Source organism: Hesperophylax consimilis, chromosome 17 (genome assembly GCF_061612785.1).
Source record: "Hesperophylax consimilis isolate HC1 chromosome 17, BYU_Hcon_1.0, whole genome shotgun sequence".
NCBI lineage: Eukaryota > Metazoa > Arthropoda > Insecta > Trichoptera > Limnephilidae > Hesperophylax > Hesperophylax consimilis.
In genome coordinates, this window is record NC_142852.1 from 23,982,244 (window position 1) to 24,043,191 (window position 60,948).

Below are 60,948 nucleotides of genomic sequence, written 5' to 3' on the forward strand. Positions count from 1 at the left end.
CAAATACAAAAAATAATTTTTTTAGTAGTGTTCCTTTATATATTTTTTATTGAGTAATTTATTATTTTATTTGTATTCTACTCAAGCGAAACGATAGGAAAACCTTCAATTTATCTAAAACATATTTTTTGGTATTGATAATGTACACCAATTCGTTATAAATATTAATCAAAATAGTGATTTAGCGTTAAGCTTCGCCTTAACGGGACATTGTAAGTAAGTAATAAGTAACATAAAAATTGATAAAGGGACATTAAAAAAAACATATTATTTAGTTAATAAGTAAGTTCTTTGAAATAGTTCAAAATGTCAAATTCGGTGTTTCCAAAAATTTATTAAAACTGAACAAGTATTTTCAGATGCAGTTCATAATATAAAATAGTAATAAATTAAAAACAATACGTAATTTAACATAAAAGAAAATATATAATGCACGTCTGCTTTTAAGTAATTTATTTCACAATGTTTTTTTAAATATACAGCTTTGTGAAATTACGGGCTTGGTTCTGAAAAGAGAGAAAAAATTCTATAATTAGCCAAATAATTATAAACACTATAAAATCGTTGGCCGAATACTGTAGGAATTCCCTTAAATATTAAAGAAAAATTTTCAGGGTTGGAAATATGAGTTATGTTTTTAAAGAAAACACTTGGAAAAAAAATCTTTTTAAAATTCTAATTTTTTTCTGATTATCTTTAGACCTTCTAGATACTGACCAATTGTACAAAATAATGAATTTAAAATTTTCAGAAGAATAGGCAATAATCGTTTTTATAGTGTGTAAATGATTGTTTTGTTTCCGAAATTATTTATGGGATTGTTTTTACGAAGAATCTTTACATTGTGTAGTATTTAAAAGTGATTTAAAACGTAAAGAGTTAACAATCCACTGAATATATTATTGAGAAAATCATTAACTGGACGTAAAGAAGTTATTAAAAACGTAACTAGGTAATAATCCACTGAATATATTACTGAGAAAATCATTAACTGGACGTAAAGAAGTTATTAAAAACGTAACTAGGTAATAATCAACTGAATATATTACTGAAAAAATCATTAACTGGACGCAAAGAAGTTATTAAAAACGTAACTAGGTAATAATCCACTGAATATATTACTGAGAAAATCATTAACTGGACGTAAAGAAGTTATTAAAAACGTAACTAGGTAATAATCCACTGAATATATTACTGAGAAAATCATTAACTGGACGTAAAGAAGTTGTTAAAAACGTAACTAGGTAATAATCCACTGAATATATTACTGAGAAAATCATTAACTGGACGTAAAGAAGTTATTAAAAATGTAACCATGTAACAATCCACTGAATATATTACTGATTTATAAAATCATGAACTGATCGTTAAGTTATAAAAAACAGAGTAACAAAACAATGATCTTATGAAACAATGAGTTACAAGAAGTTAAGGATAACAGAATTAAAAAGTCATATCTGAACGAATTAGAAGATATAAAATAACAGAGTCACAAAGCAATCAGTCGAACGAATCTATGAGAAGTTATAAAAACAGATTAATAAAACAGTCAACTGAACATTAGGTATCATAAAAAAACTAAACGAGAAAAATGTAGGTAAGTTTGTGTAAATCTTGTCAAAAATGCTGTAGATTGTTTTGATTAATACTCCCGTCTGCTTCTTGGTCTGTAGTGTACTGGTGCCCGTGCCCTTTTCTTGGATCGGACGGCGCGTCTCTTATTCTTTGCTTTACCTGCGTTTCCCTCACTCGCCGAGTAGCTGGTGGATCCATCTCCATTTCCCGCGTAACTCGCCGCCTTGGCGTTACCGGAAGTATACGTATATGTTTTGGGTACACTCTTCCCATCGTCGACGCTGCTGGAATAGCTGACAGCTCCATCACCATCAGTGCTGCTACTCCACGAAGAGCTTTGGGACTCTCCGCTCCCGCTGTTTTTATTAACTTTCTTGCAGTTTTTGGTCTCACCTTTTTCGTTGCTTGAGTGGCTCCACTTTCCCTCCTTGTTAATTGCGTCGCTTGAAGCTTCTCCTTTTCCAACGGCGAAGGCTTTGGTTTTAGGGTCTTCGTTTCCGTTGCTGTTGCTGCTCGAATAGCTTGCGGAATCTGATCCGTCCGAAGCCATGCTTGCTGCTTGTCCATTTCCAGTTGTGTAGGTGTAAGTTTTGGGTTTTCCGCTGCCATCGTTGACGCTACTAGAGAAGCTGGTGCTTCCGTCTCCGTTGGTGGTGCTTGACCAGCTCTGGCCGGTCCCCCCATTGTTGCTACTGCTGGACGAAGAGCTACTGCTAGAACCGCCGCATGGAATGATTGGTACAACTGGCCTTACTGGAACAACTGGAAGCACTGGGGCGAAAGGCCTCGGAATATGTTGGCCGAAGGGATTCCCTGCGCCTGCAAAAGCGTTACCGGCACCGGCGAAGGCACCTGCTCCAGCAAATGCTCCACCTGCTCCAGCCATGGCGAAAGCCCCCGCGCCAGCTGATTCTTCCACCCAGCCATTGTGGCAACCGTCTTCATCGCACCATGACTTCAGGACCAGTCCAGATTCAGCCTGCAATTAAAAACCAGAAAACATTTGTTTAATTAGGTAAACTCAAATTTTGAAATAAGTTTTGATTGATAGGTACTTTTTCAATCGTAAAAAGTGAGCTGATTTTCTCTCAATTATTTCTATTAGCTGAATGGCGAAATGCCCATCTCGTACACGAACCCACTGAAAGACAGCCTGGCTTCTCACTGCTTTATAAACCCCAATCCTCATCAATAGGATAAGATGCCCCGACAGCCGCTGTGCCCACAAGGTGCATAGGTGGGGCCTTAAAGAGTCGGCGATGTGTGAATGCTATGCGGTGTAGACCACCATGAACGTTCAACGAATACCCGCTCCATAAATTCCCCACAGGGATTGAGAGAGATAGAGTCCGTAGACTTGCTTGATGTTCCCCTCGGACAACCCACACGAAAAAAAGAATTAATAATAATTACTAAGGCACAATGATTGAGAATTATTTAGTTTTCTTCCATATGGTGAGATTGGTGAGGTTTAATGATATAAAACCTGATTTCAAAGTCAATCTAATGATTGTAGAAGGAGAAATACAAATATTGTCAGATTAATTATTCGTAACAGGGGAATATTTGTAATTCTTTTCAAAAACATCAAAAAGAGAACAATAACAAAAGACCGTACGGCCAACAAGGATTAAATAAATTCTTATTGGCATCGCACTAATTTAATTCTAACTTCTTGTTGCATTTTTAAATGTTCTGTATAGAGATTGCACTGAAAAATATCCGCGTGTTTTATAAAAACTTGACTGGTGTTTATCCAAAGAAAACTTACATTTTATCTTTAAATTGCTGCGTAAAATATACATTCAGGTTATTTGAACAAATGTTTTCTTGTTTGCTTCGCCATTGAAAAAATCTGTATTTACATAAAAGTGACTACTGTTTAGCTATTGTATTGTGTTTGGCGCTATGTAAATTGGTACAGTTGAACAATTCTAAGAAGCGGATGAGCTATGGGCATGTGTTTTGAATTGTTTTTAAAGAAATATTAAATATATTGGAGTAATATTAATGAATTGCGATAAATACACACATACCTCTGGTCATGTTTCAGGAAAATTAAATTAATGACCAATGTGTAAATAGATACGTCTATACTAACAAAAAAACAACGAATTCTACATGACTCAAGCTTTTAATATATGATTCTATTATTTGAAGGTTCGTTATGATCTCTCATCGTATGTAACATTTAAAAAAATGTTCTTAAACTAAACGAAGTGACTATTGAACAATAATTTTTGAAATTTCCCTATCTGAAGGAATGTGGCCAGGGCCATTATCCGTGGCTCTATCCTGCTGACTTTCTCATAGGTTTACTAGGAATGAATCATCTACGGGTCAGAAAGGATGTGAACTCTATTCTGCTGACTTTCTCTTGGTTTTCTTCGGAATGAAAAATCAACGGGTCAGAAGGGATGTGAACTCTATTCTGCTGACTTTCTCTTGGGTTTGCTCGAAATTAACCATCTACGGTTCAGAAGGAATGTGAACTCTATTCTGCTGACTTTCTCTTGGGTTTGCTAGGAATTAACCATCTACGGGTCAGAAGGGATGTGAACTCTATTCTGCTGACTTTCTCTTGGTTTTCTTCGGAATGAAAAATCAACGGGTCAGAAGGGATGTGAACTCTATTCTGCTGACTTTCTCTTGGGTTTGCTCGAAATTAACCATCTACGGTTCAGAAGGGATGTGAACTCTATTCTGCTGACTTTCTCTTGGGTTTGCTAGGAATTAACCATCTACGGGTCAGAAGGGATGTGAACTCTATTCTGCTGACTTTCTCTTGGGTTTGCTCGGAATTAACCATCTACGGGTCAGAAGGGATGTGAACTCTATTCTGCTGACTTTCTCTTGGGTTTGCTCGGAATTAACCATCTACGGGTCAGAAGGGATGTGAACTCTATTCTGCTGACTTTCTCTTGGGTTTGCTCGGAATTAACCGTCTACGGGTCAGAAGGGGTGTGAACTCTATTCTGCTGACTTTCTCTTGGTTTTGTTCGGAATGAAACATCAACGGGTCATAAGGGATGTGAACTCTATTCTGCTGACTTTCTCTTGGTTTTGTTCGGAATGAATCATCTACGGGTCAGAAGTGATGTGAACTCTATTCTGCTGACTTTCTCTTGGGTTTGCTCGGAATTAATCACTTAACATCCATAACTCAACATCAGTAACTCAACGCACTTAGTAATTCATGGCACTGTATTTAATAAACCTTATACGTCTTATTTTTATTATGAATTATCAAATGCTTTTGATACTTCATCAATTTTATCAAACGCTTTTGAGAAGTCTGTAAAGATTACGTCAACTTGGATTTGATCATCCATTGATTTAGTAATATTTTCAATGAAAATGGCAAGATTAGATACAACCGATCTTTTTTTCATAAAGCCATGTTGGTTCACGAGTATTACAGACTCGATGCAGTTATATAGTTGTTCATGAACATTTTTTTCAAAAATTTTACTCAAGATTGGTAATTTAGATATCGGTCGATAGTTCTGGACATCATTTTTAGCCCCAGACTTAAAAACTGGTTTGATGAGAGCACTCTTCCAACGATTAGGAAAGATACCTTCTTTCAATGAGGATTGAAAGAGCAATAATAGGGGCCTCGAGATTACCTTGCTACACATTTTGATAAAGAAAGCCGTAATTTTATCACTACCCGCACCCAGTGAGCTAGAAATAGTATCGATTATTTTTTCTATTTTTTGTTTTGAAACTGATACCGAGAAGATGTTAACTTGATTGTCAAAATGATAGTAGATACTTCCTCGGGTCGGTGCGGCGAAAGGCAACGAGCGCAAAAACAGTTCGATTACGTGTGTTTGAAACTCTACAAGGTCTGTGCAGACCTAACAAATGTTATGCAGGTAGTTGGTCAACAAATCGGTAGCCATTATAAATGTTTTGTGATATGAAATTGCTGGTTTGGCATCATTCATAATTCACAGTGATTTGCGTCCCGAGAGGAATACTAGAGACGTTTGTTCGTCCGACAGTAATTTCACTCATGCAAGAACGGGCCACCAATCCAAACATTCGCGCATACTGTCATACCAAACAAATAATAGTTGTTTCCAATGTTCAGATAAGTATTCGAAATGTACACACATATCTCACAAATACAAAAAAATTTATCACTTTTTTACTGAACTTGAATAGAACGTTCACCGGAATGTAATTTTAACTTTAAAATATGGTGAATTGTTCAAATTTTGTGTGGATTGTTACATTGGTTTATTTATATAGCAACTTATCGCGTTTTTACCGGTGTTTTTGACAATAAAATAAATATTAATGGCTGCACACCTCGTGGTGGTATTGATGTTGCAAGATAAAAATAATTGCGTTGACCTGAAAAATCCAATTTTTTTTACCCAGAAATGATGTGATATTTAGATTTTTTTAAATATTTAAATACCCGCATAAGAGTCCCAACAGCTTCCAACAGTTCGGAGCTAGCGAGACTATGAAATCCAAACAAACTTTACTTAAGCTCGCCTCACAGATTCATTGCCATAAAGTCAGTCAGTCTCCTAAACGTATGTTAAAATGTAATTTTAAAAACTTTATTCAAACTTATGAATCCCCAGAGACTCTTAACTAATGCTATGTAAAAAACATCTCAACCAGCCTTACCTCACACACTCTGAATTGATTCAATAGCATAAAAAAATAACTGACTCTGTAAGATACAATTCTGAAATTCAATAGCCAATATCAACAATGTTTCTATTGATCTAGGTAGTGTGTGGAGTGGTATTTGTTTTTTTTTTTACAAATCTACAGTTTTATTTTAAGATTTATGAACTTTTGCAAACTTGACCTTTAAAACAAGAGAAAGGTTACTGTCTACATGAGAGTTCTAAAAAAACATCCCCATACTGCTTTCTCACCTCTTAAAGCAGAGTTTTGAAACTTCTTGATAATATTTTACACACTTGAAGTTATCAAAATAAGAAGAAAATTACTACTCTCTCCATCTAATTTATAAAAAATCATCTTAAAGCCCCGCAGAATGTTGGAGAACTCATTCAATCTAACATAAATAAGCCTCATCTAACAAAAACCAAATAAAATTTCAAAAACCGACCAGCTAAATAATATGTATTTTTTGGAATAACTTAGTGAATAAAACCTCAAATTATAATATTTAATTGTTGAAGACAATATTAGCGATTCCTAAACGAAAATTTGAAACAGAAAAATCAGTCGCATCTAGGACAAGAACCCAGGAAATAAAAATAATATATGTTTAATATAAACGCTGTCTAGATTGCATTTAGTTCGGGTTGAATCTTGCGATCATACATAAAGATAAGCCAATAAAAATGTGCGGTGAGAAAATGAAGACAACGTTGGTAGTTCTTATTCGAAGTATGATACAGTTAAATATGAACTAAGGAGAAGAACTATGAAGTGAAATGACACTACAGTTAAATATGAACTGAGGAGAAGAACTATGAAGTGAACTGACACTACAGTTAAATATGAACTAAAGAGAAGAACTATGAAGTGAAATGACACTACAGTTAGATATGAACTAAGGAGAAGAACTATGAAGTGAAATGACACTACAGTTAGATATAAACTAAGGAGAATAACTATGAAGTGAAATTACACTACAGTTGAATATGAACTAAGGAGAAGAACTATGAAGTGAAATTACACTACAGTTGAATATGAACTAAGGAGAAGAACTATGAAGTGAAATGACACTACAGTTAAATATGAACTAAGGAAAAGAATTATGAAGTGAAATGACACTACAGTTGAATATGAACTAAGGAGAAGAACTATGAAGTGAAATGACACTACAGTTGAATATGAAATAAGGAGAAGAACTATGAAGTGAAATGACACTACAGTTAAATATGAACTAAGGAGAAGAACTATGAAGTGAAATTACAATACAGTTAAATATGAACTAAGGAGAAGAACTATGAGGTGAAATTACACTACAGTTGAATATGAACTAAGGAGAAGAACTATGAAGTGAAATGACACGACAGTTAAAGATGAACTAAGGAGAAGAACTATGAAGTGAAATGACACGACAGTTAAACATGAACTAAGGAGAAGAACTATGAAGTGAAATGACACTACATTTGAATATGAACTAAGGAGAAGAACTATGAAGTGAAATGACACTAAACTGCGCAAAATAAATGCCATGTTATTATTATTATTATAAGGAGATAGGGTCCCATTAGCTCAGTTGGTAGAGTGTTGGCCCGGAAAGACAAGGGTCCTGGGTTCGAGTCCTAGATGTGACCGTATTTTTTTAGGATTTTTCCGTTTCAAATTTTCGTTTGGAAATCGCTAATATTGTCTTCAATAATTAAATAATATGTGTAAAGTAAATGTATTCAGCAGTGCTTCACAGTTAGAAAAACGTCAAAACTGACAGATGACTTATGACGTGTAAGAAACAAAAGAACACAAACCAAGATGGCGATATTGCGTCACATTTTTACATGACCGAAGTAACCAAAAGCATAATATAGATTGTTGGAATAAATCATAAAAGGAATTTGGAAATGGATTGATTTAATAAATTTAAATGACCTTTCTTTGTTTTTTTCACTAGGAGTATTGGTAAAAAGTGTGTTAGTTTAGTTGTTTTGTTTTTACAGAGCATTATCGATCAATCAATTGAAAGGAATCGAAGTATAATCTATTTAAATAAAATTTAAATGTTCTTTTGTTAAAAATCTTAAATATGCGGAAATTCGTCATCGAGTGCTTAAAAATTTTCGAATACGCGTGTGTTTTTATATACCTATATGTCACCTGTGACTGGAAAAAACATGTTTTTTCAAAACTGCAACATCTATTGTACGTAAAAGCAACACGATATAATATTGTTTCTCTATCTTCACAGACAGACTGAGCTACAGCAATGCGTGGCGGGGGACAGCTGGTATATAATTAATAATAATAAAGTAATATAATTATATTATATAAACCTAGCTCTCTCATTAAAAATTTAGGCGTATTAGATCTATCAAAAAAATTATATATAAAAATGCAAAAATCAGTCATTTTAAATACATGCAGGATAACGAAAGATTTTTTAAATATATATGTTGAGGGATCAGTAGGATTTATAGGCCCTGTTAGAAGTTCTACCGAGCCGAACCCTCTGATATGAAAATATCTGGATTCGGTGAATTATTTTCCCATTTGATCTCTGGTGAGTTGACGTGGTGTTCTTGTATTGTTTTGTATTTATTTTGCTTATATAATGCACTTGCATAATGTTGATTGACTAGATGATCATTTGTGGAAAAGTGTGTGGAAGGGTTTAGTTTTTCCTATGGGGAAGATTTAACCCGGACATAAAGTCATAAAAATTATAAATCATGTAAGTTACTATTGTGTGGGCCTATATTATTAGTGACCGTCTTAAGGTCGGTACAGGCAAGGTTCTTGGAAAACGCATCAAGGTTAGCTCATTGAGGGATAGAAGGTGATTGGCTAGAAAATCGTGACGTAACTAGAAGCCCATTTTCCTGTGGGAGATTTAGTTGTATGTGTATTTGACGATTTTAACGCTGTTCCTATATAATATATAAAATAAAATACAACCAACGCCAAGACAAGCACATATGGTGATTTATTTTTCGTCTATTATGCTATGTTGTGCACCTCCTTATTCAGCCAACGTTTCGGACAGTATTACAGTGTCTTTCATCAGGGCAGATGTGTAATCAAAAACATGCACATGTTTACTGAACACCAACATTAAATAAATAATAATGAACATACCTGTGCCATGATGACAGCTGCGACAATCAAAAATATATACGCCATGTTCGTTTCGTATGCAATCTCCTTCTGACTTCAAAAAGCAAATATTCTTAGTTGGACAATCAGTTTCTCTGATAGTTCTTTGACATGCTCCGTTCCTGAAGTAATATGAACAACTAACAATTTGCAGACACCTGTGTGAATATATACAACGTGTCTATATTAGCAATTCGATTGTTTTAGTCAACAACAAAGAGCAGGATTGGAAAAAAAAATTCTAGTACCAGCAAAGTATCTCAATAAGAACTTTTTTATTTTCAAATATTTCTGGTTTTGACTCTTCAAGGGTGTTGAATTAGAGGGAAGGTGAATTTATATATTAATTTTATTTAAATTGTCAAATTTCAAAATTATATGGAAGAATGGAGTCATGTTCTGACTCAGAAGAGATGAGAAGGTGAGATGGAACGGAAAAATGTCCAATTCTCATTGGAATGAGTGAAGACAGAAGAGATGATAAGGTTAGAAGGAACGGAAAAATGTCCAATTTTCATTAGAATAAGTGAATACAGAAGAGATAAGAAGGTGAGAAGGAACGGAACAATGTCCAAGTCTCATTGGAATAAGTGGAGACAGAAGAGATGAGAAGGTTAGAAAGAACGGAACAATGTCCAATTCTCATTGGAATAAGTGAAGACAGAAGAGATGAGAAGGTTAGAAGGAATGGAACAGTGTCCAATTTCCATTAGAATAAGTGAATACAGAAGAGATGAGAAGGTTAGAAGGAACGGAACAATGTCCAATTTTCATTAGAATAAGTGAATACAGAAGAGATGAGAAGGTTAGAAGGAACGGAACAATGTCCAATTTTCATTAGAATAAGTGAATACAGAAGAGATGAGAAGGTTAGAAGGAACGGAACAATGTCCAATTTTCATTAGAATAAGTGAATACAGAAGAGATGAGAAGGTTAGAAGGAACGGAACAATGTCCAATTTTCATTAGAATAAGTGAATACAGAAGAGATGAGAAGGTTAGAAGGAACGGAACAATGTCCAATTTTCATTAGAATAAGTGAATACAGAAGAGATGAGAAGGTTAGAAGGAACGGAACAATGTCCAATTTTCATTAGAATAAGTGAATACAGAAGAGATGAGAAGGTTAGAAGGAACGGAACAATGTCCAATTTTCATTAGAATAAGTGAATACAGAAGAGATGAGAAGGTTAGAAGGAATGGAACAATGTCCAATTTTCATTGGAATAAGTGAAGACTTATTATTTGAAAAAATTGCGGAATTGTACATTGTGGAATGCACTGTTTTGATGGGATAGTTCTTCGTATTGAGGCATAACAGGATTCCTTGGATTATAGATGGACATATCAAAATAAGGAACTGCAGTGAAAAATACCCGACAAATGACCCGTGAAATATCACTAAAGCACTGATGAAAACATTCGCCTCTCGAAAACAAACATTTTCAATTTTAGCATCGATCAGAAATGTAACTTTTGTTTTGAATGAAAACCGTTAGTGAAAATCTAAATTAAAAAATAAACAAAAGACATTCACGTTTCAGGTGTAGATTATTCATTAATTAGAACAAAATTATCTTGGCGCCCGCTTGTCTGAATGTATTGTTTCCATAATCTTCAAAATGACACTTAAATTCAAAGCAAATCCGAGTTACAGACAGTCACAACCGAAAGAAGTAGACAAAATATTCGTATTTTGTTCAGGCAACAAAATACGAATATTTGTATATATTCGAATATTAAATATTAGAATATTTCAAAATACGAATATGTGGCACGTAGCGCCGTCTTGTTGAAAGTAAGCGTTGTCCAGATCAATACCATCCAATTCCGGCCATAAAAAAATCATTCATCATCTCTCGATAGCGCAATCCATTCACCGTAACTGTTGCTCCAGCCTCGTTTTCGAAAAAGTAAGGTCCAATGACTCCGTCGGACCATAAACCGCACCAAACAGTTATTGAGGATAGAGAGACTTTTCAACAATAACTCTTGGGTTTTCCGAGCCCCAGATGCGATAATTTTGCTTGTTGACGAAGCCACCGAGGTGGAAATGGGCCTCATCACTCAAGATGATTTGCATTTGATTCAGTCAAGTGAATTTTAATAATTTCAATGCGTTGTTGAAGTGGGTATCGTTCCATTTTTATTAATGGCGTAGTTTCTACTTGTCAAATGTCAAAAAATGACAGCTTCAAAAGTAACATCTACCGAAATAGCGGGCTATTTAAAATAACACCTCTTATTGGAAAACCGGCTTAACTAATAGATCCGTGAACAGTTCTGTAGACATCGCGTAATGTTGATTATTTTGACTTGAAAACATCTGGATGATAATTTTAACTAGTTTCTAAAGGGGACTTCAAAAATAAGACATACTCGTATAGTAAATCGGAGTCATTTTTTTATTTTTAGAATTTAAATATCCCATTGAGTTCCACATGAGAAAAAAACATAAAATTTTATTAACCTGCAATCATCTGATGACATCTTTAGGTGGCGCGGTTAACCTTAAATTACAAAATCTATTTTTTTACGTGTTTCTAGAGCTCGTCACAAAGGGAAATTCAAGTAATGTTTATTATTATTCATGGTACCATGACGTGTTGGACAATTGTTTCTCACTTTTGCACTCCTAAAGTGTCTACAAGTATGTGAAACTCAAATCACACCCACGCATCGATTTCTTGATGTCAAACTTATTTACTAAAAAATGCCCAACACGATAAAAAAGTTTTCGTGTCCTGTGTTTGGTCGACCAGTTTAAATTCTACATGTTACCGACCTAATGTGATGTTATGAGGTGCCATTTGTTGATGAAAAACTGAGAACGGATTATTTCGGAGAATTTGAACAATTCATCAAATTTCAACGTTCATTTTCGGGTTCTGTGAAAGTCCTATTCATGTTCTGTTATTATTATCATTGTAGGCTAGTTGCTTGGCAGAACTGAAATAATAACAGAACTTGAAAAAATCTTTCACAGAACTTGAAAATTAATATTTAATCGACTCCTCTTGAATAGTAGAAAAACGGTTTTCGATTACAGTTCGCCCCTGTCCGGAGATGAAAAAACAATGTTATATGTTTTTAATAGGTTTCTAACATCTGTGTGTATTTTAAAGTAGTCATATTCGATGCTCACAGAATGTTCTAGGTTCTAAATAACTCTATTTATACCTAGAATTTCTAGAACGTAATGGAAACCTAACCTTTACCTTTACCTTTACATCACCTTATTTAAGAGGAACGGCTTAAGCGGAAAAAAATAAATTTGGTTTTGTCAAAATTCTTTATCAAACTGAAAAATTATTTTTTTAATTCTTCTTTCGTATGATAGGGAGGGTCAAACGGGGACATCTAGGTCTGTGAGCCATTCTAGGGCCTCAGGCGTCGCCGTGTGAACCTCATCAATCCCGCCGGGGAATGAATGGTGCGGGCATTCGTTGACCACATGTTCGATGGTCTACACCGCACCACATTCACACATCGCCGACTCTTTAAGGCCCCATCTGTGCATCATGTGGGCACAATGGCTATGGGAGCACCTTAACCTATTGATGGCGGACCAGGTTTTGCGAGGCAATGAGAACCCAGGCTGTCTCTCGGTGGGGTCCTGTATGAGGTGGGCATTTCCCATATTGTCCGTTTTCCAGTTTTTAAATCAATCAATAGTTATTTCGGAGATGTGCTATTTTATTAATTTGTGTTTTAAATTATAAAATCAAGAATTTAATTTTAGATACACTTTTGCGAATTAATAGTAATTTTAAAAAGCTGAACTGTCTCTAAGGACGGGTTGTTTCATAAAAGTTTAACAATTTGTCAAATGTGAGGCAATTGGCCCGTAATGTCATTATAACAGAATTTGAATATGACTTTTACAAGACTACAAAATTAACATTGAAATTTGATAAATTTTTCAAAGTCTGTGAAACAATTTGTCCTAATTGACGTTGAAAATGTCAATAGCCAATGCAGATTCGATAAACAGGCGTTATGTTGATTGGTGCCATCTGATAGGCAGAAGTCTTCGCTTTCGGAGCATAAAATACATGGGAACTATCTACTCGTAATGCATATATATGTTAACCTCTTTCAACGTAAGTTCTGGAATGTTCTAAGTTATCCAAATATATACAACCATATGATGGTAAATATTTTAAAGCTATTTAACCTTTCCTTATCTGTGGTTGTATTTTCTACACATTGCTTCTAATAACTTTAATAACTCTATAAATATAATAAATTCGGGGTTCAGATTTTAGGTATTCCTCCGTTATACATTTATGCACTGAATTAAAAAAATAACATTTTGCATAGTTTTCAAATTCAATTAAAAATCAGAGATTTTTGTTAAAAATCGGAAACAAATAATGACACACTATTGATGTCCCATTTTAGTTAGCTATGCGAGAACATGAGAAATCCACACGTCCGCAGTTGAATTTTGATTTAGACCATCGATACCTACGACCGCATAGCTGTGTGTGTGCCATCCGCCAGTCGGTAGCGGACCGTCGTTAGATGTGGACCCCTCGCACGTTTTTTGGCATCTTCCGTTGGTTTTTGAAGTGAAACTTCTTTACGCGCGTTATGCATTTTCGAGGACCGGAGTAAAACCGACTCATGACCGTCTCGAAAAACCGTGATCATTTCGCTATAGGAGCCTAGCTAATATTATATACCTAGTTTAGGTCACTCTCCAAACTCAGCTTCGCGGTCTAGAGGCAGAGCGCCCGACTGTCGTCGTGAAGAACCGAGGTTCGATCCCCGCTTTAACTTTTTTTTCTTTTTGTGATTTTTTTTAATACGAGGAAAAGTGATAAAATGCTCTCGTGCTGCGACTTTTAGATATTTTGACTATATGATATTTTGGTCGAAATATAGCTTACAAATCGAGCCGGTAGGGTCGCTCGGTATTTTGATTAATTATTTTTATTTTGAATCTTTAAAATTACTAATCAAGGCCGATAACGCGACTAATTACACTCGCAGACGTGCGTGACAAGTTTTTTTTAGTAAAAAACACAGCCGTAAGTGAGTTTTTCAAAATTTAGAAATGTTTTTCAAATTCAGACTCCATACGGGTATGAGACTGTTAAAACACGATAAATCTTTTCCAAAACGGACAAATATACGGAAATATTTTGAAAAACGACAGATATGACTTCACACTGCCGATATATCTTCGAATCGACCCTATATAAAGCGTTAACGAGACGTTATGTGATATTATTCATTTGCCGTGTTTGAAAACGAAAATTTGCGCGGGACAAGTCAATTGAGGAGTACACGTTGTATACGCGGTTCTCGTCGCGCGAGATACCTCTCCTCGCGGTCTAGAGGCAGAGCGTTCGACACTCGTTATGCAGGACCCGGGTTCGAATCCCATATTTTTATAACTTTTATTTTTTTTATCACATGCTACTTATAAATATGTCAATAGACAGAAAAAAAGAGAGAATGAAATGAAAAGAGAGAGAGAAGAATACTAAAAGTTTCACTTCCGTCGTGCGTAGGCTTGCCACACACTGTTTTTTTTCATGTTTTCAACAATTACATTACAATTATTATCACTTTTGATATAAAATATAATAAAAATAAGCGATTAGCTATGAATATTCATATTTTTCCGATATTAAATCGCTTATTTTGAGATGTGAATTGACTACACAGCACCGGAACGCGTGGATTTTTTTAGCACAGTAAGGGAAAGGTTAAGGTCTGCGATAGTCTTACAGTAAATAAATAGTTCCATGGTACGTTTTTTTAAGTAAACAATATATTTTTAATAATATGGCATTAATTAATAAACAGTATGTCGTGGCGTTAGATTAATTTATCATTTATTAAGGCATCTAGTCAAATATTTACTACGTAAAAGTTTTGTTTGTGCGCTGGCGTCGAGCATTCCAAGAAAAAAACGTATGAATCATCTAGAAATGTAGAAATAATCAAAAACAAAGTGACTAGTATTATAGGGGCCTCGTCATAAATCTGCAAACAAAAAAACAGTAGATTGATATTTGAAGCAGGACACATATGGCAGAACAAGCAAATCAAACAGCCACAACTTATCGTGTGTGGGGAAATGCAGGTTGCTTAGCTAGGTTTTAATTTCTCAATTTTAAATAAAATTTCGTTGTGGAAAATTCGTAAAAAAGGGACAATTCTATTTGTCTATATTGTCTTCAATTTCTATTTTAAATAAACCATTGTTGAATAATTGTTGGAAAATAATCTATTTTATTTACCCATAAACTTAGATTTAGTTCACAAGTTCGAGTTGCTTTTGCTAAAATATTCTTGGGAAATCTTTGTTTCTTAAGTTTTCTAGTCATCATAAATATGACAACTAGCATTTTACTTAATTACTAAATACCCTGAGTAATTTGCGTGTTTATTCAAATTTCTTATTTACCAGCAACATTTACCAACGCCATCAGGTAAATGCAATTGAAGAGCGCGAAAATGTATTATTGAAACGTTGCATTGGAGAGTTTGCAGGTAGTGGAGAAGAGACACCAACACCCTGTTTGCCAAGAGAAAAGCTTGGATGTCTATACTGTTAAAGTACATACACCTACTTGTTAAGTATAATAGTTATATTCCACAAGGATCCCACTTAGATCCACTCTTGTTCAACATTTATAGTAATAGTATCTGAAATCTCTAGCTTCATACATATCAGGTGAAGACACTAATTTTCCTTTTATTTTTAACAAGTTGACGTGTACCCGGCGTTACCGGGGACTTATAAATGGTTTGTCATAATTTAAGTTTCGAGGATATGAGGGCTTTTTAAGATATACAATTGCGTAGTACATTGTAAGTTACTTAGATGTAAGTCACTAGTTTTTAGTCAGTAGTTCTAGTATTAATTATTTAGTAAATATATTTGTACAGCGACCTTAAGGTGATTTTTCACAAAAAAGGCGCTGTATAAATTATCCAATTATCATTATTGTTTTTGCGATTTCAAATAAGCTTTTTGTAAAGTTGACAACCCAACTCCGATTAAAAAATTATGTACAACGGATTTTAGGGAAATTTACTTTGGTTTGTTTCATACTTAAAACATACTTACATACACTTACATACAAACATACGTACTTAAGCTGTATCATTACGAAGACACAATTGTATGTGGAAACCAGTGACCTCTGATGTGCCAAACTAGTATACTTTAATACTACCAGAACAAGGTTTGATGACTTATTCCATTGCTGCAATGCTGGTGTCATTGATCCAATCAGAAGAATGTGTGAATTGTTTAATCAAATCAAAACCTGAACTAGAAAATTGAATTTTAGCAGAAAATTTTCCCTATAAAAATTACAATCTTGACATACTTCCCTCATAAATTATGTATTCTCTCATTTTTCTTTTTTCGAATTAATTGATTTTTTCCTTCTATTCTCTAAAAAGTAATTGTAAACATTTATTAAGGCGAAGCTTGATGATAAATAGTGATTTTCCAATAATCTTTATAACAAATTTGTTTACGTTATGAATACCAAAAAATATGCTTTAGATAAATTGATGCTTATCCTATCGTTTCCTTTGCGTAGAATTCAAATATAATTTGTATTTATTCAACATAAAATATAAATGTGAACTACTAAAAAAATTATTTATTCAATAAAAATGTATGAAAGCATTAATGAAACAACTTTAAAAAAATACTTTAATATGGCTAAGATTATCTGTGACAGTTTCCCTTGATTAACTTTTTTGCGTTATTATAAAATTGCTTACAAAATAAATAAAAAATACTTTTGAATGCTTGAAACCGAGCGTTTCTTGACTTGCAAACGCCAAGCGATTTTAATGCCTAATGCGTCGCGAAATAAGGCATACCAAGAATATACATCTTTTTGGCTTTTAGCTTCCTCTTAATGGATATTGTGTTCTTTCTCCTATTTTTCCACATTAGTTCCTGTTTTATTTGAATATTCCATTAAAAATAAACATCCTGTTTTATTTGAATATTCCATTAACAATAAACATCCTGTTTTATTTGAATATTCCATTAACAATAAAAATCCTATTTTATTTGAATATTCCATTAACAATAAAAATACTGTTTTATTTGAATATTCCATTAACAATACAGCTTTAGAAAGAGTCACGGAAATGAGAGTTCTCGGAATTATTTTGGATGAAAAACTAAGTTTCGCCAATCATATCCACCAAATTGTAAACAAAGGCATGAAAACACTAGGCTTCGTATTAAGAACAACTAAAAACTTTAACTCCATACAAGCCATTAAACTGTTATACATATCTCTAGTTAGAAGCATAATTGAATACAACTCAGTAGTTTGGTTTCCCTCTTACAAAATTCACATTAATAATATTGAGCGAATACAAAAAAATGTCTACGTTTTATTAATTTTAAATTAAATATCCCACTAGAAGACTTACAATATCATTTCTTATTAAATACTCTAAAAATACACTCATTGGAAGACAGGCGTAAAATAAACGACTTAACTTTTTTATTCAAAATTCTAAACTCTAAATTCGACTGTTGCAAACTTCTGCAACTCATAAACTTACGAATACCTACAATGACAACACGACAAAATACACTATTCCACTGCAACACACAAATACGCAATTACATTGCGAACTCCCCAATACAACTCTTTCACACTATGGAAAACCAATACTTAGGTGATGCCGATATATTTAGTATTAACTCTGCGAATTTTATGGATTACGTATCGGATTTGTATGGATTTTATCGATTAGATTTAATCCAACAATATTCCTAAATGGTAATTGTATTTTTGTAAACCAGTCAAATCGCTGTATTTTTTTATTTATGTTCTTGTTTTTTATTTTTGTTTCTTGCATTTTTTAATGCCATTTTATTTTAATTATCTGTCATCAAAATTGTACCACCTACATGTAAAAGCCCTCTCTGGCCTAAATAAACAAATAAATAAATTAATAAAAAATATGTAATTTTCTTATTATGGTACATCTTTTTTTTCTCTTAAATTCATGTAAAAAATATTTGGCTTAAAGGCCTATTATTGTCTTTAAGGCGAAGCTTAATACCAAATCACTATTTTGATTAACCTTTATAACGAATTGGTGTACATTATGAATACCTACCAAAAATATGTTTTAGATAAATTAAAGGTTTTTTTATCGTTTCGCTTGAGTAGAATAAAAAAATAAATGACTCAATCTTCTTCTTTATGTGCCGTATCAGGTCCCCCCGACGTTGGCGATCACTCTAGAAAATGTCTCTTTGTCTTGCGCTGCCCGGAATAGCTCCTCCACACTTCTAATGCCGGTCCACTCTCGTATATTTCGCAGCCAAGACATTTGTCTCCTACCAGGCCCTCTGCGACCCTCTATCTTGCCTTTCAATATTAACTGGAGCAAGTGATACTTCTCCCCTCGAAGTACATGACCCAGTTTTTTTATGAAATTATGGTCTTTGGTGTCAACGTTACAATCCGCAAGCATTTTCATTAGGTCAGCATGTTTTACCCTGTCAAATGCCTTTTCGTAGTCAATAAAACAGGCAAAAACTTCCTTTCTTTGGTCACGACACTTTTGCAATAGTACATCGATAGACAATAATGCCTCACGCGTCCCAAACGCATTTCTGAAGCCAAACTGAGTGTCATCCAAGTCCTGCTCGCACTTATTGCGTATCCTGGCATGTATTATTTTAAGGAATAATTTAAGGACATGACTCATCAGGCTTATTAATCGATAGTCACTGCACTTCTTAGGGTATTTTTTTTAGGCAATGTCACGAAGGTGGATTTTAGCCAATCTTGGGGTATATTCCCTGTGTCGTATATAGAATTAAATAACCTCAACAGGTAGTCAACATTTTCATAATTAAAGAGCTTCAACACCTCAACTGGAATATCGTCTGGTCCGCACGCTTTTCTATTGTCTGAAGTCTTTATTGCATGAAGAATTTCTGATTTTAAAATCGATGGTCCATGCAATTGATCATTGGGAATATTTATGTCAGGTCTAATATCTTTGAATGTATCATGAATATACTTTTCCCATGTTTGTAAAATATCTTTTTCATCCAATATTAATTTATTGGAATCGTCAACTAAACATGATGGAGTAATTCTTCTAGAAGTGCCTGTAATTTCCTTTAATTTTTTGTGAAGTTTGAATGCATTGTGACTACGACTGTACGATTCTAGTTCTTCACACTGTGACTTCATCCATTCTTCTTTGACTTTTTTAATTTCACGTCTAATCGTTCTTTGTAAGTTTTTATATTGTGTCTCATTATGTTTGTGTTTACGTCTCTCATCCATTAAGTTCAAAATGTGGTCAGTCATCCAATTATTTTTTCTAATTTGCTTATCAGCTTTCAAATTTGCATCACAGGTTTCACGTATAACTGACTTAAGGTTATCCCATTGTGTTTGTATTTCTATCGATGGATCACAAGGGAGTAGCCTAATATTATCGTTCAAAGTCTGAGATACCCTATTTCTGACCACTTCTTCATGGAGTTTCGAGATTTCCATTTTAATTTTGGTTTTGGGCTTTTTTATTTGTTTTAAGCGTAAAACAATATCGGCAGTTAACAAAACATGGTCAGAACCAATGTCCGCACCAGGGTACGTGGTGACTCTCTTTACGGAGTTCCTGAATCTATGGTCTACTAACACATAGTCAATTTGGTTCCTGACAATATCATAGATTGTTCCATCCTGAGGTGATCTCCACGTATAAAGCCTTCTTTTCGGGAGTTTAAACCAGGTATTTAATACAAATGACTCAATAAAAAATATAAATGCAAAATACTAAACAAAATATTTTTTCAATAGAAATATATGAACGCGTAAAGGAAACAACTTTAAAACAAATTCACTATTATAGCTAAGATTATCTGTGACAGTTTCACTTCAATTACTTTTTTGCTTTCTTATAAAATTTACGAATAATTATTCACAAAATAAATAAAGAAAACATTTTTTTGCTTGAAATCGAACGTTTCTAGACTCCGTTTGTCAAGCGATTTTAATGCCTATTACCTACAATATAAGGTATACCAAGAATATACACAATTTTGGCTTGTAGCTTCCTCTTAACAGCTGTTATGTTGATCTGTCAGTAATACTTGTCAGGATGAAAGATAGCTTCAAGACGTGCAGCTGCAAATAATTTTGATTGTTTTTTTATGTTTAAAGAATTTATTCGTTTTGGTGTAGACAAGACATCGAATGTTTTATATCTTCTTTTATCAGTTTTCGGAAATATTTGGAGAAGTCTGTCCCCATTGCCCCACTATGTAGAGCAGCCACTGGTACTTTGTGATGCATACCACATTTCCACGTATTTAGATACGTCATCTACGAGTATCTTTCAGTAATTTTTCACCGTTTTATGCAATGAGTGACCCAATTCAATTTATTTTAAATACACTTTTAAAGTAGTAAATATCTAAATACCCAAAGCATTAATTTCTTCAAGGACTCATTTAGAACCTCTTTTTAATTTTAAATATATTATTATTTGAATTTCGATCTTGTTTCCTTAATTGGATGAATGAAGTGAAATCTTTGAAGTAGAAACTAACCCACTTCCCGACATCCGATCGAGCTGAAACTCGTCAGATAGACTCGTTGTTGTTGTCAGAAAATTATATCATTTTTTGATGTCAATCACACACACACACGTGGACATTTCTGTGAAATTGGAACAGAAGTCAATTTACGAAATAAATGTCGGTCTCTCAGTTAGAATTTGGGTTATGTGTTAGCGTTGTTGACTACAGTACCTAGGGAGGGTGGTTCAATTCTCATCATAACAAAAAAAAACGTTTTGAAAAACTTCTTAAAAGTTCACTAAAATGATTGTAAATTTGTACATCATGGTATTTTAGTAAATTAACTTGTTGTTTTTGTTTTAATGGTTACATTTTTTGGTGATTAATTCTTTAATAAGAAAATTATGAAAAGTTTAATTTTAAATATTTATTTAAAATTATGTTCAGTATTAAAATCAGTATTATATTTGTCTCAGATCTTTCCGTCAATGCTGGCCAAGAATGGCTATTATAACCCATAGCCTTATAAAGCCTTAAGCCATAAAGCCATAAAGCCTTTTGTCTTAGAAGTCCTTCCACCCATGCTGGCCAAGAATGGATATTATAACCCATTATATGGCTTTTTTGGTCTCAAATCTTTCCACCCATGCTGGCCAAGAATGGATATTATAACCCATATATGACCTTTTGTCTCAGATCTTTCCATCAATGCTGGCCAAGAGTGGATATTATAACCCATATATGGCCTTTTGTCTCAGATCTTTCCATCAATGCTGGCCAAGAATGGATATTATAACCCAAATATAACCTTTTTTCTCAGAAGTCTTTCCACCCATGCTGGCCATGTATGATCCCTAGCAAGTGGGAACCATCCATGTAAAATTCATCCGGTAATAGAACGAAGGAACAAAGTTGGTAAATTCTTTTTTTGCCATACTTGAGGATTAGTATTACTTGCTGACGTGTACCTGGAGTTTCTGGCGGTTACGCTTAGGAGATATAAACAGTCTACATAAAAGTCCGTCGCGGACTTTTCTATTACGATATACAGGGTGTCCGGAAACTCGTAGTACAAGCGGGAAACTGGTGAATCTACATCACATTTGGAGTCGATTTTGTAGTATATTTTTTTTTATTTGAGCTTTCGTTATCGAGTAAATCGAGTTTGAAGTTGATTTTTTTTTTTTTTTTAATCAAATTCTTATAAATTATTACTGAAGATCAAAGTACCCAACTAAATAAAACTATTTGATGGTAAAACAAATGAAGAAACTCGGATTTGAAGCATTATTTAAATCACCCTTCATTTAACCCGGTGTAATCATAAAATATTTCTGCTCTGCAGGGTTAAAACATCTGTTATTCAACCCTAAATACCAGAAAAAACTTTAACCCTAAAATAGCCGAAAAATATTTTTTTTTGTTTTTTTTTTTTTTTTTGAAAATGCTCAAATCAAAAAACTTTATATTTTTTTGGGTTCCCCATGTGGTGTAGATTCTCCAGTTTCCCGCTTGTACTACGAGTTTCCGGACACCGTGTATATTCTAACTAAGATATACAATTACGTAGTACATAATTTTGATGTATATCATAAAGTTATTTTTTTCGACTTGATTACAAAACATCGACTTTATATATAAAAACCTTCCGGAAAAAAATCTCTAAATGAAAATGAAAACGCTACCAAAATCAGCAACGTAGTTTAGAAGAACTAAGCGCATAAACAGACAGTCCCGGATAGCGACTTTATTTTATACTATTTAGAGATTTCATTTCTAAAAACCGTTTATTCATAAACAGGTTCTTTGTGAAATTATTACTCAGTATGATAAATTTTTCACCTTCCAAAAGCATCATAGTTAGTCAAGTCATTTTTAATATACATTAACCCCGCACAGGAGGTCCTGAGGAAAATATTTTCCTTCAGGGCTTAAATTATCGTTTGGGATTCTATGTGGAGGGTATATTTAGATGGAAATACCCCTCGCGATGGGTCGAGAGACCAGTTGGAGAAGTCAAAGCATCTCCTCAACCAGCCTCTCCCGATCTGGCACGCCACCCAGCTGATGGGCAGAAGCATCCTGAACACACCTCAAACATCCTGCTAACTTACCAAACGTAGCCAACCACTTGGGGTGACCAATGGGGGGGGGGGTACGCAACCCTCCTCCCACATTATAAATAGATTACTGTTGGGAAGTAAGAGCTTCATAGATGCACTCATAGAGGGCAGTGCATAGAGCTTGCGTGGAAGTCCGCAAGATGGCAGCTAGTGGCCAGTAGTCGCCAGGGCCAGTGAGAATGCTCACAGACAAACTTACTATTCTCAGATCTCATTTAGCCAGCTTCTAGTTAGGTCGACTATCGAGTCACCATTGTAATACGCGAAGTATTAATAAATCCCTGATTTATCACAAAGAACCATTTATTTATAATCTCCTTCCACGACGAGTTGGAGAACTGTTTGTGGGAACACAACAATTACACACTCCTAAGCTGATGTATCTGATGTTTTGTAATATGCATCTATTGAAGTAAAAATCTTTACTAATTAAACACTTTAGAAGTGCATATTTTGACATATTTTCTTCTTTCTGTTCTAAATTATCTTGACACTATATGGTCGGGCATTTTACCGCCAAATTGGGGGCGAAGCGCGTTTTTTTAAATTTTAGCGCCAAAATTAGACTTTCCGCAAAATATTCATATCTTATGATTTATTTGATATTTTTCGACGAAACTTTCAGTGTTTTACTTTAAAAAGATGTCTCTATTATTTTACATAGCAACGTATGTGTAATTCCCTTTTTTATGAACAAAAACTTTCTACTTTCTTGGAAATCATAGAAAAAACATTATTTCACAATCGAAATAACATATCGAAATTTATTCATACAAAATTACAAGATTATTTAGAAATTTTCAATACATATAAAAAAACTATAACCTAATAGTGCTTCAATGTGTGATAGCGTTCGAAACACTTTCCTTTATGCAGGGGCACATTGCAAAACTTGCACATGTACCGCGTTTCACTGCGTAGTTTGTGAGCGGAACATACGCGACAGTGATTTTATTATTTTTATTTTTTGTTATTTTTATGCCGTGTTGCGCTAACTCCTTCTTTAGCCAACGTTTCGGACAGCATTGCAGTGTCCATCATCAGGGCAGATGTGTTATTTGAGGTTGTGGTGAAATGTGAGCTTACGTATGAGGTTGTGATCACAACCTCGAGCTAGCGCAACACGGCATAACACCTCAAAAACAAATAACAAAATAAAATATTTGTTGTTTATAATTAAGTTAGTGGGAGTACCAATTACATTTTGGGAGGCGGGTTTGGGTACCGAGAAGCATTTAATGGATTATCAACACCTCTGCCAGAGGTCACTGCAGATGTTTCGCTACGTTTGGTGACCTAGGTGAGGTGTGTTCAGGTTGCGTCTGCCCCCAGCTGCGTGGCGTACCAGATCGGAGGAGACTGATTTGGGGAGACCTTTTGAACTCTCTAAGTGGTCTCTCTTGACCCATCGCCTTGCCTCGTAGCAGGATGGATAGATCATTCATCCGTCACCCCTGGGCAAACTGATCCCGTGATATCTCGTTTTAAAACGTTCTAACTAGTTTATCGGTGACATCTAGTTTTAAAACGTTCTTACTAGTTTATCAGTGACATCTAGTTTTAAAACGTTCTAACTAGTTTATCGGTGACATCTAGTTTTAAAACGTTCTAATTGGTTTATCGGTGACATCTAGTTTTAAAACGAACTAACTGCATTATCGGTAGGGTTGCCAGCTCTCCTTTTATGAATTAGAGGATTTGATACGATTAAATAAAGGACATAATATGATGAAAATAAAGGACATCAATATTTTTTTAATAAAATGCTGTTATGGTATCAGTCATTACATTTATTAATAAAAAAAACAATGTTAATCGAAGCCAAGTAAGTAGTACCACCTTAATTAGTCATTTTGCATTTAAAGTAATAAATAAAGTTAATACTTGGTATTACTTTTGGCTGCTCTAAGAGCTTCTTCGTTTTCGACATTGAAATTATAAAATTGCTTGCATTTCATGTTGATGTTCGACTTCTGGAGTAAAATATCTTATAACCAGTGGAAACATTTTTATGTTTCCGTGATTTGAAGCGTCCGTACCTATTGAATAAAAAATATCATGGTCAACTAATTGCTTCACCGCTGGTGTTATGGACAGAGGGGCCAGTACAGAATATGCTATTTTAGTTGCTTTTGACCTACCTAATTGCATGCCACCAGCGATTTTCGAATCCAAATAAACTATGGGAGTTAATTTGCTTGTACAATCCAGAGAAAGCATCGAATGTCCATGCACCACGTTGTGATATACGTTTGTTAGCTCGGCAGCAGCAATTTTCTTCATATGCACACAGGATGATGGAGAGTTAGATTGAGATCCGAAGAAGCGATCAATAGTTTTACTTGTCTTAGCCAGCCTCGTTTTATTCTGATGTTCTTTACCTCGATCGTGCTGTTTGAGGTTACTGAAACCTCCGTTGCTAACACGAAGTCTCTTTTGCACAACGTGCAATAAGCTTTAGAAATATTGTCTTTAGACGGCTTTACCCATGAATATATGTCACTCCATTGCTCCCTGCATTTACAAAGACGTTTGCTTTGTTTGCACTTGATTCACCACCACTGTTTTCTGAAGAATCTGTATCTGAAGACATAGGTATGTTTAGTGAGGTATGATAGCACTCATCAGTACAACACTGACACGACACTACATCCTGCAGTAAATTTAACAAATGAAGAATATGTATTTACTTGCGTTCAGATGAAATAACACGCTCTCTAACGTCATTTATTTTTTCCAAATTAATCGACAAAGTATTGTCCTCTATTGAAGATTTTAAATTAGAAAACAATATCAATTTTTGGGTCTGAAATAGAGGACGTCCTTTAAAATAAAGGACGTCTGGAAACCCTAGTTATCGGTGACATCTAGTTTTAAAACGGTCTAACTGGATAATCGGTGACATCTATTGATATTGATAGGAATTTTTTATAAAAGCTTTGTGATAATGAAAACTGTAACACTCGAGTGCATATGAGCGCATAAGCAGAATGTCATGTAGTGTTTCCGTAAGCCAAAATTTTTATCAATCATTTTGTTTCTGTGTCATTTTCGACGTCCACACGCCCTGTTATAGAATTTCGGTCAATGAGTTACAGGAATTAAGTGACTCCAGATGCTGACAAATAAACTTCACAAAATCTGCTCCGCCATTTGAAAAATGGTTTTTATGTGCTGGCAAATCTGGCATGTGAAAAAAATAAGTCAGTTGGAAGTAGGTATGCTTTTATTTGTAAAGTAACAACAATTTTAATTGTAAACTAACAACAAATTTGCACAATGAGAAAAAAACCTTTAAAAAATAATATGGAGTTTATTTTCTGAACATATTATTGCGACATAAATTCAATTAATTTTGGTTCAGATTTAATAATGTACATGGTTATATAATTCCAATATTTTATGGGTGTGAACACAAGTCTTTTTTCCTTCTTTCAGTAGTTAACCAACGAAGTTTTCTTTTTTGATTATAATGCAGTTGATTCCTTTCTCGATAAGTTTTCTGGTAAGTTGTTTGTTTTTTTTTTTAATAAATCGCCCAGTGGAGGGAACCCACCGTTTCCTCGCCATGTTATAAGCAATAAATTGTTACTCCTTCAAGGCACATTGCAAGGACTCTAACGAAGTTACATTTATCTTAAAACAACTACTATTGGCCCTCAAGAGTCCTTGCACAGCAGAAATTAGTGTGGATGATGGATTAGTATTTATACAATAGTGAACAGTAATGATATTTCAACAGAAAAAAAAATTTGAACAAAATCACATTAATGGTTCTTATAATACGGTACAGAAACTAAAGCATTAATATTCTATAAATTTAAGAGGAAAAATTACGAGGGTCAAAAGTCGCCTGTGTTGGAGCAGGGACGAGGGTCTATCTACCCCATTAAGGGGGAGGTTTATGACAAAAAAAACAATAGTTCATAAAGTGAACTAAGGGAACATGAGTTGGCCAGTTTAAAATGAATGATACTTGATTGAGCGATTAGTCATCGCCAGCGAAAGCACTTGCGCCACTTTGGGCTCCACCCGCTCCAGCACTAGCTCCGGAGTATGCGCCATCAGGACCAGCGTACGCCACGGCTACTGCCACGGCGTCACCGTCATCTGAGCTATCGTCTTCTGATGAGCTTGCGGACGAAGATGAGCTGGAGGCAGAACTTGCGGAACTTGCGGAACTTGAAGAACTTGAGGATGAAGAGCTTGAGCTTGATGAAGATTCTTCTTCTTCTTCTTCCCAGCTGTCTGCAGATGAAGATGCGGATGCGGAAGCTGCTGATGAGGAATCAGAATCTGCTGATGAGCTGGCAGAGGCGCTTGATGATGCATTTGATTCGCTTGATTCGCTTGATGCGCTTGATGCGCTTGATGCGCTTGATGCGCTTGATGCGCTTGATGCGCTGGCAGCACTGGATGCACTGGATGCTGAGCTGGCAGAGTTAGATGCTGAGCTAGATGAGGCTGCAGAGGCAGAATTTCTCTGGTTGGAGTGAGATCCCTTGTTCTGCTTGGATCCTCCCTTTTTGCCGTGCCATCCTCCTTTCTGTTTGGAGTGTGATCCTTTCTTCTTGGAGTGAGATCCTCCCTTCTGCTTGGAATGGGAACCTTTCTTACCCTTTGATCCCTTTCCTCCTCTGCCCCACCCTCTGTTTTTTTTCCATGAGCTGCTCTCGCTGTTAGCGGACGATGAAGCGTCGGAGCTGCTATCGCTACTGGCAGATGACCAAGCGGCGGAGCTGCTATCGCTACTGGCAGATGACGAAGCGGCGGAGCTGCTGTCGCTACTGGAAGATGACGAAGCAGCTGAACTGCTGTCGCTACTGGAGGAAGAAGAAGCGGCAGAGCTACTTTCGTTGGTGGATGAAGCTGAGCTGCTTGCGCTGTTTGCAGATGCTGACGCAGCTGAGCTAGCTTCGTTCGCTTCCGATTGTTGGAAGTTTTGTGAGTTTTGCCAATTGTTCCAGCTTTCTGAGTGTTCCTCGGTGTTTGAGCCATTTACGCTCTCGGAGTGTGCGTGCGAGTCATCGTTTGAGGCGTCTCCTGATGCGTGGGCATTTCCCTTGGTATAGGTGACTGTCTTCGGTGCCTTGCCTCCTTCACTCACGCTGCTTGTGAAACTCTCTGAACCGTCAGAGTTGCTGCTCCACGATGTGCTCTTGGATTCTCCGTCTGAAGAGCTGCTTGATGAACTGCTTGAAGAACTGCTGAAGGACTCTTCAGATTCTTCCCTATTTGGCTTCACGGTTGTCTTACATGTGGTGGTACGTGTTGTAGTGCATGTTGTGGGTTTTGTTGTTGTGCATGTAGTGGGTGTTGTTGTTGTGCATGTAGTGGGTGTTGTTGTGGTGCACGTTGTTGGTGTCGTTGTGCTGCATGTTGTGGGTGTTGTTGTGGTGCACGTTGTGGTTGTTGTGCATGTCGTGGGTGTTGTTGTGGTGCATGTTGTGGGTGTGGTGCACGTTGTGGGTGTGGTTGTAGTGCAAGTTGTGGGTGTGGTGCACGTTGTGGGTGTTGTTGTGGTGCAAGTTGTGGGTGTGGTGCACGTTGTGGGTGTTGTTGTGGTGCATGTTGTAGGTGTTGTTGTGCTGCACGTTGTGGATGTCGTTGTGCTGCATGTTGTGGGTGTTGTTGTGGTACACGTTGTGGGTGTGGTGCACGTTGTAGGTGTTGTTGTGGTGCATGTAGTGGGTGTGGTGCACCTCGTGCGCGTTGTTTTGGTGCATGTTGTGGGTGTGGTGCACGTTGTGGGTGTTGTTTTGGTGCATGTTGTGGGTGTGGTGCATGTTGTGCGTGTTGTTGTGCATGTCGTCGGCTTGCAAGTAGTCGTGGTCTTGGTCGGCTTTACCAAATGCTCGCTGGAAACGCTGATTGAGATGGAAATAGAAGCGTCTTTCTTTCCATGGCAACAGCACATCTTCTGCCACCCGAAATTTCCATGGTGGCATTTGCGGTACTTGGAAATGAGATTGATATCGGAGGATTCGCTGGAGGAACCTGATCCACTGTCATCGTTCAAGAGATAGAGCAGCTTCAAGAATCGCTTGATCCAAGAATCAGTCCTTCCTTTGCCGATCTTGTACTTTTCGAGTTTGATTTCCGGCTTGATATCAACATCCACTATTTCAATACTGGTGCTGATGCTGATGGAGACGGTTTCTTTGCTGTGCTGATGGGGCTTTTGAGTAGTGCTGGTTGCACAGGTCGTGGTTTTCTTCTTCTTCTTGATGGTCTTCTTGGTAATCTTCTTGTGCTTCTTTGGACCGTGCCTCTTTCTGTGGACGTGTCTGCCGATCTTTTGAGAACTCTCACTAGAACTAGAACTGCTAGAACTATCGCTGAAGGAGATTGAGATATTGATGTCGTAGTCTCCGTGGATACCTTCTCCTTTATGTCGGCGGCCTCCGTGTTTGTGTTTGATCTCGATTACCTCGCCGCCTTCGAAGATCTCAGTACCGTGCTTGTGACTGTGATGCTTACTTCCCAGATCGTTGATGTCAAGACCGAAGTAGTCGCCATAGATGTCGTCGAGACCGTTATCGTGCACGTGGTTGTGTTGGCCGCTGAGTTCAATGCCGTAACCCAGTCCTAGGTCGTAATCGAGTTCAAGACCCAAATCTCTTCCATGTCCGTGAGTGTGGTCGGAGTCGTGGATGTGGTCGTGGATATGATCAGAACCGTGAACGCCCTTGGTTCCGTGGACGTTTCCGAAATCGTAACCGCTGATATGTTCATGGATGCTCTTGCTTCCTCCGTGTTTGGATTTCTTCACTCGACTCTTTTTCTTTCCTCCTTCGATACTTTCTGTCCAGATTTCTTCCCAGCTTTCACTGACGTCACCTTCTCCGTGTTCGGTCCACTCTTCTTGCACTTCCCACACTTCTTCATCATCGTTTCCGGTGTCGACCTTTGTATGTGTCACTTTGTGGTTATCTCCGTGTTCTTTACTACCACCTGCGTGAGCTGCGCTTCCGGCGTGAGCTGCGCTTCCGGCGTGGGATGAAGCGGAGCTGTCTGCGTGTGAACCAGCATGCGCTGCACTTCCTGCATGAGCAGAGCTATCAGCGTGTGAAGCAGCGTGGGATTCTGATGAAGAAGAGCTTGCGGATGAACTTGCGGATGAAGCCGCGCTCGCGGAAGAAGCAGAGTTGTCTGTATGAGATTCAGCATGAGCAGCACTTCCTGCATGAGCAGAGCTGTGATCGTGGGAACCAGCATGTGAAGCAGCATGGGATTCAGCAGTGCTTTCTGCATGTGAACCAGCATGGGCCTCGCTTCCTGCATGAGCAGAGCTTGCAGCGTGAGAAGCAGCGTTAGATTCTGATGAAGAAGAGCTTGCGGATGAAGATGAACTTGCGGAAGAAGCGGAGCTTGCAGAAGAAGCAGAGCTCTCTGCATGAGATTCAGCATGGGTAGCGCTTTCTGCATGAGAACCAGCATGAGCTCCAGCGTGTGAAGCGGCGTGCGATTCAGAAGAGCCCTTTCCATGACCACCAGCGTGGGATCCTGCATGAGCTCCTGCATGAGCACCGCTCACGGCTCCTCCGCCGGCATGTCCGTGGGATTGTATAAAGTCGATCTGAAATGCAGAAAGACTTCTGTAAGCAAGTTTTTGGTTCATTGTTTTTAAATATTTAATTATAATATTGGATATTACAGCAAATTTTGCCTTTGTGTTTATTTATCCACAAACCCGCCACACAGCACTCGAGAAGATGACATCGTCCCTGAGGACTTTTTTTATTTACCTCGCGACCTCCCGTGTGGGGTTAATGTTAAAAAAGAAATGTAATAAATATTAATCAAAACAGAAAATGCGTATAAAATTGAATATAATTGGTGTTAAACAAATCATTTTTCATAACATTTTCATTTTATATTTGAAATTTTTATTTTTTTATTTACTACCAATTATTTAAGATACAAACAACATTACAATAAAGTCTTCCACACAACCATACAAAACAGAAAGAAAGCAATGGACTAAAAATATTTAATAAATCAAAAACACAGAATTGCTTACTGTACATAGGCATAAAAATGTATAACTTAGTTCCCAGTGAAATTAAATATAAACCTAAATTTTATTTTTTATCTTCCAAAAGGCTATTTTTATACTTAAGAGAGATAAGGATCTAAAGTCACTTTTTATTTTAAGTAAAGATTCGAAATTTTAAAATTGGAAATTCATATGTCATACGGCATATAGTCTGGTCTAGTAATGTGTAAATTTCTATCACCTAAGAAATTCTAGAAATAGAGTACAATAGGATTCATATGTCTTATACTGATTTTTAAATGTGGAAATTCTAACTATACAATTGTAAATGTTCTCCAAAATGCCCTGGAAAGAATCTCAGACTTGTGATGTCCTGAAAAAAACCATTCGTCTGTTCTGAATGCAATTACTAATTTTATCCAAATTGATCCTGGTAATAAATTACATCTTTGCGATTCTTTCAAGGATAAAGAAAACATCTTGTCACTTTAAATGCAATCAACAATGTTCTCAAAATTTTTTTTGACAGCATCGCCATTCCATTGTAAGAATATTATGTACTAAATACACAATTTGGCTGTCCTGAAACGGGAATCCTTCCCAGTTGGACAGACAAAGGTTGATTTTGTTTTGTATTGTTTGTAATTTATATATATATAAAAAAAAATAAAAATTAAATGAATAAAACGATTAAATACTGAACGAAAAATTGTAAATTGTGTGTGTAATATGTATTAGAAATCTGTTTTAAGTTTAGTAGTTAGAGTTAATAATGTAAGATCAAATTAGTTTTCCCACGTTAGTAATAAATTTCGTTTCGAGGTCCATTAGATTCTTTAGATTACAGTCGTCACCCTAAATTCTGTTATTTTAAAAGACTGTTTGTGTAAAGAAGAAGAAAATCAAATATCAAAGATAATAAATTAGCATTTGTTATTTGAAACATTTATAATTTTGCAATCATCTCAGCTGCGTAAACATTAAATTTGTGATCGCACAAGAATCCTAACAGAACTGTGCTAGTGGAACAATGGCGTTGTATTTTAGGAATGTTGTGTGACTTGTGGAAGAACAAGAGGAGTAGAATGACTAAATAAAGGTTAAGAAGTACCAAAGCTGTTAAAAGCTGATACTAAACTAACATTCATTAGTCATGAGTTGAGGTTTAACCTGGTCTTAGTGGTAGGAGAGGCCGGTTGAAAGAGACTCTTTCACCTCGTCAGCCGGTCTCTCTATAACCTTGTACCGCAATCAACTGGGAGGTTCTTTCATACGTCTGTCGCTTTTGGACACACTGAGCCCAGATTCCTACCAACCCTTCGTACCTTTTCCTTCCTCTTTAGTCGGACTCTCTCGCCTTGCACTGCATTCAACTGGGATGGATAGATTCATACGTCTGTCGCTTCTGGACATTTTCCTTTCCTTCTCAGCATCTCCACTCCTTCATTTCCTTAAACTACCCTCCAAATAGGATCCTTAAAGGTGACATAGGCCTTGAGCGAAATTATTTTTATAATGTGACATCATAAACACCTGTTTTAATAATCCAAAGATGCCATATCCTTCTCAAAGCGATTCACTAATAAATAATATCTCCCAACGATCATTTATTCTGGAGTCCAGTTATAAAAAAGCCTGTTTGTTTAATTGCGTTCAAGTAAGCCGTCCTAGCTTTATAAATCAAGTTATTAGAGACACCAAACTGTTGGTTTCGCTCGTGATTGTTCCTCGATACCGAGGCTGAATTTGTTGACATTGCTCAAAATATTCATATTGGAATCTTATTTTCAAAAGTAAATACTTGTTTACTGTCCAAAAACCACTAAATTAAACCTGTAACTTTGTCTTCAACGCAACAACAGTGTTTTCATCATAGCAATGTGTACACAAACAGTGACACTGTTAAACTTGTAAGGCTAATCAAATATTGGATCAGTCTGATCCAGCTGTTGATTAATTTCCATAAATATTGGTTCAAGTTTTTATTTTCTGCTTCGACTTTACACTGTTTGAATAGTCAGCTATTGTGCATATTTGATTTACAAGACGTTTTCGCAAATATGAACGCTGTCCATGCTCGTGGAAGATTTTTGCGAATAATTAAAGAAATCAAAAGTTTCAAATGAAGAAATCAAATTAGCAGACGTGAAGGAAATAAAAATTATATATTTTGAACCTACACAAGAAAATTGTTCATATGCTACGTCCTGACTGAGCCGCACAACGCACCGAGACGCTCCCAACTAGCAAATTGATAGATAGATAGTTAGACAGTAAAAAGTGTGAAGCAAAACGTATGCAATCAATTGTTTTTTTTTGAAAGACAAAGATTCCTGGGTTGGGAAAACATGACAAAATTTAAAAATATAATATCGTCAACAAATTAAGCGGAAAATGTCGCTTGTGTCATGATGGAAGACTTGGCAAGCCATGCATTTAAACTCACGATGCCTCGGTGGGAACCAGGCGCGATGCCAACTTAGCCACTGACCGGTATAACTTGTTATGACTATAATGGTGTGTTCGAGTTTTCCCACAGGCGGATCGGCCCTTTTGATGGTTTTACCCAGTTTCCTATAATGGTTTATTTCCGTTTGAAATGTCCCAGCATTTGTCGGTCACAAATCACTTGCATTATTTTGACTTTTTGAAGTGTGTGGCTGTTAGGAGGAAATAATACTTCAACTTTTTAGAGATCTGATCGTGACGACCATCCTGGGAAGGACTAAATGTTGGTTTTACAAAACAGCTGCACACGTTTGCAGCAAAGGGTCAAAGGAACGTATGAGACAATTTTTGACGGATAGTGTATTCGTTTGCCTTTTTTATGAATGTGCAAGTTCTTGCTTAGTGCCTATGATGATTTTGTTCGCACCTGCGGTATTTCGCAAGGAGATACTAGTGGAAGCAGAGACGTACCCAGAGGGGAATAATATATAGAATATTTTCAACAATTTGTTTTAAATTTTTTCAAATTCCGGCACTGAACTGTCAAGCAAATGTTGATAACCAGCTAACTAACAATCACGCCATTTCCCCGCAGGTGTAGGCAGAGAGGACAGACCACCAAATAACTTGGTACACCACACACTTTGCTTCATTCACATTATACATCGTTTCATACACACTCTTCTATTATTCTGGCTCTTGAGATGGCCCGACTCAAGTATCTGATTCACTTGATCGTGCCATGTCTTCCTCGGGTGTCCCTATTACCAATAATATATTCTTCTTACTCTTCTTTCTTGGTTTATTCGCTCAACATGCCCAAACCATCTAAGCGTCCTTTTATTGACCTTACTCATTACGCTTATATTTGCCTTAATAGAAACTTTTTATTTAATACAGTTAATTTTATAATTTAATTTAACTACTTTTAATTTAATATTTTTAATTTAATAAAAAAATGAAGGGCTTGTAAATAAAATATACCACAAACAAGTATATGTTAGAAGTTCCTTTTAGTTCCTCTTCCACAATATTCTCCAGACTTGGCCCCCTGCTACTATTGTCCGATTCCACGTATAAAAAAAAGTATATCACACACATAACATAAGATTTCGTCAAAGTGAAGGTATGTCCATTCCAAAAATTACTTTAATTTACTTTTTTGTGCCTTCTATATTTAATAAGATGCCAATGGATGTAAATGGCGAATCAACATGCACAACTGAACTTACAAATGCTAAAAAAATGTTAAATATCCCGTAGCCAAGTGGGGTAGAACGTGGTACCCAAAATTACTATCCTCCTTATATGAGCTTCAATACTTGACATATCATTTTAGTATTTTACGTATTTCTGCGCAAATACATAAGTTACCATTAATAATTGGAATTTCTATAGTTTAAAAGCCCATAAGACAGAAAACTGCATGGGGTCGTCGGAAGACACACTTGGTTACAGACGTTTTGTTTGGCATCTTGGCCTGTCAAGAGTTAAAAGGAAGCTATAAGCCAAAAATGTGTACATTCTTGGAATACCTTATATTGTAGGTAATAGGCATTAAAATCGCTTGACAAAAGGATTCTAGAAACGTTCAATTTCAAACACAAAACTGGTTTTTATTTATTTTGTAAATAATTTTATAAGAAACCAAAAAAGTTATTCAAGTGAAACTGTCACAGATAATCTAAGCTATAATACTGTATTTTTTACGTTGTTTCCTTTACGCGTTCATACATACTATTGAAAATACATTTTTTTACATTTTTATTTTTTGTTGAGTAATTTATTTTTTATTTGTATTCTACTCAAGCGAAACGATAGGAAAACCTTCAATTTATCTAAAGCATTTTTTTGGTATTCATAATGTACACCAATTCGTTATAAAGATTAATCAAAATAGTGATTTGGCATTAAGCTTCACCTTAATAGAAATTTTTTTTGTAAAAAAATTTCGTTTTTAAATACATTTGTATCCATCGATTGTATGCATTTAATTCTATAAATATGCACGTGAGAGTGTTGTCGTATGCTTTTGAGTGTGTGTATGCCTATGAGTATGTTGACTGTGTTATATATATCTGTATATTATGTCTTTGTAGCGTAGGCACTTGAAATTTTATTCTTTTGTATCTATTTTCTATGTTGTGGCTTCTTGTTATATGTGTTCTATTGTTTTATAGTTAATATTGTGCACATGACCTGCTGACAAACTTCTTTGGCAGTTTAACGGGCTTTAATTAAATTAAAACTTTAATAAATGGCTAAGAGGTAAGAGATTTGAGTCGAATGCGTTGAAACAGAGCTATTTTGAAGGAATTTGCAACGAAAAATTGGATAATCGTTGGTCGACGTGTGTAATGCTAAAAAGAGACTGAAGTTTACCAACAGAGGTTCTCTCTGGTAATACTGAGTGGTCAATTAGTATAAAGTGTATGCTCGTCTCTCTGGTTTCAATCTTGGAATTGGTTTGCAGCAATATCATCTAATCTCCTCTTCCATTCTTCCTTGTCTCGTGCGGCTCTTTTGACTTCTGCATATGATGAGCAGCGCACGTCCACCAGCAGGTCCTCCAGATACTCTCGGCGTGGGCGTCCCCTAGAGTTGGTCCCCTCGGTCATACCCTCCATTATGACATGCAAGAGGCCTTCTTGTCGTATAACATGGCCGATCCATCTTGCACGCCTTTCGGACAAGGTCCTGAGCAGGTGCCTTCCTCCTTCGATTCTTTGGAGAACCTCCTCATTTGTAATATGGTCTCTCCAGGAAATTCCTAACAGTCTTCTATAGGACCACATCTCAAAAGCCTCTAGTCTCCGTTTATCTCTTTCAGATAGGCACCATGTTTCGCAGCCGTACATCAAGATACTCCATACATAGGTCTTGATGAGTATTCTCAGTTTTAGGTCTATATTATTCGATATGTATCGTATGCTCGTAATAGTAGGTAATTCGATCTCTCTTACAGCTCAACTGTTTACCAGAGAAAACGATTCCGAAATCCTTGAATTCGATCTGATTAATGTAAAATTATTTACATTGGAGTAATCATTGGAGATACCTGATCATCCAAATACACTGAATATTCCTAACAGCAATATAACAGTGGCGCAGCCGGTATAGTGTTCAGTTTTCAAGAGTCTTATACCTGTTATTGTTGATACCTTGTTCATATGACCTGTTAAACTAACCAAATAGAGTAGATATTACTAACAAGTTAGTAATACGCAGCACTTGCATACTGCGAATCACATTGTATGCATGGACATTTTGGAGGTCTTGTTTTGAAATTTTAAATGTAGACTCGTTATATCAAAAAAAATTAGCGTCTTTGCAAGATCTCTAAAGAGGTAACATCAGTACCTAAAACAGGGCGGGGAAGTGGTGGGCCTCCTCCAGTCTTTTATAAAACTGCGGTTCTTTGAGAGCTTGATTTGGACAAATTCTCGCTAAAAAATAATTTTGAAAACAGTTTCAATAATGCTAATGACATCTTTCAGATGGTACACTTGCTCAATTTTGTTATTATTTTCTTCTTATTATATGTCTCACTCTTCTACGTGTTATTGTTCATCTCTTCCATCGACGGCCTCGGTGGTTGAGTGGATACGAAATCGAAGGACTTTTATTTGACTAATTTGTGTTATTTTTATTTTATTTAGGAAACAAACTAAATAAAAACCAAGTAAATAAGCACAAACTCGACAACCAACAATTACACATCTTCGGATCTACCGGATCTGCCCTGATGATGGACACTGCAACGCTGTCCGAAACGTCGGCTAAAGAAGGAGTTAGCGCAACACGGCATAACACCCCAAAAACAAACAACAAAAATGCTTTTGGCCGTGAAAATCTAAAAACTTACAGGAAACAAACTGTTGTACATTTAAGCATAAACAGTAATTTTTCATATATTCTACTAGACCAATAAAGTTCCATTAAGTTTAGTTGTTGATTTAGTATTTGTACCTACACAATATATGTATAAATGACAAAGAAATGTACAAATAAATAAACACTATAACAAATTACAAAATGTTATAAAACAAGTATAAGACAGTTAGTAGTAATACAGTTTTCTCATGATTATACTTATCAGTTTAGTAAGTAGCATTTAATATGTTTTCAAGTAACACTTGAAAATGTGTACATCTCTAGAGGCATTGTGAGTTTTGCAGATACGTCCTATTAAAGAGTTTTGCGTGTATTTGGCTTTACAGTGTAGTGTTATTTATAAGTCATTCGATCTGGTGTCGTGTTCAGGGCAACGAAATGCAATCTTTTCTAGCAGATATGATGAATCAACAAGATTGTTCACGATTTTATATAAGAATAGAGCATCACAAATTTTTCTACGTTTATACAAGCAGAAGGCGATGCCATACGTAGTAATTCAAAATCATGTGTTTTTGGTTTGAAAATTTGGTCGCCTAGAAATGTTTCAGATGCTTTAATTAAATACTGCGAGTAGAATACATCTTGGCCTTTGAAATAATCGAGTGTTTTTTAGATAAGTCTTTTTATAAGCCCAGAAAAAAATAATGTAAAGGCCTATGAAAACTGCTTTAAAGTTCAAAATCTCCTACTTACGAACCCATTTTCGGTTATAATTTTATTGTATAATGTAGCAAATAAGGTTATTTATAAAATGATCGAAAAAAAATTAAATATTTATCCCTAAACATCCATAAAATAATATAAAAGGCACTTTTTGGCAATGTTTTTTTCTTGCATAAATCAAAACAGGCGGATGGTGTTAAGAATTTGGGAATTGTGGAATAAAACCTTATCGCCATCTACGTAAGGGTTGTTATTGATAGCGGCTCAATTTAAAATATTACACGGCGTAGTGCATCGCCTTAAAGCGATACGATAGGTGTTTGATAAATATGTATTGGATATTTTCAATAAGATCAATGTATGTTTGATATTGAGGATTCCAAATGACTGAGGCAAACCCGAGTTGTGACTTACAGATGACAGAATATGTAGCAGAATTAGTGTGTGTGCTACAATGAAAGGCTTTGTAATGCGTATACTAAAGCCCAATTGTTTGAGAATCTACCAGTTTTCTAAGATCTCTGATTGTTTTCAATTGTTGTAGGGGTATATGATTTAATTTGTAAGCATAATTAATCGTAACAGCCCTATGCAGGCGCTGTTCGAGCAGTCTGACTTCCCAGCAAGCCAAGAATTCAGAGCGCTGATAATACCTAACAACTAATACCTTCCTGTGATATTTTCGCATCGGGTTTCTAATTTTCTGTCATGTTTACTTTGAACTAAGTTTATGAAGCTAATTATTTTTTTATAAAAAAATTGGTTTGCAGGTAGGTCTTAAATCAAAAAAGTACAGCTGAAAATTACGCAAATAAATGATGCGTGTTTGTCAATAAAATTGTAGATGACATTTTGCGATTTAAACCAAAAAAAATCTTGAATATACAGGGTTTTCCAATAAGAGGTGTTATTTTGAATAGCCCGCTATTTCGGTAGATGTTACTTTTGAAGATGTCAATTTTTGACATTTAACAAGTAAAAACTACGTCATTAATAAAAATGGAACGATAAACGCTTCAACAACGCATTGAATTATTAAAATTCACTACTATTAATTATTAGAATTCCATCGAAAAATCATCTTGAGTGATGAAGCCCATTTCCACCTCGGTGCTCGGAAAACCCAAAAGTTATTGTTGAAAAGCTTCTCTATCCTCAACGTGTGACTGTTTGGTGCTGTTTATGGTCCGGCGGAGTCATTGGACCATACTTTTTCGAAAATGAGGCTGGAGCAACAGTTACGGTGAATGGATTGCGCTATCGAGAAATGATTAGTGATTTTTATGGCCGGAATTGGATAGTATTGATCTGGACAACGTTTACATTCAACAAGACGACGCTACGTGCCACACAAGCAACGAAACCATTGATCTTTTACGATTGAATATCAAAGTAACACCTCTTATTGGAAAACTCTGTATTACAAACTTTGCTTCTTCAAGCACCACAAAAATCACACAATTATGCCAATGTAATTATATCAATTTCTTACAGTCAAAATCAAATTAATGGGTTATAAATTGTGTTTGCAGGAAAGAATTTCAGAAGTCAAATTCTCGTGCTCCTTGTCAAAAGCAATAACCATCAATTTGGGAGGAAGAAATTCACCATACTCATCTCCAAAATCAAGTGAAATTCTCGTACGTCTTGTCAAAAGTCATAAGCGTTCATTTAGGAGAAAGAAATTCTATATAATCAGATCCAAAATCAAGTCATATTTTCGAATGCCTTGTCGAAATCCATAACCATTAATTTGGGAGACAGAAATTCACTACACTCGTATCCAAAATCAAGTCAAATTCTCGTACGCCTTATCAAAAGCCGTGACGATAAATTTGAGAGAAAAAAAAACATTGTACTCACGTTCAGAATCAAAAGAAACAGCGCACCAATCAGAGAAGACGGTGCCAGTCTCATCGTGCGTCCTTGTCAAATTCTCGGACGCCTTGTCGAAAGCCTTTTACCTTGTCACCTTGTTCGGTGGGTTATGAACCTATGTCGACCCCTGCAGACTGGTTACTGTTCTATACCCATATAGCGGGTGAACAACTAGTGGTCCGGTTAGCTTCGAGACCTGACCATTTATTTACTAAGTCTTGTTTGAGCAACTTGCTGGCCAATAATTGGCAAACAAGCTAATAGAGAACATGATTAATTGCCCTTTTGCTAACAATCTGGTTCAAAGTACAGGGATCGTAATAAACGTGCTGAAGATGATCATGAATCTTTTACGAGTCTTTAATTTTATGAACAGAATTTTGGAGATAATTCATGTTAGCAAAAAAACTGTAGGCGTTTTTTTCGACCTCTCAAAATCATTCAATATGATTATAAGCGACTCCCAATCAAACTTGAACATATTAGCAAACGAGATTTAGCCTTAACATGGTTTGAATTGTACCTTAATTCGTTTCAAATGTTGACGAAAAAATTGTGCAGCACTTGCTAGAATCCAAATTCTCAAGAGTGTGCCACACGGTAGCATTCTTGGGCCTCTTCTATTCTTTATGTACGTAAACAAACTCTCAAAATCATTCAATATGATCATAAGCGTCTTCCAATCAAACTTGAACACGTTGGCATACGAGATAACATGGTTTGAATCGTACCTTAAATCGTTTCAAATATCGACGAAAAAATTGTGCAGTACTTGCTAGAATCCTAATTAACAAGAGTGTGCCACAAGGAAGCATTTTTGGGCCTCTTCTCTTCCTTTTCTGCGTAAGCGAACTTCAGATTATTGCTGGCATAGAATGATCAATGTTCGACGAAATATCGACGGAAAAATTGTGCAGTAGGTACTTGCTAGAATCCAAATTAACAAGAGTGTGCCACAAGGAAGCATTCTTGGGCCTCTTCTCTTCCCTTTCTGCGTAAGCGAACTTCCGATTATTGCTGGCACAGAATGATCAATGTTCGACGAAAAAAATGTGCAATACTTGCTTGAATCCAAATTAACAAGAGTGTGCGACAAGGAAGCATTCTTGGGCCTCTTCTCTTCCTTTTCTGCGTAAGCGAACTTCCGATTATTGCTGGCACAGAATGATCAATGTTTGCTGATGCACCGTTTTTTTATTTGAATGTACTGGATACGTCGATGACTTTAATAAACATGTTAATTAATAGCAAGCTGGCTGTTATCACAAAATCTATCATTCCAAACAAACAATACGTTAACTAACTAACTAACCATCACGCCGTTGGGTAGAAAGGACGGACTGTCTAACAACTCGGTCTTGGCACACACTTCTTGCCTCATTCACATTCATACATCGTCTTAAACATACTCTTCTATTATTCTGACTCCTGACATAGCCAGAATCAAGTATCTGATTCACTTGATCTACACTCCTTTCTTCATTCATCTGAGTGCAATGCCTCTAGAGATGTACACATTTTCAACCATAACTTGATATCATATAAAATTCAGCTTAATAAATTAATAAATTAGAATACTTTTATTTTATTCGATTTTTTTTTGTTGTGAAAATTACATTATTATTTATTACCCGTAGTGAATAGTATAGCTATGCGAAAAGTTGTATTTTTTTATTTGTTTTTAATTTTATGTTTTTCTTTATTATGTTTATTTTTTTGCCATTTAATATGTTGTGTAGGTAAAAAATACTAAATCAACATTTAACTCAATGGAACTTAATTGGTCTAGAACATATGAATGTGTATTGTTATATTTTTTACTGTACGACTGTTTGCTTCCTTAATAAAAAGAAATAAAAAATAAATAAAAAAATAAATAAAAATTTGTTGGTGAAATATTGTGACTTGTCAAATATTATTATTTTTTTAATGTTAACTAATGTTCATAAGACAATGTTTTTATGCATAGCACAAAGCGTAACAAATTATTATAAGCAATAACTATACACCAGATGTATAAATATAATAAGCAGTAATTATTGATTGAAGTACTAGTATATATTGAATTATCTGGCGTGTTAGAAATAAGCCGACGTAGCTCAGTGGTCCATAGCACCTGACTGAACATCAGAAGGTGCGGTTCAATTACCGTCAGCGGCATTTATTTTTACTTGGGAGATATTTTCAATTTGTATGGATATTTTAGGCGACTAATTATTGCTTATAATAATTTGTCAGGCTTCATTTATGTTTTCCATATTGCGATTCCGTTAGTATTTTGCTGGCCCAGGAGACTATGTGATATGTGAGACAAGAGAGATTTGCTTCAAACAAACCGAAAAAAACACAATCGCCCGATCATGACGGTAGATATGCAGATGGGTTAGCCGTTAACCCATCAGCATCCAGAAAATCTGCGTTAAAACAACAGACCGGAAATTGGTCAAATAAGCAGTAACAATAATTTCGCCTTCTTTAGGTGTGTATCACTTTATTGCTTGTTTTCAACTAATTTTATATCTGTTTACAGTATAGATGTCAAAGCACAATGACATTTGATGCCATTTGCGAAAATTATGGAGCATTTACATTATGACACTTACTTTTGCCCCACCTTGTACAAGAGCTCTGCTGCGTTTGATGTCATAGCAGGGGTGCCCAGGTTTATGGGGGATTTGTCCGGGTCTTGGCGGCAGATGCGTCAGCCCACCAACTGTGTGGCAGGCCGGATCGGGAAAGAATGGTTGAGGGCCACCTTTTGATCTTTCCAGCAGGACTCTCTCGGAACATCGCCTTTCACCGCAGTGGGAGGAATGAATTTGTGGATTCATACCTTTTTCCGTCTCAGAAAAAAATATTATTACCCTTGGGGCGAAAGCCCCAAACATTAAATAAGTGTTAATAAATCAATGACTGGAAAGGCCACGGTGGAACATTTTCCTGCTGGGGGATGTGGGCCTATAAAATACCGTGATACGCCATCTTGCAATAACATCAGCAACATTTCCAGTAAGTCCTACTCCTTAGCGTCCTAGAGTGGTCTTTAGGATCCCGCGAGTCCCGGGCAATATGACCACTGACCCTAACATCATGGTCGTAGCTGATAAGGAGAGGGCGAATGGCGAGTTTCCGGGCCATAAAACCGGATCAGCTCAGCTAAGGGAAGGTAACCCCTACAGAAAAATCCCTGGAGAAGGCAATGGGAAACCACTCCAGTATCTTTTCCCAGCATATCACTATGGAGAGAAACCAACTAATGGCCCCGAGTCCCGGGCAGCCCTTAAATGGGTCAGGGGTGCAAAGAATCTCCCGGCTCAAAATAGTGAATTCAAAAATAAGACTAGGAACATGGAATGTAAGAAGTTTATACAGCGGTAAATTGGATAATGCAATACAGGAAATGGAAAGATTAAAAGTAGATATTCTTAGAATTAGTGAACTGAGATGGACTGGCAGCGGCATACACCAACATGAGAAGGGAAATCTATACTACTCAGAAAGTGACCCAGAGGACAGAAACCGTCGAAACGGAGTTGCTGTATTTGTCATGGAGAAGTATGTAAAATTTGTTAAGAATTTTGTACCCATCTCGGACAGAATAATATTATTACAATTACACTGTCAACCCATCAACATGAATATTATTCAAGTGTATGCACCAACAGCGGAAGTGAGATATGATGGTGATGTGGAATCTTTTTATGACTCACTAGCCAGTACATTGCAAAGTTTGAAAGGAGGAGAAGTCAATTTTGTCATTGGAGACTTAAATGCCAAAATTGGTGAAGGTCGCCGCTCTCATATAGTTGGTGAATATGGCTTAGGCATAAGCAATCAAAGAGGTGATAGACTATATGAATTCTGCCAGGATAAAAATATGGTTGTATTAAATACCTGGTTTAAACTCCCGAAAAGAAGGCTTTATACGTGGAGATCACCTCAGGATGGAACAATCTATGATATTGTCAGGAACCAAATTGACTATGTGTTAGTAGACCATAGATTCAGGAACTCCGTAAAGAGAGTCACCACGTACCCTGGTGCGGACATTGGTCCTGACCATGTTTTGTTAACTGCCGATATTGTTTTACGCTTAAAACAAATAAAAAAGTCCAAAACCAAAATTAAAATGGAAATCTCGAAACTCCATGAAGAAGTGGTCAGAAATAGGGTATCTCAGACTTTGAACGATAATATTAGGCTACTCCCTTGTGATCCATCGATAGAAATACAAACACAATGGGATAACCTTAAGTCAGTTATACGTGAAACCTGTGATGCAAATTTGAAAGCTGATAAGCAAATTAGAAAAAAGAATTGGATGACTGACCACATTTTGAACTTAATGGATGAGAGACGTAAACACAAACATAATGAGACACAATATAAAAACTTACAAAGAACGATTAGACGTGAAATTAAAAAAGCCAAAGAAGAGTGGATGAAGTCACAGTGTGAAGAACTAGAATCGTACAGTCGTAGTCACAATGCATTCAAACTTCACAAAAAATTAAAGGAAATTACAGGCACTTCTAGAAGAATTACTCCATCATGTTTAGTTGACGATTCCAATAAATTAATATTGGATAAAAAAGATATTTTACAAACATGGGAAAAGTATATTCATGATACATTCAAAGATATTAGACCTGACATTAATATTCCCAATGATCAATTGCATGGACCATCGATTTTAAAATCAGAAATTCTTCATGCGATAAAGACTTCAGACAATAGAAAAGCGTGCGGACCAGACGATATTCCAGTTGAGGTGTTGAAGCTCTTTAATGATGAAAATGTTGACTACCTTTTGAGGTTATTTAATTCTATATACGACACAGGGAATATACCCCAAGATTGGCTAAAATCCACCTTCGTGACATTGCCTAAAAATCAATACCCTAAGAAGTGCAGTGACTATCGATTAATAAGCCTGATGAGTCATGTCCTTAAATTATTCCTTAAAATAATACATGCCAGGATACGCAATAAGTGCGAGCAGGACTTGGATGACACTCAGTTTGGCTTCAGAAATGCGTTTGGGACGCGTGAGGCATTATTGTCTATCGATGTACTATTGCAAAGGTGTCGTGACCAAAGAAAGGAAGTTTTTGCCTGTTTTATTGACTACGAAAAGGCATTTGACAGGGTAAAACATGCTGACCTAATGAAAATGCTTGCGGATTGTAACGTTGACACCAAAGACCAGAATTTCATAAAAAACCTGTATTGGTTCCAAACAGCAGAAATAAGACATGGGAATGAGAGATCTAATGCAATTGCCATTCAGCGTAGAGTACGACAAGGCTGTATCCTGTCGCCACTATTGTTTAACCTCTATTCCAACTATGTCTTTAAAAGAGCCCTAAGTAATACTGAGAAGGGTCTTAAGATCAACGGAGTTGTCATTAATAACATAAGATACGCAGATGATACTGTATTACTAGCTGACTGTATCGATGACCTCCAAGACCTATTAAATCTTGTTAATAATGCTGGTGAGCAACTGGGCCTAACAATGAACGTCAATAAAACAAAATGGATGACTTTTGGACGACTAGATCACTCTGGATCAGTGATACAGTTAAATGGTTGCAATGTCGAAAAGGTCGAAAGATTTAGATACCTCGGCAGTATTCTCACGGAGACTCTTGACCCAGATGTAGAGGTTAGGTGCAGAATTGAAGCGGCAAGAACTGCGTTCATTAAAATGAAATCCCTCTTCTGCAATGATAATATCAGCTTAAAACTAAGGCAGAGAATGCTAAAATGTTATGTGTGGTCGGTCTTGTTGTATGGATGTGAAACATGGACCTTGAAAGTAAATACCATGAACAGGTTAGAGGCTTTTGAAATGTGGCTTCACCAGAGAATACTCAAAGTCCCATGGACCGACATGATCACCAATATAGAAATTCTCAGGCGGGCTAGAGCAGAGAGAAAACTGCTTAGATTAATAAAAATCAGGAAAATTTCATATCTGGGTCATGTACTTCGAGGGGAGAAGTATCACTTGCTCCAGTTAATATTGAAAGGCAAGATAGAGGGTCGCAGAGGGCCTGGTAGGAGACAAATGTCTTGGCTGCGAAATATACGAGAGTGGACCGGCATTAGAAGTGTGGAGGAGCTATTCCGGGCAGCGCAAGACAAAGAGACATTTTCTAGAGTGATCGCCAACGTCGGGGGGACCTGATACGGCACATAAAGAAGAAGAATAAATTACATTAGCGCATTAAAATTTAAAAAAAAACATGTAATTTCCAGCTCTGTTAAATGGGATAGAAAATTTAAATTATCTATAGATAATGGCAAATAACAGACAATAAACAAAATCAGATGGGAACAAAATAAATTAACGCAATACAAAGAGAATTGTGGATAAAAATGTATTGATATCTGCCTAGATTAAATATCGAAAATCAACAAAAGAAACAGAAAGATATATCGTAAAAATAAACGTAAAAAGTAAATTAATCTTTATTGATTAAATAGTATAAAACCAAATCGCTATTCGCGCCTGTCTGTGCGTTTAGTTCTTTTAAACTACGCAAACGATTTTGATAGGGTTTTCATTATCATTTAGAACATGTCTTCCGGAAGGTTAACATACATAATACATGCATATTATATTTATAAAAAAAGTAAGATCAACATCGGATATACGTCGGCTAGTATAATATAAACGTCAGGTATACGTCAGCTACTACAATATAAACGTCAGGTATACGTCAGCCAGTACAATATAAACGTCAGGTATAAGTCATCCAGTACAACATAAACGTCAGGTATACGTCAGCTGGTACAGTATAAACGTCAGGTATACGTCAGCTAGTACAATATAAACGTCAGGTATACGTCAGCTAGTACAATATAAGCGTCAGGTATACGTCAGCCAGTACAATATAAACGTCAGGTATAAGTCATCCAGTACAACATAAACGTCAGGTATACGTCAGCTAGTACAATATAAACGTCAGGTATACGTCAGCTGGTACAGTATAAACGTCAGGTATACGTCAGCTAGTACAATATAAACGTCAGGTATACGTCAGCTAGTACAATATAAACGTCAGTTATACAGATTAAACAAAGAACAACTCTGGAAGTCTCGTGTTACCATTTGGTACTCTGGACTTTATTAGATTTTTTGTTACATTAGCTCCACAGAGGAGGCCCTAAAAAAACTATATCGTCTTTGGAAATTTTGTGAGTAGGGTATTTTCAAGGAAAGAAATAAGAGGAAATTCAGGGCAGGAAAAGATATTATGAGGGTTGGGTAGGAATCAGGGTGTCAGTGTGTCCAAGAATGATAAACGTTTAAATCCATCCCTCCCACTGACGTGCAAGGGGATGTTCTGAGATTGTTTGGCTGAATGTCAAAAGGTCTGTAAGTGAGCAGATACACGATACACGTAGAAGATCAAGTCACCAAACGTAGCAAAAACTCGTGGCAACTTATCGCAGAGGTATTGGTTATCCAATAAATGGTTCCCTGGGTGGCCTTCCAAATTGAGCCATTAACTAATTCAATTAATCAATAATTTAATTTAATTCAATCAATTATATCGTAACCATCCTATTCGGGCATTTGATTTATTTTGTATGTAAAAGAAAAACATGTGAATTCGAACGTCACAAGTTTCGTAGGACGTATATTCCATTGCTGTATTTAACCATAATATAATGATTGATTGCCTAATTTGGGACGATGCCGTTTTGTGCGTGCAGAGTGCAAACAAATATATATTTTACAGTTGCCAATTTTTAAAAGATTACGCAGGGGAACGTTGGACGTGGTTGCACTACGAACTCAAACGTGTTTTATTATTATTTGGGTGATGTTTAATCTTGAAATTATTAACAGTAAATAATGAACTCTTAGTTTAAATTTAAGTAGGTACTTTTATTGTTTAAAAAACAACCGATATATTTCATTAGCATTGCTCACTTTCTATGTGGAAGAGTCCCAACAGTTCCCAACCATCTGGAGCCAGTGAGACTATGGTATCCCCAATCGGGGTATATTGTGGGATGGAGATGGGGATGAGGAATGTAAGAAAGTACCTGATTATTCAGATGTGGTCACCAAACACGGCCAAAGCCATTTCAAGCAAAGTTGCTATTCTGAATGGTGGTCTTACACCAGGGCATTACTGAAAGTATCTCCCACTCTGGAACGTGCCGCAAGTATACTATTTATTATTTTAAAATAGTAAAATGTGAAATAACACAAGTTAATCAAATAGAATTTAATTTAATCTGAACCCTCGACCCCATCGCTTGCTAGTCGAGAGGCCGTCAAACTTATTCAGGGTTCACTTAAAACTAAACTACATTTGAAGACTTAACCCCTACAGCCTCTGACATATTACAATGTACCTACTTCTCTTAAAAGAACTGTCAGAAAACTAATCAATATTTTCACTCCAGATCAATTCCGCTGCTTTTAATGAATTTCAAAATAACATACTATTCTTAAAAGAAGATTAAAAACTATTATTTTTTTCCAAATCGATAAATGCAATATAAAATATATTGAAATGTTGAACGCAAACAAATATAAGGTTTTCAAAGTCGATTACCGATAGTTTTTAGCCTATAAACTGTAACTATAGGGTTTTCCAATAAGAGGTGTTATTTTGATATTCATTCGTAAAAGATCAATGGTTTCGTTGCTTGTGTGGCACGTAGCGCCGTCTTGTTGAAAGTAAACGTTGTCCAGATCAATACCGTCCAATTCCGCCCATAAAAATCATTAATCATCTCTCGATAGCGCAATCCATTCACCGTAACTGTTGCTCCAGCCTCATTTTCGAAAAAGTAAGATCCAATGACTCCGTCGGACCATAAACCGCACCAAACAGTCACACGTTGAGGATAAAGAGGTTTTTCAAAAATAACTCTTGGGTTTTCCGAGCCCCAGATGCGACAATTTTGCTTGTTGACGAAGCCACCGAGGTGGAAATGGGCCTCATCACTCAAGATGATTTGCATTTGATTCACTCAAGTGAATTTTAATAATTTCAATGCGTTGTTAAAGCGTGTATTGTTCCATTTTTATTAATGGCGTAGTTTCAACTTGTCAAATGTCAAAAAATGACAGCTTCAAAAGTAACATCTATCGAAATAGCGGGCTATTCAAAATAACATATATAAAATAACACTTATTGGAAACCCCTGTATTATAAAAGTTACTGTCACTTCAATTTTGTACATTTAATATTAAAAAAAATTATTTGTAAGTCATGACAAATATTTTTAAAAGCTAAATGTTGTTTCGCAGAATTGATAATTTTTTCTAGAGCGCTTATCGTATTTTTTTAATGCAAACTAAAAGTGTGCTCATAACCGGGGTTTCTAAATATTCGCACATTTCAGAACACCTTCGTAACCTTCATTGGCTCAAGTGCCCTGAAAGAATCCAGTACAAACTGTGCTGGATGGTGTTTAAATCCATCAATGAAATGGCCCCACCCTACATCTCTGAACTATGCGTCCCGGAAAACACTGGTCTGAGGCAGTCAACTCTTAGATCAGCAACATCATCAGCTGTAGGCAAACTGATAGAATCCAAGCGCAAGCCAAATACTAAGTTTGGTGATCGCGCTTTCGGAGAATCTGGGCCGAAGACTTAGAATAAACTCCCTCCGGAACTAAGATCCATAACAAGTCCAACAGAATTCAGGTCTAAACTAAAAACTTACCTTTTTAAGCTGTCAAACCCTTAAATTTCAGAGAAAGTCCAATTATTTCCAATTTTCCAAGAATGTCCTAACTTCCGTATCTACATTTCGCTAATAAACAATTAGTCAATTTTAATCTCAAGTGACCTACCAGGTAAGTATTGTACTGTATATTATCTCCATATATAGTTAGTAATAACAAAGATCATTGTAAAAGTGTATCATATATTTGTACAGCGCCCTTGAGATGATTTTGCACAAAAAAGGCGCTATATAAATCATTCAAATATTATTATTTTTATTATGATATTCTCTCCTTCTAACACTCTTCAAATCGTATTTCTCACCGTAATACAAAATGAGATAGATTAACTTTTATGAGACCGTGTCAGGGTGAGAGATACATCTCCAAAAGGACTATACCTACTGTTGTTTGTTGTGTGTGAGTGTCAGGTTGGGAGATATATCTCCAAAAAGACAATACTGTTGTTTGTTGTATGTGAGTGTCAGGTTGGGAGATATGTATATCTCCAAAAATACTATACTGTTGTTTATTGTCTGTGAAAAATATCTCCCAAAATTGGAAGAGGAATTGTCCGAATTGAGGATGCAATGGGAGAAGTATGAGTGGGAGGGGAGTTTATAAGGCGTAAGTTACAATGGGAAAAACATAATAGATGCACATTCAAAAAGATTTTCTATTGGAATTTTACCGCCACTCTGGCAACAATTTATAGGATAACCAACACCCCTGCCATAGGTCACCCCGAGTGGGTCGCTACGTTTGGTGACTTAGCAGGAGTGCCCGGGTCATGGGGTGATTTGTCTTTGCGGTGGATGCGTTTGCCCACCTACTGCGTGGCGGGCCGAATCGGAAGAGACTGGTTGAGGGAGACCTTTGACCTCTCCAGCCGGAAAATTATCCATACTACTAAATATTAATTATATGTAAATGAAATCCTCAGCACGGGAAATCCCAGTGAAGACATCATTATATCTATTAATTACATAAAAAAATATAATAAAACAATTATTATTATTTTTATCATACTTATTAGTATGCTGTAGTAACCACCAGCAGACGTGTACTTTCTATAATAAACCTTTCAGCAGAATATCTCTAATTGATGGTGAAAATTCTATCAAAATCCGCTGCGTAGTTTAGAAGAACTAAGCGCACAAAAAGACAGACGCGGATAGTGACATTATTCTTGTAAAGTTTTGAGATTGTGAGGCTTTTTTAAGATAATATACAATTACTTGAGTCAGCAATGTGAGCGCACGAAAATATTTTTTGTTCGACTTGATTACAGAACATCGACTTTTTTCTACTTTCTATAAATATAATACGCATGTATTATAAATACAAACTTTCCGGAAAAAAATCTCTAAATGATAGTGAAAACCCTATCAAAATTCGTTGCGTAGTTTAGAAGAATTAAGCGCAAAAACAAATAGACGCGGATAGCGACTTTATTTAACACTATTATTTGCTGATGACATGAAACTTTGTTAAGAGATTAACCACATTAATGATTGTATTACACTTCAAACTAACTTGAAATATCTTTTTGAATGGTGCTCAATCAACAAATTAGCATTAAACATAAATAAATGCCAGTTCATTCATTTTCTAAAATAAGTAATCCTATTTTTTTCAATATTCATGATGAAAATTTAATTTGTGTTAATAAAATTATTGATCTAGGCATTATGTTCGACAGTAAACTCACCTTTGTATGTCATATTAATAATATTATCAACAAGGCCCTAAAGACTCTTGGCTTTGTTTTGAGAGCTGCAAAAGATTTCAATAATTTAGGAACATTTATTATGTTATATAAAACCCTTGTCAGATGCCAACTTGAGTATAACTCTACGTTATGGTCTCCATTTTTCAATATTTATTCAGATAACATTGAAAAGATTCAACGGAAGTATGTAAGGTTTATAAATTATAAATTGCATATTCCTATACAAAACATAAATTACAATTACCTCTTGGATAAAATGTCTCCATTGAAACTTTCAGAAAGAAGAATAAGCACAGATTGAATACTGTTACAAAAAATACTACATTTTAAAATTGACTGTCCCGAATTACTTCAATGTATCAATATCCATGTTCCCAAAAAATCATGCCGACATTTCTTACCTTTTTACTTCAATAACACCAGGACACTAGCTTACCAAAATTCTCCGATTCCGAGACTTCACAATCTCGGAAACAAATATTCTGATCTGGGTGATATATTTCATTTGAAAACTAATCAGTATAAATGTTGTATATTCTATCACTTTTATTCTTCTAGACACAAATAGACCTATGTACCTATAAAACTTCTCCGCTTCTACTATTTTGTTTTCTTGAATCTTTTAAATTCAATTATATGCGTGAGGATTCATTTTTGCCATTATGTTTACATTCTTCTTTATTGTATTAGTTTTTAAGTGTTTACTCTGATACAAAATGCTTGTATTTTTTTTAAAGAAAAGCCCACTTGTAATAAATAAATAAATAATTGTGCTACTTCCCAGTTCAAACCCACTTGAAATATTTTTTTCAATTAATTATGGTTTATTTTATTTATTTATAAATATATTGTATTTGACATATAAATTTACATATTATATTAAATTACCACATTAGGCATCTGTCTGTTACATGGTGAACGATGGAAAATAGTTATTTTGTATTCAAATTATATTAATTTAATTAAAAAATAAACGAGAATTCATCACAGAGTATATTTATTAGTTCCTTTCAGATAAAACAAAATTGTAACATAATGTTATGTTGTTTAGAAGAACGTCCTTGGGAAAACTTCTAGTGGATGCAAAGTCGGGCGAAACCACTCCAACTGCTGTGCGAGGAGAGGTTGGGCCTGCTGTGAGCAGAGTGGGTCGGGGACGCCTAGAGGACTCTTGTCGAGGTGACGTTGTGTGTGAGTTGAGACATAAAGTATACTTTTTTGAACGGCTACATGTTTTGCAATGTGTATTACATTCAAACCAAAAATTAACACAGAAGACAGAAGCTTTGGAAATGTAATCCTTTCAAAATATTAATAACAACTCTATTGCGTTACTACTACTTGAGCTGCAACTTTTCCTTTCCTACCTTCTTCTTCCATAAGACTCTTTTTTCTGCCCTTATTTTCGTGGGAGTGCGATCCCTTTTTGTTGTTGTTTTCGTGGGAATGCGATCCCTTTGTGTTGTTGTTTTCGTGGGAGTGCGATCCCTTTTTGTTATTATTCTCGTGAGATCCCTTCTTGGGTCCTTTACCTCCCTTGTTCCAATTTTTGTTGGAATTGCTGTTTGATGCAGAGCTTTCCGAGTTTTCTTCGCTTGCTCTTGCTGATGAGTTAGCGCTTGCTGATGAGCTGGATTCTGAGCTTGAGCTAGCATTTGCTGACGCACTAGCGCTTGATGAAGAGCTGGATTCGTAGTATGAGCTATCTGACGAGCTAGCGTTTGCTGATGAACTGGCGCTTGCTGATGAGCTAGATTCTACGTTTGAGCTGTCTGACGAGCTCGCGTTTGCTGACGAGCTAGAGCTTGCTGATGCATTGGATTCTGAGTTTGAGCTAGCTGATGAGCTTGCTTTTGCTGATGAGCTGGAATCTGTTGAAGTAGCTGTCTGATTGTTTTTCCTACCATTCCTTTGTTTAGAGTTAGATCCTTTTCTACCATTGTTTTCGTGGGATCCTTTTTTGTTATTGTTTTCGCGGGAGTAGGATCCTTTTTTGCCATTGTTTTCGTGAGATCCCTTCTTTCCTCCTTTTCCTCCCTTGTTCCACTTTTTGTTCGAATTGCTGTTTGATGCAGAGCTTTCCGAGTTGTCTTCGCTTGCGCTTTCTGAAGAGCTGGATTCTGAATCTGAACTATCTGAGGAGCTAGCGCTTGCTGATGTACTGGTGCTCGCTGGAGAGCTAGATTCTGAGTTGGAGCTATCTGAAAAGCTTGCGCTTGCGTTAGAGCTAACGTCGGCCACTGAACTGGCGTTTGCTGACGAGCTAGATTCTGAATTTGCGCTATCTGAGGAGCTAGCGCTTGCTGAAGAACTAGCGTTTGCTGATGAACTAGATTCGGAGCTTGAATTATCTGAGAAGCTAGCGCTTGCTGATGAACTAGAGCTGGCTGACGAGTTAGATTCTGTGTTCGAAGTAGATGCTGAATTTGAGTTGGCTGATGAGCTAGATTCGGTTTCATCGGAATTAGATTCTTCTCCAATCACCGTGAATGCTTTTGATTTTCGTTTTCGGTCCTTTCCTTTTGATGTGGAAGACGACGCAGCGTTTGATACTGAGTTATCTGAGCTGGAAGCGCTTGACGCAGAAGATAAAGAAGAGCTTGATGCTGCATTGTCTGAGCCGGAAGCACTTGAAGTGGAAGACGAAGAAGATGATGAAGAACTCGACGAAGCATCATTATAATCATTATCTACTCTTCTCGAACACACTGTTGTTGCTCTCTGGGTAGGTGCCTGGGTTGACGCTTTCGCAGGTGCATTTGTTGGGCCCTGGGTTGGTGCAACTGTCGGTGCCGCGGTTGGTGCAACTGTTGGTCCTGCTGTTGGTTCAACGGTTGGTGGCTCTGTTGGTGCTGCTGTTGGTGCAACCGTTGGCGTATTTGTTGGTGCTGCTGTTGGTGCACCTGTTGAGCAAACTGTTGGTGCATTTGTTGGTGCTGCTGTTGGAGCAGGTGTTGGTGCCTCTGTTGGTGCAGGAGTCGGTGCCACTATTGGTGCCACTGTTGGTGCCATTTTTGGTGCAGGTGTTGGTTCCTCTGTTGTTACAGGTGATGGTACCTCTGTTGGTGCCGTTGTTGGTGCTGGTGTCGGGGCCTCTGTTGGTGAAAGTGTTGGTGCAACTGTTGGTGCAGGCGTTGGTGCCATTGTTGGGGCAGGTGTTGGTTCCACTGTTGGTGCAGGAGTCGGTGCTACTGTTGGTACAGGCGTTGATGCCTCTGTTGGTGCCATTGTTGGTGCTAGTGTCGGTGCATCTGTTGGTGTAACTGTTGGTGCAGGTGTTGATGTCACTGTTGGCACCGTTGTCGTTGATTTTGTTGGTGCATCTGTTGGTGCAATTGTTGGCGCAACTGTTGGTGTAACTGTTGGTGCCACTGTTGGTGCTTGGGTGGGTGCTAGCGTTGGTTCATTTGTTGGAGCCTTAGATGGTGCATTTGTTGGTGTATTTGTTGGAGTTTTGGTCGGTGTATTTGTGGGAGATTTCGTTGGTGCATTTGTCGGTGCTTTTGTTGTTAGGATAGTAGGCCTAACTGTGACGTGTTCAATTGATACGGAGACTGAACCTGAAGCAGCTTCGATTCTTCTGTGACAGTTGCACCGGTTCTGATGCCCAAAGTGACCGTGACGGCACTTGCCGTACTTTGAAAAGATTGGCTTATCTTCCCTCGAAGAACTGGAATCATCTTCGTTCAAATCAAAAACCAATACCATCAATCGGTTGAACCAAGATTTGTTCTTGTGTCCTGGCTTTTTGGAGTTTGTAAATATTGCAATAGCAGCACTGGGGTTACATCTCAAATCTTCATCACTGAGGCTAAAGCTATCAATCGTTGATTTCCTTCCTGATTTTTTTGGCTTTTTGGTTTCCTTGCTAATACTTTCTCTGATATGTATCGTCGGTTTTGAGATAGTGTATTCTACACTCGAACTGACGCTCTTTCTACTCGTAACAGGTCTAAGTTGAAAAATTTCTTCGCTGATACTAATGCTGATTATTTCTACTATTGGCTTAGGTCTGACGTATTCCTCACTAACGCTGTAACTTTCACTTGATTCGATAACAATTTGTTTTGGTGTAGTGGCTGCTTGGGTTGCCGGTTTAGGTGTGGTTGTTACGTGGACGATTGGTTTAACTGTTACCTTAGGTCTGACGTATTCCTCACTAATGCTGTAACTTTCACTTGATTCCATAACAATTGGTTTCGGTGTAGTGGCTGCTTGGGTTACCGGTTTAGGTGTGGTTGTTACGTGGACGATTGGTTTAACTGTTACCTTAGGTCTGACGTATTCCTCACTAATGCTGTAACTTTCACTTGATTCCATAACAATTGGTTTTGGTGAAGTGGCTGCTTGTGTTACCGGTTTAGGTGTGGTTGTTACGTGGACGATTGGTTTAACTGTTACCTTAGGTCTGACGTATTCCTCACTAATGCTGTAACTTTCACTTGATTCCATAACAATTGGTTTTGGTGAAGTGGCTGCTTGTGTTACCGGTTTAGGTGTGGTTGTTACGTGGACGATTGGTTTAACTGTTACCTTAGGTCTGACGTATTCCTCACTAATGCTGTAACTTTCACTTGATTCCATAACAATTGGTTTTGGTGTAGTGGCTGCTTGGGTTACCGGTTTAGGTGTGGTTGTTACGTGGACGATTGGTTTAACTGTTACCTTAGGTCTGACGTATTCTTCACTAATGCTGTAACTTTCACTTGATTCCATAACAATTGGTTTTGGTGTAGTGGCTGCTTGTGTTACCGGTTTAGGTGTGGTTGTTACGTGGACGATTGGTTTAACTGTTACCTTAGGTCTGACGTATTCCTCACTAATGCTGTAACTTTCACTTGATTCGATAACAATTGGTTTCGGTGTATTGGCTGCTTGGGTTACCGGCTTAGGTGTGGTTGTTACGTGGACAATTGGTTTAACTGTTATCTTAGGTCTGACGTATTCCTCACTAATGCTGTAACTTTCGCTTGATTCAAAAACAGTTTGTTTTGGTGTAGTGGCTGCTTGTGTTACCGCTTTAGGTGTGGTTGTTACGTGGACGATTGGTTTAACTGTTACCTTAGGTCTGACGTATTCCTCACTAATGCTGTAACTTTCACTTGATTCCATAACAATTGGTTTTGGTGTAGTGGCTGCTTGGGTTACCGGTTTAGGTGTGGTTGTTATGTGGACGATTGGCTTAACTGTTGTCTTAGGTCTGACGTATTCCTCACTAATGCTGTAACTTTCGCTTGATTCGATAAATATTGGTTCAGGCGTAGTGGCTGCTTGGGTCACCGGTTTTGGTGTGGTGGTTATTTTAACGGTTGGTTTAACTGTTGTCTTAGGTCTGACGTATTCCTCACTAACGCTGTAACTTTCGCTTGATTCAATAATGATTGGCTTTGGTGTAGTGGTTAATTGAATGCTTGGTTTGACTGTTGTTTTAGGTATGACGTATTCATCACTTGCGCTAACGCTTTCCTTGCTCTTGACCAATATCGGTTTCAGTCGGATATATTCTTCGCTGATACTGTAACTGCCTTTGTTTATTGGCCTTGGTCGACCTTGTTCATAGCTGTGATTTTTATGATGGGTAACTACTTTTGTTGGTGTTGTATATTCGACGCTGATGCTAACGGAGTAAAATTCTGGATGCTCATTTTTCCCGTAGTTATGTTCCCAAACTGTAAGAGGATGTCCATGCACACTATCGTACAAGTCCTTAACAGGCCATTCGAATTCCTCGTGGAAACTGTAACTTTGTCTATCTGTTGGTTTTGGCTGAACCGTTTCGCTACTGATAGTATTTTTGACATGCATCCATGGCTTAGAAAGAACGTACTCCTCACTTACGCTATAAGCATAGTTTTCTCTGGTTGGTCTAGTATTCTCCCCACTCCAACTATAACTATATCTTCTGACAGGATTTGACCCAACAGATTCTTTACTGCTGTCCTCTTTGATATGAGCCTTTGGTGTAGGATAAACATATTCTTCACTTGTACTGTAAGACAAGTTTTGTTTTGGCCTAGAGATTTCCTTACTGTGACTCTCTCTGTTTGGTTTTGGAACGATAACATGTTCTTTACTAATACTATTCTTCTCCTTAACATGATGCTTTGGTTTGGTGGCAATATTTTCTTCGCTAACGTTGTCACTATCTGTGGATGGTTTACGTAGAACATATTTTTCACCAACACTGCTGACGTGACCACTTGGCTTTGTAAAAATGTACTCATCACTGATACTGTAACTCTCTCTGATTATTTTTGGTCTAATATGTTCATTACTGATACTAATGTTTTCTCTAACGTGAACTCTTGGCTTGTGTACAACAAATTCTTCACTTGAATCATCCCCGTTTTCAGATATATGTGATTTTGACCTTGCGTGAGGTGTTTTCACTGATTTTGCTGTTTTCCTTGAGTCAGGAGTTTGTCCGTGGCTCTTTCCCAAATTGTTTTTGAAACCGAGCATGTCACCATAAGGTTTTCGATGGTGGGAGCTATGATGATGTTTATGGATGGGATAATCGTAATCTTTTTGATGGTTGTGAACATGATCATGTCCACGGTGTCTGTGCTTATACTCGCGGGCATTATAAGGATAATTATGGTGATGGTCTTGAATACTTTTACGAGTGTGAACTTCCGATGTCTTATCTGGTACAACATATGGGTGTGAATGGACATGTTGTCCAAAGTGAGTCTTCAGTTTTGATTTGTTGATTTTGGCCTTAGATTCTCCCAACATCTTCTTGTACCGCAATTCTTTAGGACTTATCTCCTTTGTGATTTTTTTGTCTGATTCCTTAGATCCTTCTGAAATTTCTTCCCACTCTTCGGTCACACTTTTACCTCCGTCTTCCATCCATTCCCAGACTTCTTCCTCAATTTCCCTGCTATTCGTGACTTTATGGCTAGTACGATGAACAGGTTTGAGAGCAGTTCTTAGAAAAGTTGGTTGGGCAACATCTGAAGTGGCAGAACTGGTGGAATAACTAATATCAGAAGCTGAAACAGCATCAGATGATGAACTGGCTGAACTCGATGAACCAGAAGCTGCTGACTGCGGATAACTTTTAGAATTTGATGAACTTGAGCTGCCTGCTGAAGATGAAGCATATGAATCATCGGATGATAGACTAGAACTGCTACTGGAATCAGCTGAACTCCAATTTTCTAAAAGATCATCGAGCGATCCGCTTTCTGTAGTTGATTTTGCAGAGCTGTCCGCGGAATCTGATGATTTGTCAGACGAGGAATCATAACTTGCGCTAGTCATTTCTTCACCAGCATTGGTATAGCTTATTGCGTTCGCATCATTAGTAGCAATATCTCCTGTTTGTCCATCTCCGGTTGCATTGATTGAGCTGATCTGGAATGTAAAATTACCATGTTAATGTTTTAAACATACCAAATTTCATAAAATTGGCCTACAAAAGAAAACGGATCCTACAGAATAAAAATGAATGAAGTTTTTTCTTTTTGTTTTTAAGTTTTAAAATAAATGTATCACAGTGAGCTTTACTTTTTACGGTTTGATTTTTTAAATATTTTAATCGTTTTACAATTTATTTCATATTTTACACAACCTTTTAGTTGAAACTCACGTTAATTACGCCTATCAATTAATTTCAAAAATAAAATATTGGGGGAAAATATAGACATTTTGAATTTATCACTAAAATTCCCGGGAGATATTTTCAATATGTATTAATATTTCGGGCGACTAATTATTGCTTATAAATACATTGTTACTGAGGCATTTAAGTGATATACAATAACTATGTATTATTATTAACTATATCCCCTAAAAACGGCATCAATCAATAAATAAAAAATATATGACACCTCACAAAGCGCCGTACAATGAAAAGCGAGGAGAACTATGTCGCCACCCAGTTGGACATCGTTGTGAGGCGGATTAAGGTTGGGACTGTAGGAAGGGAACGAGGAAAAGCAGATGCCGGTAGCTCGTTCGACATACGAGCAGACTTAAACAAAAAACGAGTTGAAGAAACGGCTAGTTCTCATGAAGCCAACATCAACTGAGAACGGGTGTTTCGCTCGTTAGAGCAGGCTACACTAAAATACCCGTAGAACAAACTCAGCAGTCCAAATTGCGTTTGTGCATTAGAGATGATGGCAATCGGTCTGACAGCCTTCCATTGCACAGACTAAAGTAGGTGTATCAAGTACACACTTCACCACAACCTTAGATTACACATCTGCCCTGAATATAGACACTGTAATGCTGTCCGAAACGTTGGCTAAAGAAGGAGGTATCACAACACGGCATAATACCCCAAAAAGAAATCACTATGTGTAATACTTTAGGCCGTGAAAATCTCAAATCATATTACTAGGTGTTTTTTTGTTCAGTTCAATAATAATAATAAAAGTGTTTATTCCGGTAGTTCAGTAGTTTTGGTTTTAGTTTGTGATGGGTTTACCAATAAGAGGTGTTATTTTGAATAGCCCGCTATTTCGTTAGATGTTACTTTTGAAGCTGTCATTTTTTGACATATGACAAGTAAAAACTACGCCATTAATAAAAATGGAACGATACACGCTTCAACAACGCATTGAAATTCACTTGAGTGAATCAAATGCAAATCATCTTGAGTGATGAGGCCCATTTCCAACTCGGTGGCTTCGTCAACAAGCAAAATTGTCGCATCTGGGGCTCGGAAAACCCAAGGGTTATTGTTGAAAAGCCTCTCTATCCTCAACGTGTGACTGTTTGGTGCGGTTTATGGTCCGGCAAAGTCATTGGACCGTACTTTTTCGAAAATGAGGCTGGAGCAACAGTTACGGTGAATGGATTGCGCTATCGAGAGATGATTAATTATTTTTTATGGACGGAATTGGATGGTATTGATCTGGACAACGTTTATTTTTAACAAGACGGCGCTACGTGCCACACAAGCAACGAAACCATTGATATTTTACGGTAAAAGTTTCTTTGAATATCAAAATAACACCTCTTATTGGAAAACCCTGTATTTGGTGTCAATTATTATCTATTTCTGTTTTCCTTAAATTTTACAAAATACAGCTTTTATTTGAGATTTAAATTTTAAAATATTGTTGTGAGTTTTGAAAGAGAGTGGAATTTTTTTATTTATATCTTCAATGAATTATTTATTGTTAGTTTCTGAACGTTTCAATTGGTTTGGTTTTTTCACACATGTTCGTTTATCAATTGAATAAAAATTTCCCCTCGTTTTTCAGTAGATATGACCGTATGCATGTAAAATCCCAATGGGTGTCTAAATAAATACATAAAATTATGAATTTTACATGCCAACAAATTTATCATCAATAACTCACTGTCATCAAAAAGCTAAACAAATATTAGTCAATATATCGATTCGTATCAATTCAATTGATTTCAAAAATCATCATTGACTTACTGTTTACGCAGTTTTAATATTGTTCTTGGTAACGTGACGTAGTCCTCGGTTTTCTGTGAAATGAACCACACAGAAATATGCGCAATGATAATGGCAAACAAAGGTATTTTGTTGTAATTTTTTCATTCAGCAAAATATGCTATCTGTAGATATGAAAACCTTCATAGT

At 36.5% G+C, this 60,948-nt stretch overlaps 2 protein-coding genes across 5 annotated transcripts; both read right to left on the reverse strand.

The window, feature by feature from the left end:
* Positions 1-314: 314 nt before the first annotated feature.
* Positions 315-9,527, reverse strand: LOC149416301 (uncharacterized). 4 transcript variants are annotated; one of them, XM_089641615.1, is made up of 3 exons: positions 9,358-9,527; positions 1,969-2,554; positions 315-506 (listed from the first exon to the last, which is right to left on the reverse strand). In XM_089641615.1, the coding sequence occupies exons 1-3, from the start codon at positions 9,400-9,402 to the stop codon at positions 493-495; spliced, it is 645 nt and encodes a 214-aa protein (XP_089497741.1). In that variant the 5' UTR covers positions 9,403-9,527; the 3' UTR covers positions 315-492. The 4 variants fall into 4 exon arrangements, with proteins under 4 accessions (XP_089497741.1, XP_089497740.1, XP_089497738.1 ...); XM_089641614.1 differs by having other exon boundaries at positions 1,735-2,554; XM_089641612.1 differs by having other exon boundaries at positions 439-2,554.
* A 16,736-nt stretch (positions 9,528-26,263) lies between these two features.
* LOC149416302 (uncharacterized) lies at positions 26,264-40,122 on the reverse strand. The gene is made up of 2 exons (XM_089641616.1): positions 39,926-40,122; positions 26,264-30,634 (listed from the first exon to the last, which is right to left on the reverse strand). Exons 1-2 carry the CDS (start codon positions 39,977-39,979, stop codon positions 27,044-27,046), a joined length of 3,645 nt encoding a protein of 1,214 aa, XP_089497742.1. The 5' UTR covers positions 39,980-40,122; the 3' UTR covers positions 26,264-27,043.
* Positions 40,123-60,948: the final 20,826 nt, after the last annotated feature.

Excerpts from the sequence above, each read along its gene's own strand:
- LOC149416302 (XM_089641616.1), bottom strand. The coding sequence starts at position 39,979 with ATGAGACTGGCACCGTCTTCTCTGATTGGTGCGCTGTTTCTTTTGATT. Across the intron at positions 30,635-39,925 it reads TGTTTCTTTTGATTCTGAAC|ATCGACTTTATACAATCCCA; the intron begins GTGAGTACAATG and ends TCTGCATTTCAG.
- LOC149416301 (XM_089641612.1), bottom strand. The coding sequence starts at position 9,402 with ATGGCGTATATATTTTTGATTGTCGCAGCTGTCATCATGGCACAG. Across the intron at positions 2,555-9,357 it reads CAGCTGTCATCATGGCACAG|GCTGAATCTGGACTGGTCCT; the intron begins GTATGTTCATTA and ends TTTTAATTGCAG.